This window comes from Scyliorhinus torazame, chromosome 20 (assembly GCF_047496885.1).
Source record: "Scyliorhinus torazame isolate Kashiwa2021f chromosome 20, sScyTor2.1, whole genome shotgun sequence".
In the NCBI taxonomy this organism is placed as follows: domain Eukaryota; kingdom Metazoa; phylum Chordata; class Chondrichthyes; order Carcharhiniformes; family Scyliorhinidae; genus Scyliorhinus; species Scyliorhinus torazame.
Window position 1 is genome coordinate 63,178,804 of NC_092726.1, and position 72,089 is coordinate 63,250,892.

General features: G+C 48.9%; 1 non-coding gene and 1 pseudogene across 1 annotated transcript; both read left to right on the plus strand.

The window, feature by feature from the left end:
- The first annotated feature begins 16,654 nt into the window (after positions 1 to 16,654).
- On the plus strand, positions 16,655 to 16,845 carry LOC140397824 (U2 spliceosomal RNA). Its single transcript, XR_011937251.1, has one exon. It is a non-coding gene; the product is annotated as a U2 spliceosomal RNA (small nuclear RNA).
- A 1,135-nt stretch (positions 16,846 to 17,980) lies between these two features.
- LOC140397340 (U2 spliceosomal RNA) lies at positions 17,981 to 18,161 on the plus strand (annotated as a pseudogene).
- The last annotated feature ends 53,928 nt before the right edge of the window (positions 18,162 to 72,089 follow it).

A 72,089-nucleotide genomic window follows, 5' to 3' on the forward strand; every position in this document is an offset into this window, starting at 1 on the left:
CTTGTGAAGAATTGACTCTCTCTGGATTGAAGTTATTCTAATTGACCATGGAACAAAGTGGGATTTGCAATTGTTCATGTCGCGAATGCAAATAATTTAAACAAAGCATCTAACTTTCAGCCCAATGTTTAACTGAAGTATGCTCATCCCCACAGTGTACAACAGTCATATCCTCATTGACCCCGCGTTATCGGTTCCTTCCACACCTTCTCACAATCCCAATGTTATCTGTGTCAGAGGCCGGGGGTTTCTACCATCATTGGGAAGTGACCGTTTACATCTAAAGTTTACAAATCTGCATTGCACCGTTAAACGGTGATGGTTGGTTCCATTTCCCTCTGTATGTGGCGCGCTGCTGGGGCGTTACCTGTCCCGTGTAATTTTGGGTCTCCTGGAGTATTCCCACGGTTCACTGAGTGAGAGTTTGAGAGAAAAAACGGAGAATGTTTTTGATAGAATTTAAAAAGGCCAGTTGCACTGGAAATGTTGCAAAAGAGAAAACATGTAGATGTGATTTCTTTCGATGATCTCTTCTTTCTTTTCACCCATCTCAGATAATAGTCAACTCCACATCCCTGAGGTGACGTCCGCAGATATATGGCTCTGCATTAAATCTGATGGAAGACTTCAGAACTTTTCCAAAATGTCATCGCTTTGATTATGCTTCGCTGCCCGATATCAATATTGTATTTGACTGAATGAGAGATTACTTCCTGTTGTGTTTATTAGAATCACATTTCTCTCCTTATTTTGTGTGAAAGAATCTGCATTCTGTCTCTTTAAGAATGAAAAACAAAACAGAATATATATCCAGTATCGCACTGCCCATGTTAAAGCTGTGTTAAATCGCACTGCATTGAGGAACCGAACCGGCATTGTAATTAAATAACTGATGCTGTTTCATGTCAGGTGTATTGGAAGACCGTTTGGTAAAATCCCTCACTCTTGCATCATTACATTAAGATTAGGAGTGATAAATGCATTATTTCTCTGTTTTATCTCCAGTTATTGATGATGTGGAGATGCCGGCGTTGGACTGGGGTGAGCACAGTAAGACGTCTCACAACTCCAGATAAAAGCCCAACAGATTTGTTTCGAATTACTAGCTTTCGGACCACAGCTCCTTTCTCAGGTGAAGGAGCTGCACTCCTAAAGCTAGTAATTCGAACCAAACCTCTTGGACTTTAACTTGGTGTTTGTTTAACATCTTACTGCCCAGTTATTGAGCCCGTACATCATGTATTCGAGGAGCAGCGATCACTGCATTCTCCCAGCAGCCAAGTCCCACACATTCATTCCAGCACTGCCCCTGACAATCGGGTCCTGAAGGCTGTAAATCAGATTTTCACGTATTTTTCTCACTTTAATTCCCCAACTTGTATATTCATTTCCATTAGTGTTGCCCCACTCAAGCGATCATCGGCAGTATCACCGAGTATCACCCAGTACTGGAGAGAATTCTCCGAGACAGGATCTGCTCACGTTTGATTATCATAGAATTTACAGTGCAGAAGGAGGCCATACGGCCCATCGAGTCTGCACAGGCTCTTGGAAAGAGCACCCTACCCAAGGTCAACACCTTCACCCTATCCCCATAACCCAGTAACACCACCCAACACTAAGGGCAATTTTGGACACTAAGGGCAATTTATCATGGCCAATCCACCTAACCTGCACATCTTTGGACAGTGAGGTAAACCAGAGCACCCGGAGGAAACCCACGCACACACGGGGAGGATGTGCAGACTCCGCACAGACAGTGACCCAAGCCGGAATCGAACCTGGTACCCTGGAGCTGTGAAGCAATTGTGCTATCCACAATGCTACCGTGCTGCCAATATGGAAGCAAATGGACGTGTTAGTGAGAGGCAGCATGGTTTTGTGAAGGAGAGGTCGTGTCTCACTAACTTGATAGAGTTTTTCGAGGAGGTCACAAAGATGATTGATGCAGGTAGGGCAGTGGATGTTGTCGATATGGACTTGAGTAAGGCCTTTGACAAGGTCCCTCATGGCAGACTAGTACAAAAGGTGAAGTCACACGGGTGAGCTGGCAATGTGGATATAGAACTGGCTAGGGCATAGAAGGCAGAGAATAGCAATGGAAGGATGCTTTTCTAATTGGAGGGCTGTGACTGGTGGTGTTCCGCAGGGATCAGTGCTGGGACCTTTGCTGTTTGTAGTATATATAAATGATTTGGAGGAAAATGTAACTGGTCTGATTAGTAAGTTTGCAGCCGACACAAAGGTTGGTGGAATTGCGGATAGCAATGAGGACTGTCAGAGGACACAGCAGGATTTAGATTGTTTGGAGATTGGACGGAGAGATGGCAGATGGGGTTTAATCCGATAAAATGTGAGGTAATGCATTTTGGAAGGTCTAATGCAGGTAGCGAATATACAGTGAATGGTAGAACCCTCATGAGTATTGAAAGTCAGAGAGATCTAGGTGTACAGTTAGACAGGTCACTGAAAGGGGCAACACAGGTGGAGAAGGTAGTCAAGAAGGCATACGGCATGCTTGCCTTCATTGGCCGGGGCATTGTGTATAAGAATTGGCAAGTCATGTTGCAGGTATATAGAACCTTAGTTAGGCCACACTTGGAGTATAGTGTTCAATTCTGGTCGCCACACTACCAGAAGGATGTGGAGACTTTAGAGCGGGTGCAGAAGAGATTTACCAGAATGTTGCCTGCTATGGTGTGCATTAGCTATGAGGAGGGTCAAAGACAGAGTGAATAGTCAGAGGCTTTTTCCAAGGGTAGAGGGGTCAATTACTAGGGAGCATAGGTTAAAGGTGCGAGGGGCAAAGTATCGAGTGGATGTACGAGGCATGTTTTTTCCGCAGAGGTTAGTGGGTGCTTGGAACTCGCCGCCGGAGGAGGTGATATTTAAGGGGAATCTTGACAAATACGCGAAGAGGATGGTAAAGATGGATACGGACACAGAAGATTGTAGTTTAGTCGGGCAGGATGGTCGGCACTGGATTGGACGGCCGAAGGGTCTGTTCCTGTGCTGTACGTGTCTTTATTCTTTGTCCTTATAAACAGTGCCCTAAAGTAAACGAAATGCATTTGAACAGGACCCTCCAGTAAATAATTACATTTTTACCATGTCCTCCAGTAAATAAAACGTATTTAAACAGTACCCGACATAAATCAAGTGCATTTAAACAGTGCACCTACAGTGAATCAAATGTGTTTAAACAGTGCCCTACAGAAACTCAAATGTATTTATACCGTACCCTAAAGTAAATCAATCACATTTAAACAGTTCCCGACAGTAAACCAAATGTATTTAAACAGTGTGCTACAGTAAATCAAATGCATTTCAACTGTGCCCCACAGTAAATCAAATGTTCTTAAATATTTCCCTAGACAATACAAATGCAGTTGAACAGAGCCCTGCACTAAATCAAATGCATTAAGAAAGTGTGCCACAGTAAACCAAATGCAATTAAACAGTTCCCTACAGTCAATCAAATGTATTTCAACAGTGCCCGACACTAAAGCAAATGCATTTAAACAGTGCCCTACAGTAAATAAAATGCATTAAAAGTGCCCTACTGAAAATCAAATGCGTGTAAACAGTGTCCCACAGTAAACTAAAGGCAGTTAAACAGTGCCCGTCACTAAATCTAATGTATTTAAACAGTGTCCAACAGGAAATCAAGTGCATTTAAACAGTGCCCAAATGGAAACCAAATGAATTTGAACAATGCGCTACATTAAAGAAAATGTTTTTAAACAGTGCCCGACAGTAAATCAAAGGCATTTAAACAGTGCGCTACAGAAAATCAAATGCTTTTAAATAATGCGCTACAGTGAACTAAATGCCTTTAAACAGTGTCCGACAGTAAAAAAATAGCATTAACAGCTCATTCCAGGAATTCAAATGTACTTAAAGAGGGTCCTAGAGCAAATTAAATGCATCTAAACAGTGCTCGACTCTAAATCAAATGTCTTGAAACAGTGCTCTACTGTAAATCAAATGCATTTAAACAGTGTCCTACAGTAAATCAAATGCATTCAAACAGTGTCCTATCGTAACCCAAACGCGTTTGAACAGTGATCTACGTTAAATCAAATGCATTTAAACTGGACCATCCAGTAAATAAAATGTATTTAAACAGTGCCCGACAGTAAATCAACGATAGTTAAACAGGGCCCTGCAGAAAATCAAATGCATTTAAACAGTGCCCCCGAGTAAATCCAATGTATTTAAACAGTGTCCTACAGTAAGTCAAACACATTTAAACAGTGCCCAGCAGTAAAGCAAATGCATTTAAACAGTGCCCTAGAGTAAATCAAATGCTTTTAAATAGTGCCCGACAAAAACCAAATGCCCTTAAATTGTCTGACAGTAAATCATACAAATTTAAACAGTGAAATGAAATGAAAATCGCTTATTGTCACAAGTAGGCTTCAAAGGAAGTTACTGTGAAAAGCCCCTCGTCGCCACATTCCGATGCCTGTCCGGAGAGTCGGTACGGGAAATACGGGAAGCAGTGTGCTGAAGTAAACCAAATGCTTTTCAACAGTGCACAACAAAAAATCTAATGTATTTAAACAGTGCCCGACAGAAAATCAAATGTATTTAAACAGTGCCCTACGGTAAATCAAATGCATTTAAACAGTGCCCTACAGTCAGTCAAATGCATTTAAACAGCGCCCTATAGCAAATAAAATGCATTTAAACAGCGCCCTACAGTATATCAATCGCATTTAAACAGTGTCCTCAGTAAATCACTCGCTTTTACAAAGTGCCCTCCAGTAAACCAAATGCTCTTAAATAGTGCCCGACAGTTTTCAAATCGCATATAAACCGTGCCTGAAAGTAAATAAATCACATTTAAACAGTTCCATGTAGTGAACCAAATGTTTTTAAACAGTGCTTTATAGTAAATCAAATGCATTCACAGTGCCCTGCAGTAAACCAAATGCATTTCAACTGTGCCCTACAGTAAATTAAATGTGCTTAAACAGTGCCATGCACAACACAAATGCAGTTGAACAGTGGCCCACACTCAATCAAGTGCATTTAGAAAGTGCCCTGCAGTAAACCAAATGCATTTTAACAGCGCCCTACAGTAAATCAAATTCATTTAAACAGTGCCCCCAGAGTAAATAAAATGCATTTAAACAGGGCCCGACAGTATATCAATCGCATTTAAACAGTGGCCTACAGTATATCAATCGCATTTAAACAGTGGCCTACGATAAACCAAATACGTTTATCCAGTGCACTACAGTAAATCAAATGCATTTAAACAGTGCCCTACAGTCAACCAAATACATTTGTACAGTGCACCACAGTAAATCAAATGTATTTAAAAAGTTCCCGACACTAAAGCAAATGCATTTAAACTGTGCTCTGAAGAAAATCAAATGCATTTAATCAGTGCCCTACAGAAAACCAAACGTATTTAACCAGTGCCCTAATGTAAAATCATTTGGATTCAAACAGTGCCCTGCAGTAAATCAAATGTATTTATACCGGACCCTAAAGTAAATCAATCACATTGAAACAGTTCCCGACAGTAAACCAAATGTATTTAAACAGTGCGCTACAGTAAATCAAATGCATTTCAACTGTGCCCCACAGTAAATCAAATGTTCTTAAATATTGACCTAGACAATACAAATGCAGTTGAACAGTACCCTGCACTAAATCAAATGCATTAAGAAAGTGTGCCGCAGTCAACCAAATGCATTTAAACAGTGCCCTACAGTCAATCAAATGTATTTAAACAGTGCCCGACACTAAAGCAAATGCATTTAAACAGTGCCCTACAGTAAATAAAATGCATTCAAAGTGCCGTACTGAAAATCAAATGCATTTAAACAGTGTCCCACGGTAAACTAAAGGCAGTTAAACAGTGCCCATCACTAAATCTAATGTATTTAAACAGTGTCCTACAGGAAATCAAGTGCATTTAAACAGTGCCCAAATTGAAACCAAATGAATTTGAAAATGCGCTACATTAAAGAAAATGTTTTTAAACAGTAAATTAAAGACATTTAAACAGTGCGCTACAGAAAATCAAATGCTTTTAAATAATGCGCTACAGTGAATCAAATGCCTTTAAACTGTGCCTGACAGTAAACAAATAGCATTAACAGCGCATTCCAGGAATTCAAATGTACTTAAAGAGGGTCCTAGAGCAAATTAAATGCATCTAAACAGTGCTCGATTCTAAATCAAATGTCTTGAAACAGTGCTCTACTGTAAATCAAATTTATTTAAACAGTGCCCTCCAGTAAATCAAACGTATTTAAACAGTGCCCTACATCAAATCAGATGCATTTAAACAGTGCCCGACCGTAACCCAAATGCATTTAAACAGTGCCCTACGTTAAGTCAAATGCATTTAAACAGAACCCTACAGTAAATGAAATGCATTTAAACAGTGTCCTGCAGTAACTCAAATGCATTTAAACAGTGTCCTACAGTAAATCAAATGCATTTAAACAGTGTCCTGCAGTAACTCAAATGCAGTTAAACAATGTCCTACTGTAAATCAAATGCATTTAAACAGTGTCCTACAGTAAATCAAATGCATTTAAACAGTGTCCTACTGTAAATAAGATGCATTGACGCAGTGCCCTACAGTAAATCAAATGCATTCAAACAGTGCCCTATCGTAACCCAAATGCGTTTGAACAGTGATCTACGTTTAAATCAAATGCATTTAAACTGGACCCTCCAGTAAATAAAATGTATTTAAACAGTGCCCGACAATAAATCAAAGATAGTTAAACAGGGCCCTGCAGAAAATCAAATGCATTTAAATAGTGCCCCCGAGTAAATCCAATGTATTTAAACAGTGTCCTACAGTAAGTCAAACACATTTAAACAGTGCCCCCGAGTAAATCCAATGTATTTAAACAGTGTCCTACAGTCAGTCAAACACATTTAAACAGTGCCCTGCAGTAAATCAAATGCATTTAAACAGTGCCCCACAGTAAATCAAATGTTTTTAAATAGTGCCCGACAAAAACCAAATGCCCTTAAAGTGTCTGACAGTAAATCATACAAATTTAAACAGTGAAATGAAATGAAAATCGCTTATTGTCACAAGTAGGCTTCAAAGGAAGTTACTGTGAAAAGCCCCTCGTCGCCACATTCCGATGCCTGTCCGGGGAGTCGGTACGGGAAATACGGAAACAGTGCCCTGAAGTAAACCAAATGCATTTCAACAGTGCACAACAAAAAATTTAATGTATTTAAACAGTGCCCGACAGAAAATCAAATGTATTTAAACAGTGCCCTGCGGTAAGTCAAATGCATTTAAACAGTGCCCTATAGCAAATAAAATGCGTTTAAACGGTGCCCTACAGTTTATCAATCGCATTTAAACAGTGACCTCAGTAAATCAATCGCTTTTACAAAGTGCCCGCCAGTAAACCAAATGCGCTTAAATAGTGCCCTGCAGTTTTTCAATCGCATATAAACCGTGCCTCAAAGTAAATAAATCACATTTAAACAGTTCCATGCAGTGAACCAAATGTTTTTAAACAGTGCCCTGCAGTAAACCAAATGCATTTCAACTGTGCCCTACAGTAAATTGAATGTGCTGAACCAGTGCCATGCACAACACAAATGCAGTTGAACAGTGGCCCACACTCAATCAAAAGCATTTAGAAAGTGCCCTGCAGTAAACCAAATGCATTTAACCAGCGCCCTGCAGGAAATCAAATTCATTTAACCAGCGCCCTACAGTAAATCAAATTCATTTAAACAGTGCCCCCAGAGTAAATACAATGCATGAAAACAGAGGCCTACGATAAACCAAATACGTTTATCCAGTGGACTACATTAAATCAAATGCATTTAAACAGTGCCCTACAGTCAACTAAATACATTTATACAGTGCACCACAGTCAATCAAATGTGTTTAAACAGTGCCCGACACTAAAGCAAATGCATTTAAACTGTGCTCTGGACAAACTCAAATGCATTTAATCAGTGCCCTACAGCAAACCAAACGTATTTGACCAGTGCCGGAATGTAAAATCACTTGGATTTAAACAGTGCTCTGCAGTAAATCAAATGCATTTAAACAGTGCCCTACCGTAAATCAAATACATTTAAACAGTACTTTATAGTAAACCAAATGCATTTAATCACTGCCCTACTGTACATCAATCGCATTTAAACAGTGTCCGACAATAACCAAATGCACTTAAATTGTGCCCTACCGTACATCAATCTTATTTGTTATGGGCCAGGGTTTAGAGACTCCCAAAGTGTATCATGGAGTTCACCTGACCCACCTGACCCAGAACTTTTAATAGACTGTGGTATGGGGAGCACACGGCCCACTCTACAGGGGTGGTACAGCAGAAATGGAAAATATATTTAAAAAAACAAATCGATGTTTATTCTATGAATTTAAGTTAACCTTTTTAAAACATATAGTGAACATCTTAGCAACCATTAATTCAACTACAACCCCCAAAGAATACAACACCAAGTAATGCTAACGCTGTCCTTTTAACATCCAGAAGACTTACAAAAAACAGAACCTTTAACAGAAGCACATCTGGTTAACGTCACTCCTGAAAACGTTTATAATTCTGACTTCACCAAATGATCAAGAGATAGACGCATCATGGCAGCGAGATCAAGAGTACACCGGCTCTGTCTGGCTTCAGTTCCAACACTGAAACTAAAACACACCCTGCAGCAAACAGCCTAAAACGAAAGTAAAAAGCTGCCAGACAGCCCAGCACCACCCATACGCTGACGTCACTGATAAACACTCGTTTCTTAAAGGTACATTTCTTAAACACCCATTTCTTAAAGGTACTCTCACATGACACCTCCGCCCAAGAAAAAAAATAAACCATCAACTTCAAGATGGTTTCATTTTTCACCTTGTCACTATCCTTTAAGAAATGCACGAAGTAAACACACTTTTGCGTTTCTAAAAACAACGCTAACAGGGATAATAATATAGTCCATTTTTGTTCTTCTTCCTTCAACTGAAGCCCTTCTCGATTGACAGTCACTTTCAACATGACATTTTACTTAAATGTTCGATGGAATTCACTCATGCCAAGAAATCACATTATTTCCCTATGTGTGAGGGTATCGGAAACTTCTCAATGAAAGTGACTTGGGTTTTTCCAAATTCACTTTTGGCTAGGTTTATCACCAAACCCGCCTCCTGAAGTCGATGGAATAATTCCATCAGACGTTTCAACTGTTCTTTTCATGTCTGGCTGAAAATTGTCAGATCGTCGATGTATACCACACAATTGGGTAATCCTAAAACAACTTTGTTAGTTAACCATTTAAATGTGGCTGGGGCGTTTTTCATGCCAAATGGCATAACTTTGAATTGTTATACACCATCTGGAGTCACAAAAGCTGAAATCTCCTTCGCCCTTTCGGATAAAGACACCTGCCCGTAACCCTTAAGTAAATCCAGTTTGGAAATAAAAGCTGATTGTCCCACTTTCCCAATTCAATTCGCCAAACGTGGGATAGGGTAAGAGCCCGTTCTTGTAACTGCATCAACCTTTCTATTGTCCACACACAACTGTTGGGTACCGTCTGGTATTGGTATCATCAATATGGGCGAGCTCCATTGGCTGCAACCCGCTTCAATTATGCCATTTTAAAGCATAATCTCAATCTCTTTGTTAACCCGAGCCAATTTTAAAGGATTACGTCTATATGGATGTCGTTTGATTGGAACAGCATTTCCCACATCTACATCATGTATAGCCATTTTAGTATTTCCCAATTTATGTCCACAAACTTGCCCATGTGATAACTTTGAGGTCAGTCTGTTTTTCCTCTGGAAGGTAACTCTACAATTTATCCAAATTTTTAAGAACAGCCCCGTTTTCCAATTTAATTTGAGGTATGTCAAATTCACAGCCATCTGGATTTGGTTGGTCATTTTGAGTTAGAATCATTAAAACCTTTTTCTCTCCTTCCCTTTCCAAGCACCTTTTAAGCATATTCGCATGACACACTCGGTGAGTCTTCCTTTTATCTGGTGTTGTTACCACGTAATTCATTTCACTTAATTTCCTTTCAATCTGATATGGTCCACAAAACCTATCTTTTAAAAGTTCACCTCCCACTTGGAACAATACTGAAGCTTGATCTCCACAGGCAAAACTACGAACTTTGGATTTCTTGTCCGCTACCCGTTTCATCGCATTTTGCGCAACTTTTAAATGTTGTCTCGCCAATTGACCTGCTCTATTTAATCGTTCCCTAAAATTTGACACGTAATCCAATTATGTAATTTCTGATTTCACCAATTTTTCCTTAATCAATTTAAGTGGTCCTCTTGCCTCATGACGAAAAATTAGTTCAAAAGGACTAAATTTGGTTGACTCATTAGGTGCAGCCATAATTGCAAACAGTACGAATGGACTTTCTTTATCACAATCCTCTCAATAATCGTGACACTAAGCCCTCAACATTGTCTTTAATTTCTGACGCCACCTTTCTAAAACTCCCTGCGATTCTGGGTGGTACGCAGTTGATTTAAATTGTTTCATTCCTAAACTATCCATAACTTCTTTGAATAATCAGGAGGTAAAATTTGATCCTTGATCCGGTTGTATTTCTGTGGCTCATCTATTGCTAGTAAATAATTTAAGTAATTCTTCCAGAATCTTTTTAGTTGTAATGATACTGGAATGGCCTCCGGAAACCTAGTAGACACCTCCATTATCGTCAAAAGATATTGATTCCAACTTTTTGTTTTAGGAAGTTGCCCTACGCAATCAATTAGGACTCTTGTAAAAGGTTCCTCAAATGTTGCAACGGGTATTAAGGGCGCTGGTTTTATCATTGCTTGAGGTTTCCCTGTCACCTGACATGTGTGACATGACTGACAACATTTAATTACATCTTTCTGGCGTACAGGCCAATAAAATTCATTTTGTATTTTAGCTCAAGTTTTCTTTATTCCCAAATGACCTCCCGCTGCTACCTCATGTGAAACTCGCAACATCTCCATTCCATACCCAACGGCAATACGACTTGATGAACTTCTGCCCACTTTTCATCCGCCTGCATATATAAAGGTCTCCATTTTCTCATCATGCCATTACTTTTACGGTAATAACACTCTGTTATACACTCTTCCGTGTATGTTTCTGATACATCCGTTTTATTTCTATATCTTTCTGTTGTAACTCTGCCAATTTTCCTGAACTAAAAATATCCGCCTCATCCTCCACCTGATCTTTTTCTTTGTCACCCATCTGATCAAAAATCGGTTCTGATAATTGCACTTCAACTTCATCTTCACTCTCTGAATTCCCCTCCTGTTTTAAGCTGTGACTTTGCGACCTTGTAACTACAGAATCCGGAAAAATCCTTCAACATTTCAGTTGTCTGATTTCCCACTGGATTATCAACCACCGTGGGCATCACTCCCACCTGCGATTCAGCTATATCATTACCCAAGATAAACTGTATTCCTGGACAAGAGAGTTTCTCTATTACTCCTACTACCACCTCACCACTCTTCACTGGACTTACCAACCTTACCTTATATAATTGAACACTACTCCTCTCACCCTGAATTCCACATATTACCACCTTTTCTGGCAGCATTCTTCCCAAACTACATAACTCCTCATCTCCTACCATTAAAGATTGACTAGCTCCCGTATCTCTTAAAATTGTGACTTCTTTACCTGCTCCTCATGATACACATGAGTAACCTTTGCCAACACAAGTAAATTCTTGAAAGAGATCTGGCACCATTTCATCAATCACCTCTTGATCAGGTGTACAATCTTTTGCACCTCCTTCGCTTCTTCTGGGCTTTCCTTTACCACTTTAACTACCCCGACTGTCTTATCCTGTTTTACCACATCAGCCTTCACAGCGCTTTTCTTCAAGCACCAACACTGTGACTTTACATGGCCTAGTTTATGACAGTGAAAACATTTGAACATTTTCATGTCTCTTCCACCCTCCTGGATTTTTACTCTGAGGTGCACTGTCCTTATTATATCCCATCACATCACCTTTACTTTTACCACTTGAGTATTTCTCATGTCCCCAGTTTCCATCCCTCACAGGCTGAAACTGATGTCGGCAACCAAGCTTTGATTTATGAACTAATTCATAATCATCTGCCATTTTGCTGCTAATCTCGCAATTTTAACCCTCTGTTCTTGCACATGAGTGCTTACTGCATCAGGAATTCAATTTTAAACTCCTCCAAAAGTATAATTTCTCTGAGAGCTTCATACGTTTGGTCTATTTTCAATCCCTTATCCACCTATCAAAATTAATTTGTTTGAGCCTTTCAAACCCCATGTATGTATGACCAAATTCTTTCTTTAAATTTCTAAACCTTTGTCAGTGACCTTCATGCACGAGTTCATATGCACCTAAGATGGATTTGGTCACCTCCTCATACGTCCCAGACACCTCCTCCGGTAGTGATGCAAACACTTCCCTAGCTCTACCTTCCAGCTTTGTTTGAATCAGTAATACCCACATGTTCTGTGGCCTTTTTATTTGTTTAGCCACCTTCTCAAATTAAATGAAAAAGGCTTCTACCTCCTTCTCGTCAAACCTTGGCAATGCTTGGACATATTTAAATAAATTTCAACAAAGCCTTCAACTTTGAAGCTCTTTCTCACTATCCTCATCACTATCATCCAACTGTATGTTTCCCATTACGTCTACCAATTTTAAATGACTGTCATTTTCCATGGCCATTTTCTGAAGTTCAAACTCTCTCTCTTTATTTTTGTCCCCTGGTCTGTATCTCCCTTTATCTTTCTCTTTGTTCTGCTGGGACTATTCTTTCCTTTCTACTTTCTTCTCTCAACTTTTCGATTTCTTCTCTCTCTCTCGTTCATTTTCGTCTCTCTCTCTTTCTTATTCCTCTCTATCTCTTTCTTTCTCCCTTTCTTTTTCCTACAGCAAACTAAACGCATTTAAACAGTGCCCTACAGTGAATCAAATATCCAGAAACAGTGCCCCAGAATAAATCCAAAGTATTTATACAGTGCACTGCAGTAAATCAAATATAATTAAATAGCGCACAACAGTCCAGCAACTGTATTTAAACAGTGCCCTCGAGTAAATTAAATGCATTTCAACGGGCCCGACTGTAAATCAAATGCATTTAAACAGTGTCCTACGTTTAGTCAAATGCATTTAAACAACACTCTACAGTTAACCAAATGTTTTTAAACAGTGCTTTATAGTAAATCAAATGTATTTAAACAGTGCCCTACAGTCAAACAGACCTTATTTAAACAGAGCATTACAGTAACACACCAATTAAAAGTGCCCTACTGTAATCGAACTTAAAATGTGCCCGATAATAAATCATGTTTTTAAACATTAAACATGTTTATGTAAAGCGAATTGCTTTGGGGAACTAAAAACACACTTTTCTCGAGGCCAGTATATGCCCTTCCAGAAACTCAATGGGATCCAGCCAAATTAATACTGTTCCATATTTCTATCCAGCATATTAATTCTGCTCCATTTTAATATGCAGCCATATTAATACGGCTCCATATTAATACTGTTCCATGTTAATACTCTTCCACATTAATCCTTTTCCATATAGTCCTGTTATATTTGAGTACGGTGCCATATTAATGTCCAGTCATATTAATACTGCTCCAATTTAATACTGTTCCATATTAATTCTGTTCCATATTAAAATGCAGCCATATTAATACTCTTCCATATTAATACTCTTCCATATTAATACTCTTCCATATTAGTGCTGCTTCATTTTAAGACCTTTACAAATGAGTACTGTTCCATATTAATGTCCAGCAGATAAACACTGTTCCATATTAATACTCGTTCATATTATAACTTTTCCATATTAGTAGTGTTCCATATTAATACTGTTCTATATGATTACTGTTCCATATTAATATCCAGCCATGTTAATACTGTTCCATATTAGTACTGTTCCATATTAATATCTGGCCATATTAATATCCGGCCATATTAGCACTGTTCCATAGTAATACAGTTCCATATTAACATCCAGCCACATTCCATATTAATAATAATCATCTTTGTCATAAGTAGTCTTACATTAACACAACAACGAAGTTACTGTGGAAAGCCCTTCGTCGCCACATTCTGGCGCCTGTTCGGGTACACAGAGGGAGAATTCAGAATGTCCAATTCACCTAACAAGCACGCCTTTCGTGCCTTGTGGGAGGAAACCGGAGCACCCGCAGGAAATGCACGCAGACACCGGGAGAACATGCAGGCTCCGCAAAGAGAGTGACCCAAGCTAGGAATAAAATCTGGGATCCTGGAGCTGTGAAGATATGGTTCCATATTAATACTATTCCATATTAGTACTGTTCCATATTAATATTCAGCCATATTAATACTATTCCATATTAATACGGTTCCAAGTTAATATGCAGCCATATTAACACTGCTCCATACTAATAATGTTCCATATTAATATCCAGCCACATTAATGCTGTTCCATTTCAATATGGTTCCATATTAATATGCAGCCAGATTACTGCGTTTTTGCTCAATGCCTGCTACCCCGCCCCCCACATGGAGGTTGGACATGGCCCGACTTGCCCATAAGGCTTTGTGCAAGAAAATTTCACAGGCCACAGATGGCTATATTATTAATAACTAGAATGGGAAAGTCTCGCCCTTCACGTTCTGGGAGGCCGCGAAGGCTGTGATCAGGAGTGATATCATGGCCTAGAACGCACGTAGAAACAAGGTAGAGAGGGCGGCTAGGCGACAGTTGTAGACTCCATACTGGAGGTAGACGGGCGATACTCTGAGGACTCGCCCAAAGAACTCCTGGCGGAGAGGAAAAAGCTACAAATTGACTTTGACCTGCTCTCCACGAGGGAAGCAGTGCAGCAACTCCGCCAGGCACGGGAGGCCCTTTACGAACACGGAGATAAAGCCAGCCACTGCTGGTTCACCAGCTGAGAAAGCAGGCAGCCACGGGGGTAATAGCTCAGATTAGAAGCAGCAGACCAAATCCAGTGGCTGATCCAAAAAATGTCTACGAGGCATTTGAGACATTCTTCCGGGGGTTATTCACCAAAAGCCCTCAAATCAGGGATGAAACAGTTCATCGATGGACGGGACACGCCAGTTGTGAGACAGACTGAAAATGGGACTGGAAGCACCAGTAAAACTGGGAGAAGGATAGCGCAGTGGTGAGCCCTCGTTCCTCATGGTCCCGCCCGCCCCACACATCCCTGTGACGATGGATGTGGCTGTCCTGCAGCCCAGTTGTGTGTAGAAGCTGGGATTCGTCTTTCTGGAGCTGCAGGAGGTTAGAGGGAATTTAAACACGTCTTCAACGTCATTAAGATTTTTTTTTAAAGATAGAAATGGATAGATCCTCTGACCCTAATTGCTCTACTGCATAAATCCCACCTTAGTTACTGTTCCAACCCACTGGACTTTCCACTATTCCAAATCCAGCAATACTCAGGAAGAATCATTGTTATCCTATCCAGCCGACTGTTCTATATTGAAGAAGCTGGTGAACTTCAGAAGGACAATTCTGCCTTCCTATCCACACTTCTGTTCACACATCAGTGCACTACGTCCAGATATACTTTGGACTGACTTTTCTGTGTCATTTTTGGCTCTATTGTTCATAAAAACATTTCAAGCTGAGCTGTACGAGATCTGCGTGTCCCCAGTGCACTCTGCTGAACACATCCAGATATAGTCTGGAGCAATATTTCGCTGTTCCGTTCTAACCTGGTGCTCCAACGGACACATGCACCTGCCCTGCAGCCGAACATGTATGTGTTTGATTTCCCAACCACTGTCCACACCCACTGACCCAAGCTGTACTTCAGAAGCCAATCTGTCTGTGCCATTCGCCTTGGATTGTTTCGGAATCCTACGTCAGGCTCGAATGTAGGTTACGATTCTTTATAGAATCATAGAATCCCTACAGTGCGGAAGGCGGGTCATTCGGCCCAACGAGTCTGCACCAGCCCTTAGAAAGAGCAACCTATTTAAGCCCAGACCGCCACCATATCCACATTCCCGCAACCCAATCTAACCTAAAGGGCAATTTAGCACGGCGAATCCACCTGACCTGCACATATTTGGACTGTGGGAGGAAAACAGAGCACCCAGAGGAAACCGTGTCAGAGAAAGTGCAAACTCCACATAGACAGACATCCGAGGCTGGAATTGAACCTGGGTTGCTGGCGCTCTGAGGCAAGCGTGCAAACCACTGTGACACCGGATTGCAGACTCCTGGACTCTGCACTGCACAGATTCACCGTGTAGGACAATCTCTGGGGTCTCTGACAGCCTCTTTTCTGTTTTAAAATGAAATACACAGTTCTTAAAATTAAGAGTAGTCAATTATTTTTCCAATTTATGGTGGCTAATCCACCTACCTCCCACATCTTTGAGTTGTGGGGTGAGACCCACGCAGAACTGGGGAGAATGTGCAAACTCCACGCGGCTAGTGACCTGGGGCCGGGGTCGAACCCGGGTCCTCGGCGCAGCGAGGCAATGTGGACTGGGACCTTAAGGAAATTAGGAGAGCAAAAACGGTACATGAAAGGATACAGGCAGGTAAAATGAACGAACGTCCTAAGTAGTTTTAACAGCTCATTAAGGGTAAAAGGATAACTCGGGAATTAGCCGGAAAACATGGGCTATCGCTTCTCGGCCTTTTGGTTCAGATCAAGTGTAGTATCTGTTCTTATCAGTTTAATACCTGGTATGTTCTCTATCTGGGGACCGAATATTAAATTGATTTTTGGGACTCGGAGATGGTTCAGGGGCTTGCTTCTTCCGCTCCACGCATTAACCTCGTCTTGCAATGCTTCCAGGAATGGTGCCTTCACCCCGCTTTGGGGAGCAAAAAGTACAAATGCAGAAAATGGCGCAAAACCTGGCTGCCCCTCTTCTCTCTTGTCCAGTTGTCTCATCCTGACCAATTTAAGGCCTTTCAGGCTTCAAAGCATTGCTAGCTTTTCTGCTGGCGGGCGCTTCGTGCACTAATGTTGCGAGCCGATGGACTCGCAGACTTGCGGCAGCCAGGCTCCGTTTTCAGCTGATATGCCACACAGATTTCCTGCTGCTTTTTACAGGCCACTCCCTTTCACTCCAGGATGCCGACTTGCCTTCTCCTCACTTCAGTTACCACAGCCCTTAATCCTGCATAACAGGGAAGTGTGGCGACAGACTGAACGGCATCCTGATTTGGATGTAGGTATACCTTCACTGTGTCTCTTTTCGTTCTCCGGAGTCCACGACCAACACGCCAGGGTGGAGCTCAGTGAGACTAGACATTGCCCCTGTTGGATTCCGCCAGTACTTGCTGCTTGCACGGATTGCCCTTTGTTCGGCAAAGCTGGAGGTTTCTTCGACTCCCTGCGTTGGGTGTCACTGGGCCTTCACAGCATCTCCATTTCTTCTGGTGATGACAGGGGACGGCGTGACAGACGATGTCTCCCTGTTGTGTTTTACTGGTTCTGCATACACAGACTCCACCGTGCTCGGCCAAGCTGGAGGTCTCTTGACCATCAGTGACCGTAGACTAAAAGTTCCAAAGCACAGTCGAGCGCAGCAAGGTGCACCTGAATGTCGGTGGACGAGGAGGACTAGAGCCATAGGCGGAAAATATGGGCTATCGCTTCTCGGCCTTTTGGATCAGATCAAATGTAGTATTTGTTCTTATCGGTGCAGCTACCGCCAAGGGGGAAAGACCACTGTGTAACGTTTTTCCAGCAAATACACACCGAGGGGCGGGTAACAGTACAAACCCCACTTGGTCTGGGCCGCTAACACTCCAATGTATAAAACAAACATGACAATGTAAATATTTAAGAAGGAATTGTAATGTAAAGAGTGATATGTGTATAAGAATATCAAAATATAATGGAAGAAAGTCAAAGCAGTGTGTAGCTCTGACGGAAATGTACAGTCAAGACAATTCGAAATGTTCTGTAATGCTTATGATAAACTTAATGAATAAAGTATGTTTTTTTGAATTAAAAAAATATATACATTTTCTTATCAGTTTAATATCTGATATGTCCTCTATCTGGGGACCGAATATTAAATTGATTTTTGGGACTCGGAGATGGTTCAGGGGCTTGCTCCTTCCGCTCCACGCATCAACCTGGTCTTGCAATGCTTCCAGGAATGGTGCCTTCAGCCCGCTTTGGGGAGCAAAAAGTACAAAAGCAGAAAAGAGCGCAAAACCTGGCTTCCCGTTTTCTCTCTTGTCCAGTTGTCTCATCCTGACCAATTTAAGGCCTTTCAGGCTCCAAAGCATTGCTAGCTTTTCTGCTGGCGGGCGCTTCGAGCACTAATGTTGCGAGCCGATGGACTCGCGGACTTGCGGTAGCCAGGCTCAGTTTTCAGCTGATCTGCCACACAGATTTCCTGCTGCTTTTTACAGGCCACTCACCCTCACCCCAGGATGCCGACTTGCCTTCTCCTCACTTCAGTTACCACAGCCCTTCATCCTGCACAACAGGGAAGCGTGGCGACACACGGAACGGCATCCTGATTTGGATGTAGGTGTACCTTCACGGCGTCTCTTTTCGTTCTCCTGACTCCACGACCAACACGCCAGGGTGGAGCTCAGGGAGACTAGACATTGCCCCTGTTGGATTCCGCCAGTACTTTCTGCTTGCACGGATTGCCTTTTGTTCGGCAAAACTGGAGGTTTCTTCGACTCCCTGCGTTGGGTGTCACTGGGCCTTCACAGCGTCTCCATTTCTTCTGGTGATGACAGTGGAAGACGTGCCAGACGATGTCTCCCTGTTGTGTGTTACTGGTTCTGCATACACAGACTACACCGTGCTCGCCCAAGCTGGAGGTCTCTTGACCAACAGTGACCGTAGACTAAAAGTTCCAAAGCACAGTCGAGCGCAGCAAGTTGCACCTGCATGTCGGTGGACGAGGAGGACAAGAGCCATAGTCGGAAAATATGGGTTATCGCTTCTCGGCCTTTTGGCTCAGATCAAGTGTAGTCTCATTTGATCGAGAAAAGCTGAGGATTTCGATGTCGATCGTGGATTGAAAAACTCGGAGGGATTGAAGTCGTCAAACAGGAAACGTTTGGAGCTCGGCTGCTATTGGTGGATCTACATGCTGGCCTAAACCTCTGGTTTAGGCCTGACGCCGATACAGTTTCACACGAGCTATGGATGCAGCTGCATCCCGACCACCAGGCTGGGGAGTGCGAAACACTGTCCGAGTCACAGTGAAGAAAACGGAGGGAGAGTCACCTTTGGACCGGAAACACTTCGTGAAGAGGGTGCTGCTCGAGTGTTGTGGGTTTAAAGCAACAGGGATCTTCTGCTTGCAAAACTTCCCCAACAATGGTTTCTTTGATGTCAACTTCAAGAGCGTTGCAGCATGCATCAAATTCTTGAACGTCTTCAAGGAAAAAGGTAACCAGAGTCCCCTGTCGATCCTGACTGCGGAGCCTCTGTTTACGCTACCGGCGCAGCAAATTCGGGTTGTTACACTGCACACGTACAACCCCCACGTCCCTGTGTCTGATGTGCTCACGTTCCTCGCCAGGTACGCTGAGCTGAAAAGTGACAGCGTGCAAGTGAAAGACACCTTCGGCATCTGGACAAGTGAGCACCAGATCAAGGTGACCCTAAGAACAGACGGCAACGGAACCATCCTGCATCCCCCCTCCAGTTTCGCTATTGGAGTAAATCGTGGCTACCTCTACTACGTGGGACAGCCACGAGTATGCCACACCTGTGGCAAAACGGGGCATGTTGCCGCAAACTGCAGTGTGACCTTCTGTAAAAACTGCAGGCAGGAGGGACACATGATTAAGGACTGCAAAGAAGACAAGTGCTGCAACCTGTGTGGGGAGGCCGGCCATCTTTACAGGGCCTGCCCGAAACGCGGGGCGACATGTGCACAGATCATCAGCAGCGGAGTTAAAAAGGCGACCAGAGAGGAGGTGCATACACCCTCCACCGAAAAAGACACCACGGCACAGAATGCGGAAAAGCAACAGAAGGGCCCCCAACAAAAAGAGGAGGCCCCAGCACCTCCTGACAACCCAACCCCAGCCCCATCTGATGAGGAATACTCAATGGAAGTGGAAGAGGATGGGACAAAGAAGAAAGAGCCCTGGGAAACAGTGAACAGGGACAAACGAAAGAGGAAACAAAAAAACAAACTGAAGAACCCCCCGAGGGGTAGTGGCAAAAAGCGACACCTCTCAGCCGGCGCACTTAGCGCCGACACCTCATCCGATGAGGGAAAACAGGACAAGAATCGGCCTCAAATAAAGAGGCAAAGCACCAACGTGGAACGGGAGGCACAGACCCCCCAGACCACCGACCGGGAAGAAAACAAGGTCACAGACCAACCCCCGATAGCAACGAGCAGCAACAACCCAGGTGAAGACCGGCCTGCAACCCCAACACCTACTGAATGCCACGACGAACGCCAGGGCTACACCTCCCCCCCCCCCCCACCCAATGCATCTGCATCAAAATCACGGGGCCAGTGCGGACCAGAACACCGAAAAAGACACCACGGTACAGAATGCGGAAAAGTAACAGAAGGGCCCCCAATAAAAAGAAGAGGCCCCAGCACGACCGGACAACTCAACCCCAGCCTCATCTGACGAGGAACACTCAATGGAAGAGGATGGGACGAAGTATAAAGACCCCTGGGAAGCAGTGAACAGGCACAAACGAAGAGGAAACGAAAAAACAAACTGAAGAACCCCCCCCCCCCCCCCCCCCGGATGGGGAGTGGCAAAAAGCGACACCTTTCAGCCAGCGGAGTTTGTGCCGACACCTCTTCCAATGAGGGAAAACAAGACAAGAATCGGCCTCAAATAAAGAGGCAAAGCACCAATGTGGAACGGGATGCACAGACCCCCCAAACACACAGACGGAAAGGAAAATAAAACCCACCGAGACAACCAACCTCTGGCTCATGGGAACAGCAATATGACCAACGGCCACCAAACGCCGGACATCGAAAACAAGGTCAAAGACCAACCCCCGATAGTAACAAGCAGCAACAGCCCAGGCGAAGACCGGCCTGCAACCCCAACACCACCCCCGCAATGCATCTGCATCAGGTTCACGGGACCAGTGCGGACCAGTACAGTTTTCTCAGCCCAGCAACTGTGCAACAGTTTGCGAGCACCCCCGGCATGCTGGGGAACATCCAACAGCTGGAACAGCCAACTGTATAGACTCTGGACTCTGAGACTGGTAAATCTCCCTTTTTATAATGGGTTTGAAAATTGCATCCATAAATGTGCGAAGCATCAAAGATACTTTGCGGTGTGTAGCCACACTCAACTATTTAGCAAATGTGAAAGCTGACCTACTGTTCCTGCAGGAGTGCGGAATTCCGCAGCTCAGCAACTACAGGCGCTGGTCGAGCTGGTGGTCCCACGGGCCATCCATCGGGTCGGGAGGAAACGACTGCCGCGCCTCCGGACTGGGTATTCTGCTGCGGGGAGGCAACTTCACCATCTCCGACGTTAAGGAGGTGGTGGCCGGGCGCCTCCTCGTAGCAGACATCAAATACAACAGCACCCCTCTCAGACTTATTAATGTGTACGCCCCGGCCGTAAAAGGCGAGCGGCTGGCAGTCCTTCAGCAACTCCCACTGCTGTTGGCCACCTCCAAGCCGGTCATTCTGGGCGGTGACTTCAACTGCATCATCGATGCGGCTGGACGATCCGGCAGAGCCGACATCAAACTAGACGCTACGTCCAGACTCCTGATGGAAACGGTAAAAGCCGCCAAGCTGCTCGACGTCTGCAGCAACCCTGCAGACGGAGCGCAGCGTAGATACACATGGTCACGGCCAGACGGGTCCGTCCGCTCCAGGATAGACTTCTTCTTTGTGTCCCGAGTTTTCACTGTCAGGACCACCGATGTAAGGCCGGTGTTCTTCTCTGACCACTGCCTCCTACTGGCCGACTGCCACCTGCAGGAAGACCAGGGGGTAGGCAGGGGGACATGGAAGCTGAATGTAAAACTGCTGACCCCTGAGAACCTCGAGGAACTCAGGAGAGATTACAAAGGTTGGAGAACAGCGAAACCCCTCTTTGAGTCTCCACATCTATGGTGGGAAGCAATCAAGGGGAACATCAAAAGGTTTTTCATCCTCAAGGGCGTTCAAAAGGTGAGAGAGGGACGAGGGGTCATGTCCAGGCTCCAGAAAAGTATGCAGAATTTGCTCCAGCTGCAGTCGATGGGGGTGGATGTCAAGGAGGATCTCCAAGAGGTGAAGAGCCAGCAAGCCTCGCTCTACACCTCGGAGGCCTCCAAGGTTATCTTCCGTTCCAGAGTCCGCTCCGTGGTGCAGGACGAAAAGTGATCACGCTTCATCTTCCAAAAGGTGCACAGAGACCTCTGTGATCAGCAGACTGAAGGAAGAAGATGGCTCTGTAAAGTCATCGCAGTCTGACATCCTGAGGATCAGCCAATCCTTTTATGCCGGACTGTATGATCTGAAGCCAACAGATAGCACTGTTTCCCAGGCCATCCTGTCGACTATCACGGAGGTCATAGGCGACAGCGAGCTGGAAAACCTGGACAAATCACTAACTCTGGACGAGCTGACAAAGGCCGTCAAGTCCTTCGAGACGAGTAAAACCCCCGGAAGCGACGGCTTACCGGTGGAGTTGTACTCGGCTCTGTGGGACTGGATGGACCCAGGCCTGCTGGAAGTGTACGAGAGTATGCTTCTGGAAGGCAGCATCTCAGAGTCCATGAGGAAAGGCATCATCACCCTCATCTACAAGCAGAAGGGGAAAAGGGAAGAAATTCGAAATTGGCGACCCATTTCACTATTGAATGTGGATTATAAAATTTTAGCCAAGGTCATCGCCAATCGGGTCAGGTCTGCTCTGGATTCGGGTATCCACCCTGACCAAACCTGTGCTGTACCCGGCAGGAAGATCTCTGATAGCCTCGCGCTACTCAGGGATAGGATCGCCTACGTGCAGGACAGGAGGGTGGACACCTGCCTCATCTGCCTTGACCAGGAGAAGGCTTTTGACAGAATATCGCACACTTACATGATGGATGTGCTCTCCAAAATGGGGTTTGGGGAGGGAATTCTCAATTGGATCAAACTGCTCTACACCAACATCTATAGCGCAGTTTCAATCAATGGGTGGGAATCAGAAAAGTTCCAGATCAAATCCGGAGTCAGGCAGGGCTGCCCTCTCTCCTCTGCCCTTTTTGTGTGCTGCATAGAACCTTTTGCATCAGGAGGAGTCCATCAGGAGGGATCCGGGTATAAGAGGAGTGACGATCCCAGGCAGTGGAGGCATGCAAGTCAAGGCCTCCCTGTACATGGACGACGTTGCCATCTTCTGCTCGGATCCTGCGTCTGTACGCAGGCTCTTGACCGCCTGCGACCAGTTTGAACTGGCCTCGGGAGCCAAGATAATGATGGCAAGAGCGAGACCATGTTCTTTGGGAACTGGGCCGACCGGTCCTTTGTCCCCTTCACTGTTAGGTCAGATTACCTGATGGTGCTGGGGACATGGTTCGGAGCTGCTGGGGCGTGCACCAAAACCTGGGAGGAGCGCATAGCAAAGGCAAGGCAGAAACTGGGCTGGTGGGAGCAACGCTCCCTCTCCATTGCGGGCAAACCCCTGGTCATCAGGTGTGAGGTACTCTCGGTGCTACTGTACGTGGCGCAGGTCTGGCCCATAACCCGACCCTACGCCACAGCAGTCACCCGAGCCATCTTCCAATTCATCTGGAGATCCAAGATGGACCGTGTCCGAAGGGACACCATGTACAAACCTCTGGAGAAGGGAGGGCGGAACATACCCAACGCGGCCCTCATCCTGTTGGCCACCTTTGTGTCCAGCATATCAAGCTGTGCGTGGACCCCCAGTATGCAAACACCAAGTGTGACTACATATTGAGGTTCTACCTGTCGCCGGTGTTACGAAGGATGGGCCTGGCCTCATTGCCGCGGAACCCTCCAAGTAGTTGGACCGTACCGTACCACATGTCCTTCGTGGAAAAGTTTCTGAAGAAAATCACATTTGACCACAAGGCAATGAAGCAGTGGTCAGCACGTAATGTCCTCGAGGCCCTCAGGGAAAAGGAGACCGTGGAGGACGTTGGATGGTTTCCTGAGCAGACTGCCAGAGTCATCTGGCAGAATGCCTCATCACCAGTACTTTCAAACAAGCACCAAGACCGAGCTTGGCTGGTGGTGAGAAGGGCCCTCCCTGTCAGTTTCTTCATGCACACCCGAAGGCTCTGCGCCAATGCACGCTGCCCTCGGAGTGGCTGTGGGGGAAATGCGACGGTCACACACCTCCTTGTGGAATGTGCCTTTGCAAAAAAGGTCTGGAGAGAGAGGCAGTGTTATTTGTCAAGGTTCATCCCGAGCAGCTCTGTGACACAGGACTCTGTGCTCTACGGACTGTTTCCAGGGGGACACACCGAGACAAATATCAACTGCTGCTGGAAGGTTATCAACTCAGTGTAAGACGCTCTTTGATATGCCCGAAACGTGCTGATCGTCCAGTGCAAAGAATTGTCCTCGACCGAGTGTTGCAGACTGGCACATTCCAAGGTCCAGGAATACGTGCTGAGGGACGCACTCAAGCTTGTGTCAGCTGCCGCCAAGGCGCAATGGGAAAAGGCCACTGTGTAAGGTCTTTCCAGCAAATGTAGACCGAGCGACGGGTAACAGTGTCAACTCCCCTCGGTCTGGGCCACCAACACTGCAATGTATAAAATAAACAATGACAATGTTAATATTTGAGAAGGAATTGTAATGTAAAGGGTGTGTAATATTATCAAAATTGAATGGAAGAAAGTCAAGGCCAATGTGTTACTCTGACATAAATGTACAGTCAAGACAATTCGAAATGTACTGTAATGCTTATGATAAATTTTATGAATAAAGTATATTTTTTTGAATAAAAAAAAGTGTGTCTGGGGGTAATAGTGTGTGGGGTGGGGTTAGTGTGTGTATGTGTGTGTGTGTGTGTGTGTGTGGGGGGGTTAGTGTGTGTGTGGGGGGTTTAGTGAGTGCATGGGGGAATTGTGTGTGTGGGGGGTTAGTGTGTGTGGGAGGGTTAGTGTGTGTGGGGGGGTCAGTGTGTGGCAGGGGTAGTATGAGTGTGGGGAGGTAGTGTGTGTGGGGGGAGAGTGTGTGTGTGGGGTTAGTGTGAGGGGGGGTTAGTGTGTGTGTCGGGGGGACTTAGTCTGTGTGGGGGGGGGTTAGTGAGTGCGAGGGAGATTTGTGTGTGTGGGGGGTTAGTGTGTGTGGGAGGGTTAGTGTGTGTGTGGGGGGGGGTTAGTGTGTGTGGGCGTTAGTGTGTGTGGGGGGGTTAGTGTGTGTGGGTGGTTATAGTGTGCGTGTGTGTGAGGGGGTTAGTGTTTGTGGGGGGTGGTTAGTGTGTGAGGGGGTTAGTTTGTGTGGGAGAGGTTTAGTGTGTGGGGGGGGTACTGTGTCTGGGGTGGTCAGTGTGTGTGGGGGGGTTAGTTTGTGTGGGAGAGTTAGTGTGTGTGTGGGGGGGGTTAGTGTGCATGGGGAGTTCAGTGCCTGGGGGGGGGGGGTTAGTATGTGTGGGGGATTAGCGTGAGTGGGGGATTAGTGTGTGTGGTTTTTTTTGTGAGTGGGGGAATAATGATTTGGGGGGTTTGTGTTTGGGGGCGTTAGTGTGTGTGGGGGCGAGTTAGTGTGTGTGGGTGTCAGTGTGTGGGGGGTTAGTGTGTGTGGGGGGATTAGTGTGTGTGGGGGGTTAGTGTTTGTGTGGGGGGGTAGTGTGTGTGGGGGGTTAGTGTGTGTGGGGGTTAGTGTCTGTGTGGGGAGTTAGTGTGTGTGTGGGGGGGGGTTAGTGTGTGTGGGGGGGTTAGTGTTTGGGGGGTATTAGTGTGTGTGGGGTGGTAAGTGTGGGTGTGTGTGTGGGGGGGATTAGTGTGTGTGTGGGGGGGCGTTAGTGTGTGTGATGGGGTTAGAGTGTGTATGGGGGAGTTAGTGTGTGTGTTGGGGGTTAGTGTGTGTGGGGCGGTTAGTGTGTGTGTGTGGGGGGGGGGGTTAGTGTGTATGTGGGGGTGAGTGTGTGTGGGGGGGGGTGAGTCTGTGTGGGGGGAATCAGTGTGTGTGGGGGGATAGTATGTGTGGGGCGTTAGTGTGTGTGGGTGGGTTATTGTGTGCGGAGGTTTTTTTTGTGTGTGGGTGGTTAGTGTGTGTGGGGGGGGGGGTAGTTTGTGTGGGGTGTTAGTGTGTGGGTGGGGGTAGTGTCTGGGGGGGTCAGTGTGTGTGGGGAGTTAGTGTTTGTGGGGTTGTTAGTGAGTGTGCGTGGGGGGGGGCGTTCTGTGTGTGGGGGGCTGAGTGTATGTCGGCGAGTTAGTGTGTGTGGGAGGGTTGTGTGTCTGGCGGGGCTTAGTGTGTGTCGGGGAGTTAGCGTGTGAGGGGGTTAGTGTATGTGTTGAGGGGTTTCGTGTGTTTGCGGGGGGTTAGTATGTTTGTGGGGTGGGAGGGGTTCGTGTGTGTGAGGGGGTTAGTGTGTGTAAGGGGGTTTAGATTGTGTGTGAGAGGGGTACGTCTGTGTGTGTAGGTTAGTGTCTGTGTGGTTTCAGTGTGTGTGGGGCGGTTTAGTGTGTGGGGGGTTAGTGTGTCTGGTGGGGTAATAATGTGTGGGGTTGGTGTTAGTGTGTGTGGGCGGTTAGTGTGTGTGTTGGGGTTAGTGTGTGTGTGGGTTAGTGTGTGTGTGGGAGGGGTTGGTTAGTGTGTGTGGGTGGGTTAGTGTGTGGGGGAGGTGTAAGTGTGTGTGGGGAGTTAGTGTCTGTGTGGGAGTGGTTAGTGTGTGTGGGTGGGTCACTGTGTGTGTGGGGGGTTGGTGTGTGCGGGGAGTTAGTGTGGGGGGGTTTAGTGTGTGTTCTCGGTGGTGTGTGTGGGTGGGTAAGTGTGTTTGGCGAGTGGTACGTGTGTGTGGGTGTGTTAGTGTGTGTGGGGGGTTATTGTGTGTGGGGTAGCTAGCGTTTGTGTGTGGGGGGGGGATTTTAATGTGTGTGTGGGAGGTTAGTGTGTTTGAGGGGGCAGTGTGTGTGTGGGGGGGAGGGTTTAGAGTACGTGTGTGGGGGAGTTAGTGTGTGCGAGTGGGTTATTGTGTGTGTGCGGTGTTTAGTGTGTGTGTGTGGGTGCAAATGTGTGTGGAGGCTGAGCATCTGTGGGGGTTAGTGTGTGTGTTTGTGAGGCTGTGGTTAGCATGTATGGGAGGGTTCATGTGTGTGTGGGAGGGGTTAGTGTGTGTGGGTGGGTGGGTTAGTGTGTGTGGGTGGGTTAGTGTGTGTGTGCGTGTGTGGATGGGATAGTGTGGGGTGGTCAGTGCGTGTGTGGGGTTTAGTGTGTGTTGGGGGGGGGTTAGTGTATGTGTGTGGGGCGTGGGTTAGTGTGCCTGTGTGTGGGGGTGTTAATATGTGTGTAGGGTCAGTCTGTGCGGGGGAGGCTAGTGTGTGTATTGGCGGGTTAGCGTGTGTAAGGCGTTTTAGTGTGTGTGGGGTTTAGTGTTTGTGAGTTGGGGTTAATGTGTGTGGGACGTTCGTGTGTGTGTGTGTGTGGGGGGGGGGGTGGTGGTTAGTGTGTGTGTGGAGGGGGTTAGTGTGTGTGTGAGGGGGTTAGTGTGTATGTGAGGGGGGTTAGTGTGTGTGTAAGGGGGGTTAGTGTGTGTGGGGGGTGGGTGGATAGTGTGTGTGAGGGGGGTTAGTGTGTGTGTGTGTAGGTTAGTGTATTTCGGGTGTCAGTTTGTGTGGGGTTGTTTGGTGTGTGGTGGGGGGTTATAGTGTCTGGGGGGTAATAGTGTGTGGGGGAATCGGTGTGTGTCTGTGTGTGTGGGGGGGATTAGTGTCTGTGGGGGGTGTTCGTGTGTGGGGGTTAGTGTGTGTGTGAGGGGGGTTAGTGTGTGTGGGGGAGGGGTTGCATCTGTGGGGGGGGGGCTAGTGTGTGTGGGTGGGTTAGTGTGTGCGTGGGGTGTTGGTGTGTGTGTGGGGTGTTACTGTGCGTGTGTGGGGGTTAGTGAGTGCGTGGGGGGGTCAGTGTCTGTGGGGTGAGGTTAGTGTGTGTGGGAGGGTTAGTGTGTGGGGGGGGGGGGTGTTAGTGTGTGTGTGGGGGGGGGGTTAGTGTGGGTGGGGGGAATCAGTGTGTGTGGGGGGGTAGTATGTGTGGGGTGGTTAGTGTGTGTGGGGGGTTAGTTTGTGTGGAGGGTTTTTTTTGTGTGGGGGGTTAGTGTGTGTGTGGGGGGGTTAGTGTGTGTGGTGGGGTTAGTGTGTGTGGGGGGGGATCAGTGTCTGGGGTGGGGTAGTATGTGTGGGGGGGGGTTAGTGTGTGTGGGGGGTTAGTTTGAGTGTGGGGGGGTTAGTGTGTGTGGAGGGGTTAGTGTGTGTGTGGGGGTTAGTGTGTGTGGAGGGGTTAGTGTGTGTGTGGGAGGGGGGGATTAGTGTGTGGGGGGGGGGGGTTAGTGTGTGTGGAGGGGTTAGTGTGTGTGTGAGGGTTAGTGTGCGTGGAGGGGTTTGTATGTGTGGGGGTTAGTGTGTGTGTGGGGGGGGGGGGGGGTTAGTGTGTGTGGGTGGTTAGTGTGCGTGGTGGGGTTTAGTGTGTGTGTCAGGGGTTAGTGTGTGTGGCGGGTTAGTGTGAGTGGGGGGGGTTAGTGCGTGCCTGTGGGGTTTAATGTGCGTGTGTGGTGGGATAGTGTGTGTGGGGGTTAGTGTGAGTGGGGATGGGTTAGTGCGTGTGGGGGTTAGTGTAGGTGTGTGGGTCTAGTGTGTGTGGGGGATTAGTGTGTGTGTGGGTGGGTAGTGTGGATGTGGGGGGGTTAGTGTGTGTGTGGGGTTTCTGTGTGATTGGGGGGTTAGTGTGTGTGGGGGGGGGTTAGTGTGTGTGGCGGTTAGTGTGTGTGGGGGTGTTACTGTGTGGGAGGGTTAGTGTGGGTGTGGGGGGTTAGTGTGTGGGGGATAGTGTGTGTGTGTGGGGTTAGTGTGTATGTGGGGGGTTAGTGTGTATGAGGGGGGGTTAGTGTGTGTGGAGGGGTTAGTGAGTGGATGGGGGCGTTTGTGTGTGTGGGGGGGTTAGTGACTGTGTGTGGGTGGGGATTGTGTGTGTAGTGGGGGGTTAGTGTTTGGGGGGTTGTGTGTGTGTGGGAGTGGGGGTTGTGTGTGTGGGGTGGGTTAGTGTGTATGGGTCTGGTTAGTGTGGGTGTGGGGGGGTTTGTGTGTGTGGGAGGTTAGTGTGTTTGGGGGAGTTGTGTTTGTGGGGGTGAGAGTGTGTGTGGGGTATTTGGCGTGTGTGTTGAGGGGTTAGTGTGTGTGTAGGGGGAGGGTTAATGTGCGTGATGGGGGGTTAGTGTTTGTGTGTGGGGGGAGGTGTTAGTGTGTGTGTGAGATAGGGGGTTAGTGTGTGTGGGGGTTTGTGTATGTGCGGGGGATTAGTGTGTGTGTGGGGGGAGTTAGTGTGTGTCTGATGGGGGTTAGTGTGTGGGGGGGATCGGTATGTGTGGGGGGTGTTCGTTTGTGTGGGGGATTAATATGTGTGTGAGGGTGGTTAGTGTGTGTGTGGGTGGTGTCAGTGTGTGGGGAGGGTTTGTATGTGTGGGTGGGTTAGTGTGTGTGGGGGAGTTAGTGTGTGTTTGTGTGGGGGTTTAGTGTGTTTGTGTGGGGTGGTGGTCAGTGTGTGGGGGGGGGTGTTAGTGTGTGTGTCGATGGCTAATGCGTGTGCGAGCGTAAGTGTGTGTGTTGGTTACTGTGTGTGTATGGATAGTGTGTGGGGGGGAGTTAGTGTGTGTGTTTGTGTGGGGGTCGGTGTTAGTGTGGGTATGGGGGTGTAGTGTGGGAGTGGGGTGGGTTTAGTGTGTGTGTGGGGTGGTTAGTGTATGTGAGGGGGTTAGTGTGTGTGTGGGGGGGGGTTAGTGTGTGTGTGTTGGGGTTGTTACTGTATGTGTGTGGAGTTAGTGTGTGTGGGAGGTTAGTGTGTGTGTGGAAGGTCAGTGTGTGGCGGGGGGCTCAGTGTGTGTGTGGGGGGGGGAGTTAGTTTGTGTGGGGGGGTTAGTGTTTGTGGGGAGGGGGTAGTGTGTGTGGGGGGCTTAGAGTGTGTGTGGGGGGGTAGTGTGTATGTGGGGACTTAGTGTGTGTGTGGGGGGGGGTTAGTGTGTGTAGGGATGGTTAGTCTGTGTGGGGGTCTTAGTGTATAAGACCCAGGCTATTAGAATAGAAGGCATTGAGGTATGTAGGGAAGAGGTGTTGGCAATTCTGGACAGGCTGAAAATAGATAAGTCCCCGGGGCCTGATTGTATTTATCTTAGGATTCTCTGGGAGGCCAGGGAAGAGATTGCTGTACCTTTGGCTTTGATTTTTATGTCATCATTGGCTACAGGAATAGTGCCAGGGGACTGGAGGATAGCAAATGTGGTCCCGTTGTTCAAAAAGGTGAGCAGAGACAACCCCGGCAACTATAGACCGGTGAGCCTCACGTCTGTAGTGGGTAAAGTCTTGGAGGGGATTATAAGAGACAAGATTTATAATCATCTAAATAGGAATAATATGATCAGGGATAGTCAGCATGGCTTTGTAAAGGGGAGGTCATGCCTCACAAGCCTTATCGAGTTCTTTGAGAAGGTGACTGAACAGGTAGACGAGGGTAGAGCAGTTGATGTGGTGTATATGAATTTCAGTAAAGCGTTTGATAAGGTTCCCCACGGTAGGCTATTGCAGAAAATACGGAGGCTGGGGATTGAGGGTGATTTAGAGATATGGATCAGAAATTGGCTAGCTGAAAGAAAACAGAGGGTGGTGGTTGATGGGAAATGTTCAGAATGGAGTTCAGTTACAAGTGGCGTACCACAAGGATCTGTTCTGGGGCCGTTGCTGTTTGTCATTTCTATCAATGACCTAGAGGAAGGCGCAGAAGGGTAGGTGAGTAAATTTGCAGGCGAGACTAAAGTCGGTGGTGTTGTCGACAGTGATATAGGATGTAGCAGGTTACAGAGGGACATAGATAAGCTGCAGACCTGGGCTGAGAGGTGGCAAATGGAGTTTAATGTAGAGGAGTGTGAGTTGATTCACTTTGGAAGGAATAACAGGAATGCGGAATATTTGGCTAATGGTAAAGTTCTTGGAAGTGCGGATGAGCAGAGGGGTCAAGGTGTCCATGTACATAGATCCCTGAAAGTTGCCTCCCAGGTCGATAGGGTTGTGAAGAAGGCCTATTGAGTGTTGGCCTTTATTGGTAGAGGGATTGAGTTCCGGAGTCAGGAGGTCATGTTGCAGCTGTACAAAACTCTGGTACGGCCGCATTTTGAGTATTGCGTACAGTTCTGGTCACCGCATTATAGGAAGGACGTGGAGGCTTTGGAGCGGGTGCAGAGGAGATTTACCAGGATGTTGCCTGGTATGGAGGGAAAATCTTATGAGGAAAGGCTGATGGACTGGAGGTTGTTTTCGTTGGAGAGAAGAAGGTTAAAAGGAGACTTAATAGAGGCATACAAAATAATCAGGGGGTTAGAGAGGGTGGACAGTGAGAGCCTTCTCCCACGGATGGAAATGGCTGGCACGAGGGGACATAGCTTTAAACTGAGGGGTAATAGATACAGGACAGAGGTCAGAGGTAGGTTCTTTACGCAAAGAGTGGTGAGGCCGTGGAATGCCCTACCGGCAGCAGTAGTGAACTCGCCAACATTGAGGGCATTTAAAAGTTTATTGGATAAGCATATGGATGATAATGGCATAGTGTAGGTTAGATTGCTTTTGTTTCGGTGCAACATCATGGGCTGAAGGGCCTGTACTGCGCTGTATCGTTCTATGTTCTATGTTCTATGTGTATGAGTGTGTTGCTGTCTGTGTGTGTATGTGTGTATGTGTATATATTTATTTGACTTCCTCAACACCACGTGGACCATACTTGTGACGTCTTTCCCAGGGTGATGTATAATTTCATTGTTTATTTCCCTTCCTCACAGTGAACCTTATCAAATTTGTGATCCTGAAGAGAAGAAACTGTGGGCTGTCCAAATGTGTGACTTGTTACCTGTTGGCCATGGCAGTGGGGGATCTACTGGTCGTTATTCTCGACCTGATATTGAGACACATTCCCATTGTTTTTATTGAACAGTTTTATTTCCTGCGGTCCATCCCCGTGTGTAATATCCACGCCGCCCTGCTTTTTGCAGCCACTGACTGTTCTGTCTGGTTCACCGTCACTTTCACCTTTGATCGATTTGTGGCCATTTGTTGCCCGAAGCTGACAAGTAAATATTGCAGCGAGAAAACGGCGGCTGTGGTTCTGGGAACAGTGGCTGTGCTGAGCTGTTTGAAGGACATTTCCTGGGGGTTTATGATGACCGGTGGGTATCAGCTGGGGAACGACCCCTGGTTTTGTGTTGTCACAATGGGTGTTCAGTACTCTCGGGTCTGGGGACCAATCGAGCTCCTCCACAACATTCTAACCCCGTGTGTTCCATTCGCCATGATTCTGCTGCTCAATGTTCTCACCGTCAGACACATTGTCCTGAGCAGCAGGGTCCGCAGGAGACTCCGGGCTCACAGCAGTGTGGAGAGTCCCAGAGACCCAGAGATGGAGAGTCGGAGCAAATCCATCATTTTACTCTTCATTATCTCCGCCAATTTCATCCTGTTATGGTCAACGGTAATGGTTTATTATATATGGAGCCGGATGTGGCTTCTAGGGTCTTACTCTGTATGGTTAGATTATTATGTTATGGAATTGGGCTTCATGCTGCAGCTCCTGAGCTGCTGCACAAACACTGCGATTTACCCCGTGGCACAGACTCAGTTCAGGCAGCAGTTGAAGAATGTGATGAAAGGTCCCTTCAGTTCAATTCTTCAATTCATTGAATCCTGAGAGGAAACCACGCCCACACGGCATCTCTCTCCTCGCACTGCGGGTAAAACTGACCATCCCCAGCCAGCCTCACCCTGATTTACCATTCTGCATTACCAGGAGGAACGATGGGTGGGTGGGTGTGAGCCCCCCATGGCCAATCAGCTTATTGTGTGTGCTTCCCCCATTGCCGGTCAGCTGCGTGTGTGCTTCCCCAATTGCCGATCATCTGGGTCTGTCCTGCCCCCCATTTCCCAACAGCTGGGTGTGTGCTTCCCCGCATTGCCGATCACCTGGGTGTGTCCTTCCTCGCATTGCCGATCAGCTGGGAGTGTGCTTCTCCCAATTACCGATCAGAAGGGTGCGTACTTCCCCCCATTGCCGATCAACTGGGTATGTGACTCCACCATGGCCGATCAGCTGGATGTGTGTGACTCCCCCAATGCCTATCAGCTGAGTGAGTGTCTCACACTTAAACACAGTCTGTGCAGCAGAATGTGCCCCAGACAGAGACTGAGACTGAGACATAGGCAGACACAGAGACACAGACAGAGGTACAGAGAGACACAGACAGAGACACAGACAGAGACAGGGACACAGACAGAGACACAGACAGAGACATAGACACAGACAGAGGCTGAGACGCACACACAGACAGAGACATAGGCAGAAACACAGACATAGACAGAGGCAGAGACACAGACACAGACTGAGACACAGATAGAGACACACACACATAAACAGACAGAGACACAGACACAGACATAAACAGAGACAGAGGCAGTGACACAGATAGAGACACAGACAGAAATGCAGAGACAGACAGAAAAAGACATACAGACAGAGACACAGACAGAGACACGGATAGAGACACAGATAGATACATAGACACAGACACAACAGGGACACAGACACAGAGAGAGAGACACAGGCATAGACACAGACACAGGCAGAGACACAGACAGAGCCATAGACACAGACGGAGACAGAGACACAGACAGAGACAGAGAAAGAATCACAGACAGAGACACAGACAAAGACACAGACACAAACAGATACTCAGAAAGAGACAGAGACACAGGTACAGGCACAGACACAGGCAAAAACACAGACAGATACACAGGCAGAAACACAGACACATACTCAGACAGAGACAGAGACACAGACAGAGACACAGATGCACAGGCACAGACAGAGACACAGACAGAAACACAGACAGACACAGACCGAGAGAGAGAAAAAGACACAGGCAGAGACACAGACAGAGTTACAGAGAGACACAGACAGAGACACAGACAGAGACAGGGACACAGACAGAGACACAGACAGAGACATAGACACAGACAGAGGCTGAGACGCACACACAGACAGAGACATAGGCAGAAACACAGACATAGACAGAGGCAGAGACACAGACACAGACTGAGACACAGATAGAGACACACACACAGAAACAGACAGAGACACAGACACAGACACAAACAGAGACAGAGGCAGTGACACAGATAGAGACACAGACAGAAATGCAGAGACAGACAGAAAAAGACATACAGACAGAGACACAGACAGAGACACGGATAGAGACACAGATAGAGACATAGACACAGACACAACAGGGACACAGACACAGAGAGAGAGACACAGGCATAGACACAGACACAGGCAGAGACACAAACAGAGCCATAGACACAGACGGAGACAGAGACACAGACAGAGACAGAGAAAGAATCACAGACAGAGACACAGACAAAGACACAGACACAAACAGATACTCAGAAAGAGACAGAGACACAGGTACAGGCACAGACACAGGCAAAAACACAGACAGATACACAGGCAGAAACACAGACACATACTCAGACAGAGACAGAGACACAGACAGAGACACAGATGCACAGGCACAGACAGAGACACAGACAGAAACACAGACAGACACAGACCGAGAGAGAGAAAAAGACACAGGCAGAGACACAGACAGAAACGCAGTCAGATTCAGAGACACAGTCAGAGAACCAGGCTGAGACACAGACAGATACAGGGACACAGGCAGATACACAGACAGAGACACAGACAGACACAGAGACACAGACAGAGACACAGACAGAGAGACAGACAGAAACAGAGACAGAAACAGACCGAGAGAGAGAAAAAGACAGACACAGACAGAAACGCAGTCAGATTCAGAGACACAGACAGAGACCCAGGCTGAGACACAGACAGATGCAGGAACACAGGCAGACACAGAGGCACAGGCAACGACACAGACACCGACATAGACGGAGACACAGACAGAGATACAGACAGAGACACAGAAAGAGACAGAGACAGAGACAGCGACAGAAACAGAGACACCGACAGCGACAGAGACAGGGACACAGGCACAGACAGCGACACAGGCACAGACAGAGATACAGGCACAGATATAGACAGAGACACAGACAGAGACGCAGTCAGAGCCAGAGACAGACACAGACAGAGACACAGAAAGAGACACCGGCAGAGACAGTGACAGCGACAGAGACACCGATAGCGACAGAGACACAGGCGGAGACACAGACAGAGACATAGACACAAACAGAGACGCAGACAGAGACAGGGACACAGGAACAGACAGAGACACAGGCACAGACAGAGATACAGACAGAGAAACAGACAGAAACACAGGCAGAGAGAGAGAATGACAGATACAGGCAGGGACACAGGCAGAGATTTACCATTCTGCAGTCGGTGTGACTCCCCCATGGCGGATCAGCTGGGTTAGTGTGACTCCCCCATGGCCGATCAATTGTGTCAGTGTGACTCCCCCATGGCGGATCAGCAGGTTCAGTGTGACTCCCCCATGGCCGATCAGCAGGGTCTGTGTGACTCCCCCACGGCCGATCAGCTGGGTCAGAGTGACTCCCCCATGGCCGGTCAGCTGGTTCAGTGAGACTCCCCCATGGCCGATCAACCTTGTCAGTGTGACTTCTCCATGGCCAATCAGATGGGTCTGTGTGACTCCCCCACGGCTGATCAGCTGGTTCAGTTTGACTCTCCCATGGCCGATCAACCTGGTCAGTGTGACTCCCCCATGGCCGATCAGTTGGTTCAGTGTGACTCCCCCATGGCCGTTCAGCTGGTTCAGTGTGACTCCCTCATGGCCCATCAGCTGTGTGTGTGCTTCCCCGCATTGCCGATCAGCTGGGAGTGTGCTTCCTCCCATTGCCGAACAGCTGGGGGTGTGCTTCCTCCCATTGCCGATCAGCTGGAAGTGTGCTTCGCCCAATTGCCCATCAGCGGGTTGTGTGCCTCCGCCATGGCCAATCAGTAGGATGTGTGACTCCCCCAATGCCGATCAGCTGGATGTGTGTGCTTGCCCCATTGCCGATCAGCTGGGTGTGTGTGACTCCCCCAATGCAGATCAGCTGGGTGTGTGTGACTCCCCCAATGCAGATCAGCTGGGTGTGTGTGCCTCCCCCATTGCCGATCAGCTGGGTGTGTGTGACTCCCCCATTGACGAGCAGCTGTGTGTGTGTGACTCCCCCATTGCCGATCAGCTGGGTGTGTGCCTCACACTCAAACACAGTCTGTTCTGCAGAATGTGCCCCAGACAGAGACAGAGATTGAGACACAGACAGAGGTACAGAGAGACACAGACAGACACAGAGACTGAGACACAGACAGAGACTGAGACACAGACAGACACAGAGGCTGCGACACAGACAAGCACACAGACACAGACAGAGGCACAGACAGAGACAGACACAGAGACACAGACAGAGACAGACTCAGCTCCACCCGCTCTCACTGCTCACCAGCTGCTGTCCCCCCGCCCTGCCGCCAGAGGCCGCTGTCCCCTCGCCGCAGGCAAGAAAAGATGGCCACCTGGAATCTCCACTGGCAACACAAGATGGTCGCGGGGAGTCTCCCCTGGCAACACAAAATGGCTGTGGGGAGTCTCCCCTGGCAACAGAAGATGGTCGCGTGGTGTGTCCACTGGCAACACAAGTTGGCTGCCGGGAGACGCCCCTGGCAACACAAGATGGCTGTCGGGGATACCCCTGGCAACACAAAATGGCTGCCGCAAGCACGCAGGCCATGCTGGGATGGGTTGGCACAGGCGCAGTGGCGGCTTCTGCTGCCCATTGGCCCCATTGGGGGTCTTCGGGATTGATGTGTCTCAATAGACACAGGAACACTGCCCCTCTCCCAACCCAGATATCCCCTCCCCGATATTACCCCGTCCCCGATATCACCCCCTCCCCGATATCACCCTCACCCTGATATCACTCCCTCCCCGACATCCCCTCCCCAATAAACCCCCCCCCCCCGATATCAACCCCTCCCCGATAGCACCCGCTCCCCGATATCACCCCCTCCCTGATATCACCCCCACCACGGGCCTGTTTAGCAAAGGGCTAAATCGCTGGCTTTGAAAGCAGACCAAGGCGGGCCAGCAGCACGGTTCAATTCCAGTAACAGCCTCCCCGAACAGGTGCCGGAATATGGCGACTAGGGGCTTTTCACAGTAACTTCATTGAAGCCTACTTGTGACAATAAACGATTTTCATTTCATTTTCATTTTTTCATCACCCCCACCCCGATATCACGCCTTCCCCATATCACACCCTCCCCGATATCACCACTTCCCCAATATCACCCCCTCCCCGATATCACGCTTTCCCCGATACCACGCCCGCCCCGATATCACCCCCACCCCGATATCACCCCCTACCCGATATCTCACCAGCCCCGATATCACCCCCATCCCGATACCATCCCTCCCTGATATCACTAAATCCCCGATATCACCCCGAGCCGATATCACCACCTCCCCGATACCACCCCCTCCCCGATATCACCCCCACCCCGATATCACCCCCTCCCCGATATCACCACCCCCCGATATCAACCCGCCCCGATATGACTCCCACCCCGATGTCACCCCCTCCTCGATATCACCCCGCCCCGATATCACCACCACACTGATCTGCCACACGCCACGGTATCGCCCTCCCGATATCACCCACACCCCGATATCACCCCCCCCCGATATCACCACCTCCACGATATCACCGCCTCCCCGATATCACCAACCCCGAGATCATCCCCTCCCCGATATCACTCCCTCCCCGATATCACGCTTTCCCCGATGCCACCCCCGCCCCGATATCACCCCCAACCCGATATCACCCCCTCCCCCATATCACACCCGCCCCGATATCACCCCAACCCCGATATCACCCCCTCCCTGATATCACCACATTCCCGATATCACCCCGCGCCGATATCACCACCTCCCCGATGCCATCCCCTCCCCGATTTCACCCCCATCCCGATATCACCCCCTCCCCGATATCACCTCCGCCCCGATTTGACCCCCTCCCCGATGTCACCCCCTCCCCGATATCACCCCGCCCCGATATCAGCCCCACCCTGATCTGCCACACGCCCCGATATCGCCCCCCCCCGATATCACCCCCACCCCGATATCACCCCCTCCCCGATAGTACCGCCTCGCCGATATCACCAACCCCGAATTCACCATCTCCCCGATATCACCCCCACCCTGATATCAACCCATCCCCGCTATCACCCCTCCCCGATATCACTTCCGCCCCGATATTACCCCCACCCCGATATCACCCCCTCCCCGATATCACCCCCACCCCGATATCACCCCGCCCCGATATGACCCCCACCCCGATATCACCCCCTCCCCGTTATCACCCCCGCCCCAATATCACCCTCACCCTGATCTGCCCCTTCCCCGATATCACCCACTCCCCGATATCACCGACACCCCGATATCACCCGAACTCCGATTTCACCCCCTCCCCAATATCACCCCACTCCGATATCACCCCCTCCCCGATATCACACCCGCCCCGATATCACCCCGACCCGATATCACCCTCGCCCCGATAGCACCCCCTTTCCGATATCATCCCCACACCGATATCGCCCCCTCCCCGATATCACCCTCCCGATATCACCCCCGCCCCGATATCACCCTATTCCTGATATCACACCCTCCCCAATATCACCCCCACACCGATATCACTCCTAGCCCATCACCCCCTCCCCGATATCAACCCATTCCGATATCACCCCCTCCCCAACATCACCCCCTCCACGACATCACTAACTCCCCGATTTCAACCCCACACCGATGTCACCCCCTCCCCGATATCACCCCATCCCCGATATCACCCTCTCCCCGATATCACCCCCATCCCGATATCACCCACCGGCAGATGTCACTACTCTTGGATATCAACGCCGCCCCTTCCCCAGAGATCACCGCCGCCCGCGAAATGTCACCCCGCCCAACTGGATATCACCCCCTTAAATATCACCGCACCCTCATATGTCAGTCCCCCAGATATAATGACACTCGATATTATCACTCTGATTAACACCAGCAAGGGATCACCCGCCCGATGACACCCCCACCCCCCCAAACCAACCCAACATGGGATGCTTTAGATCAGTGGGCTAAATAGCTTGCTTACAATGCAGAAAAATGCGAGCAGCCGCCAGACTATGGAGGCTAGGGGCTTTTCACAGTGACTTCAGTGAAATATACTTGTGACAATAAGAGATTATTATTCTTAATATATCATATCCACCCCCCCCCCTCAGATATGAACCAAGCCTGGAATTCATGCCCCCCGCAAAACATCACCGCATAACGGCTATCTGCACCCCCCGGATATCACTTCCCCCCCCCCTGATATCACCCAACTCCAGATATCACCCCCCCCGATATCACCCAACCCCAGAGATCACGCAAAACCCGATATCAGCCAACCCCAGAGAACACCCAACCCCAGATATCACAGACCCCAGATATCACCCAACCCCAGATACCACCCAATGCCAGAGATCACCCAATCCCCGATATCACCCAAACGCAGATATCACCCAACCCTAGATATCACGCAACCCTAGATATCACCCAAACCCAGAGATTACCCAATCCCAGAGATCACCCAGCCCCAGATATCACCCAACCCCAGATATCACCCAATGCCAGAGATCACCCAATCCCCGATATCACCCAACCCCAGATATCATCCACCCCAGATATCACCCAACACCAGATATCACCCAACACCAGATATCACCCAACCCCAGATATCACCCAATGCCAGAGATCACCCAATCCCCGATATCACCCAACCCCAGATATCATCCACCCCAGATATCACCCAACACCAGATATCACCCAACCCCAGATATCACCCAACCCCCGAAATCACCCAAACCCAGAGATCACCCAACCCCAGAGATCACCCAACCCCAGAGATCACCCAACCCCAGATATCACCCAATGCCAGAGATCACCCAACACCGGATATCCCCCAACCCCAGATATCACCAAAGCACAGATATCACTCAACCCCAGATATCACCCAACCCCAGATACCACCCAATGCCAGAGATCACCCAATCCCCGATATCACCCAAACGCAGATATCACCCAACCCTATATATCACGCAACCCAGATATCACCCAAACCCAGAGATTACCCAATCCCAGAGATCACCCAGCCCCAGATATCACCCAACCCCAGATATCACCCAATGCCAGAGATCACCCAATCCCCGATATCACCCAACCCCAGATATCATCCACCCCAGATATCACCCAACACCAGATATCACCCAACACCAGATATCACCCAACCCCAGATATCACCCAATGCCAGAGATCACCCAATCCCCGATATCACCCAACCGCAGATATCATCCACCCCAGATATCACCCAACACCAGATATCACCCAACCCCAGATATCACCCAACCCCCGAAATCACCCAAACCCAGAGATCACCCAATCCCAGAGATCACCCTACCCCAGAGATCACCCAACCCCAGATATCACCCAACCCCCGATATCACCCAAACCCAGAGCTCATCCAAACCCAGAGATCACCCAACCCCAGAGGTCACCCAAGCCTGGATTTCACCAAACCCAGATATCACCCAACCCCAGAGATCACCCAACACCGGATATCACCCAATGCCAGAGATCACCCAATCCCCGATATCACCCAAACGCAGATATCACCCAACCCCAGATATCACGCAACCCTAGATATCACCCAAACCCAGAGATTACCCAATCCCAGAGATCACCCAACCCCAGATATCACCCAACCCCAGAGATCACCCAACCCTGGATTTCACCAAACCCAGATATCACCCAACCCCAGAGATCAACGACATAGGTAGGAAAAGGGGTGTGGAGGTAATAAACAAGTTTAGGGAGTTAGGCTGGAAGTTGAAAGCCAGGACAGACAGAGTTGTCATCTCTGGTTTGTTGCCGGTGCCACGTGATAGCGAGGCTAGGAATAGGGAGAGAGTGCAGTTGAACACGTGGCTGCAGGAATGGTGTCGGAGGGAGGCTTCAGGTATTTGGATAATTGGAGCGCATTCTGGGGAAGGTGGGACCTGTACAAGCAGGACGGGTTGCATCTGAAAAAGAGGGGCACCGATATCCTGGGAGGGAGGTTTGCTAGTACTCTTCGGGAGGGTTTAAACTAATTTGGCAGGGGAATGGGAACCGGATTTGTAGGTAGCCGATATTCAGGACGCCAAAGCATGTAATGAGGCAGTGGGGAAGGGAACACTGACAAAGGAGAGTATTTGCAGGCACGGAGATGGGTTGAAGTGTGTATACTTCAACGCAAGAAGCATCAGGAATAAGGTGGGTGAACTTAAGGCATGGATCGGTACTTGGGACTACGATGTGGTGGCCATCACGGAAACTTGGATAGAAGAGGGGCAGAAATGGTTGTTGGAGGTCCCTGATTATAGATGTTTCAATAAGATTAGGGAGGGTGGTAAAAGAGGTGGGGGGTGGCATTATTCATTAGAGATAGTATAACAGCTGCAGAAAGGCAGTTCAAGGAGTATCACCCTATTGAGGTAGTATGGGTTGAAGTCAGAAATAGGAAAGGAGCAGTCACCTTGTTAGGAGTTTTCTATAGGCCCCCCAATAGTAACAGAGATGTGGAGGAACAGATTGGGAAACAGATTTTGGAAAGGTGCAGAAGTCATAGGGTAGTAGTCATGGGCGACTTTAACTTCCCAAATATTGAGTGGAAACTCCTTAGATCAAATAGTTTGGATGGGGTGGTGTTTGTGCAGTGTGTCCAGGATGCTTTTCTAACACAGTATGTCGATTGCCCGACCAGAGGTGGGGCAATATTGGATTTAGTACTGGGTAATGAACCAGGGCAAGTGATAGATTTGTTAGTGGGGGAGCATTTCAGAGATAGTGACCACAATTCTGTGACTTTCACTTTAGTAATGGAGAGGGATAGGTACTTGCAACAGGGCAAGGTTTACAATTGGGGGAAGGGTAAATACGATGTTGTCAGACAAGAATTGAAGTGCATAAGTTGGGAACATAGGCTGGCAGGGAAGGACACAAGTGAAATGTGGAACTTGTTCAAGGAACAGGTGCTACGTGTCCTTGATATGTATGTCCCTGTCAGGCAGGGAAGAGATGGTCGAGTGAGGGAACCATGGTTGACAAGAGAGGTTGGATGTCTTGTTAAGAGGAAAAAGGTGACTTATGTAAGGCTGAGGAAACAAGGTTCAGACAGGGCATTGGAGGGATACAAGATAGCCAGGAGGGAACTGAAGAAAGGGATTAGGAGAGCTAAGAGAGGGCATGAACAATCTTTGGCGGGTAGGATCAAGGAAAACCCCAAGGCCTTTTACACATATGTGAGAAATATGAGAATGACCAGAGCGAGGGTAGGTCCGATCAAGGACAGTAGCGGGAGATTGTGTATTGAGTCTGAAGAGATAGGAGAGGTCTTGAATGAGTATTTTTCTTCTTTATTTACAAATGAGAGGGGCGATATTGTTGGAGAGGACAGTGTGAAACAGATTGGTAAGCTCGAGGAAATACTTGTCAGGAAGGAAGATGTGTTGGGCATTTTGAAAAGCTTGAGGATAGACAAGACCCCCGGGCCTGACGGGATAAAACCAAGGGTTCTATGGGAAGCAAGAGATGAAATTGCAGAGCCGTTGGCAATGATATTTTCGTCCTCACTGTCAACAGGGGTGGTACCAGGGGATTGGAGAGTGGCGAATGTCGTGCCCCTGTTCAAAAAAGGGACTAGGGATAACTCTGGGAATTACAGGCCAGTTAGTCTTACTTCGGTGGTAGGCAAAGTAATGGAAAGGGTACTGAAGGATAGGATTTCTGAGCATCTGGACAGACACTGCTTGATTAGGGATAGTCAGCACGGATTTGTGAGGGGTAGGTCTTGCCTTACAAATCTTATTGAATTCTTTGAGGAGGTGCCCAAGCATGTGGATGAAGGTAAAGCAGTGGATGTAGTGTACATGGATTTAAGTAAGGCATTTTATAAAGTTCCCCATGGTAGGCTTATGCAGAAAGTAAGAAGGCATGGGATAGTGGGAAATTTGGCCAGTTGGATAACGAACTGGCTAACCGGTAGAAGTCAGAGAGTGGTGGTGGATGGCAAATATTCAGCCTGGATCCCAGTTACCAGTGGCGTACCGCAGGGATCAGTTCTGGGTCCTCTGCTGTTTGTAATTTTCATTAATGACTTGGATGAGGGAGTTGAAGGGTGGGTCAGTAAATTTGCAGACGATACGAAGATTTGTGGAGTTGTGGATAGTAAGGAGGGCTGTTGTCGGCTGCAAAGAGACATAGATAGGATGCAGAGCTGGGCTGAGAAGTGGCAGATGGAGTTTAACCCTGAAAAGTGTGAGGTTGTCCATTTTGGAAGCACAAATATGAATGCGGAATATAGGGTTAACGGTAGAGTTCTTGGCAATGTGGAGGAGCAGAGAGATCTTGGGGTCTATGTTCATACATCTTTGAAAGTTGCCACTCAAGTGGATAGAGCTGTGAAGAAGGCCTATGGTGTGCGCGCGTTCATTTACAGAGGGATTGAATTTAAGAGCTGTGAGGTGATGATGCAGCTGTACAAAACTTTGGTAAGCCCACATTTGGAGTACTGTGTACAGTTCTGGTCGCCTCATTTTAGGAAGGATGTGGAAGCTCTGGAAAAGGTGCAAAGAAGATTTACCAGGATGTTGCCTGGAATGGAGAGTAGGTCTTATGAGGAAAGGTTGAGGGTGGTAGGCCTTTTCTCATTAGAGCGGAGAAGGATGAGGGGCGACTTGATAGAGGTTTATAAGATGATCAGGGGAATAGATACAGTAGACAGTCAGAGACTTTTTCCCCGGGTGGAACACACCATTACAAGGGGACATAAATTTAAGGTGAAAGGTGGAAGATATAGGAGGGATATCAGAGGTAGGTTCTTTACCCAGAGAGTAGTGGGGGCATGGAATGCACTGCCTGTGGAAGTAGTTGAGTCGGAAACATTAGGGACCTTCAAGCAGCTATTGGATAGGTACATGGATGACGGTAAAATGATATAGTGTCGATTTATTTGTTCTTAAGGGCAGCACGGTAGCATTGTGGATAGCGCAATTGCTTCACAGCTCCATGGTCCCAGGTTCGATTCCGGCTTGGGTCATTGTCTGTGCGGAGTCTGCACGTCCTCCCCGTGTCTGCGTGGGTTTCCTCCGGGTGCTCCGGTTTCCTCCCACAGTCCAAAGATGTGCGGATTAGGTGAAATGGCCAATGATAAATTGCCCTTAATGTCCAAATTGCCCTTGGTGTTGGGTGGAGGTGTTGAGTTTGGGTATGGTGCTCTTTCCAAGAGCCGGTGCAGACTCAAAGGGCCGAATGGCCTCCTTCTGCACTGTAAATTCAATGATAATCTATGATTAATCTAGGACAAAGGTTCGGCACAACATCGTGGGCCGAAGGGCCTGTTCTGTGCTGTATTTTCTATGTTCTATGTTCTATCACCCAACACCGTATATCACCCAACCCCAGATATCACCCAACCCCAGAGATCACCAAACCCCAGATATCACCCAATCCCAGAGATCACCCAACCCCAGATATCACCCAACCCCAGAGATCACCCATCCCAGATATCACCCAACCCCAGAGATCACCCAACCCCAGAGATCATCCAACCCCGTATATCATCCAACCCCAGATATCACCCAACCCCAGAGATTACCCAACCACAGAGATCAACCAACACCGGATATCACCCAACCCCAGATATCACCCAACACCAGAGATGACCCAACCCCAGATATCACCCAATGAAAGAGATCACCCTACGTCAGATATCACCCAAGCCCAGATATCACCCAACCCCAGAGAGTGGTGAGTTGGCTGCAGGATTTGGAGACAACATCAGTCACTGCAACAGGTCCCTTTTCAAATGTCCTTTTGTTGAGATTGTCCTGAGGGCCAACACTTTTTATACTGCTTGGATTCCGTATAAAAGTGAAGAGCAAATTCTTCATCAGTCCAAGAGTTAGATAAACTAACTTTTAATCATTACACCCAATAATCAAAGCGAATATGGAAGAACTAGCTGTTAAAATGGCTCAGATATTTTAATCAATGATTCCCAGAGTCCCAACATTAAATGTCTTTAAACTGGTGAAAGTCTTACGGATCTGGTGCTTTTTACTTGAATTATTTAATTATTTTCTGTGGAAGATTAACCACCTGTTAACATAGTTCTTCCCAATAATCAGAGTGAACTTGAATTGATTGTTTGGTCCAATAAACAATTATCTCATTCATTCATTGCGAGGTTGAATTAAATCAGTGAACAGCTCATTATGTTAAGTCCAACAAGCATTACACAACTAATTGTTATTTGTGCAACATTGAGATAAAATAACAAATTAGTTTTCAGTCCATTAAACACAGCAAATCATGGCAAGATACTGATTAATCCATTGATCACTAAAGGTATGAATAAATCTTTTAACTTCCCACAATAATATGTATTGGGAAATATTTCCCATGTCTATGATACCAGCAATTATATCTCAGGATTTAATTTCATTAATCATAGTTGTGCCATGGCTGAATAGTGTGAGAATTCTCTCTGCCTGTTTCTACCAAAGAAAACTGAGCAAATCGGGCAGCACGGTAGCACAGTGGTTACCACTATGACGTCACAGCGCCAGGGTCCCAGGTTCGATTCCCGCTTGGGTCACTGTCTGTGCAGAGTCTGCACCTTCTCCCCGTGTGTGCGTGGGTTTCCTCCGGGTGCTCTGATTGCCTCCCACAGTCCAAAGATGTGCAGGTTAGGTGGATTGGCCACGCGAAATTGCCCTCAGGTTGGATGGGGTTGCTGGGTTTTGGGGATAGGATGGAGTTGTGGGCTTGGGTAGGGTGCTCTTTCCAAGAGCCGGTGCAGATTCGGTTGGCCGAACGGCCTCCTTCTGCACTGTAAATTCTATGATCTCTGAAATCCAATGATGGAAGGCAGGATGACATTTATTGTACCATCATGTTTGCACAACATTGATAGAAAGCATCACGTTCATTTACAGTCCATTGAACACAGTAAATAACGAACAAACATTTAATTGCAACTTTGAAAGTGATTATTGAAGGACTGATTATTCCAGTAATCAGAGGCGTAAATATATATTGTTCAGACAATAATCATAATAAGATTGTTCTTTCAAAGAGAGTCAGTAATTCCTGACCTTCCTATAATAACACAATAAACTGAACGTGCACATTTCCGCTCACAATTAACTAAACTGTGATTATCTTTCTATAGAATCATCATGCCGGGAACATGATTATTTTCAGTCCAATGATTAATGAATATATCTAGAAATCTTTATACTTTTCACAATAATGTGCATTTAGAAATGTCTATGAGTACCAACAATTATCTTTCAGGTTTTAATTCCATTAATTACTAGAAATATCGCTGGTGTTGTTGGGGAGACTGGTCCTTTTGGTTCCCTTCTGTATCCTCTAGTGCTTCTCCTCGGGAAAATACTGACTGTTTCACAATACGAGAGTGATCAACCATTGTTTTCATTCATTATTCATCAATTAGAGTCTGTTTCCCAGATTTAATGGACTAATCAATGCCGGGGTTGACGAATGTGATATAAAATAGTTACTTTTGAGATATTAGGTACTGTAATGTAGATAGGCCGGTCTGGTTTTATTAGTTCACAGAAACAGGATTTCAGAACACATGGCAAAGCAAGGGGGAGGGGTGTCCAGCTAAGGAGGGGAAAAGGATGCTGTGTAATAGGAGGCCAGGGGAAGGGATGAGAAGCGAGCCAATCAGGATGTATGGCCAGGTCAGGAGGGGTATAGGATGACCTATGGGAATCGCGTATGTGAAACTTGATGCCATTTGAATGTATTGCAGAAATCCCTTTGTCTCCTTCTTCATTCGTTTTCCAAGGGTCCAGGAGACTGGTTCTGTGTTCTGTGTCTGTGAGAAACGAATCAGACATGCAAGTCAGATAAAAATAACTAATGCTATGCCTGCAAATCTATCTCGAGTTATATTGAGGCTAGGCTGACGGGTAAAGAATTAAGATTTCTCAGGGTCTAATGTAATGGTTCAGATTGGAGCTGGCGGATTGTCGGAGAATCAAACCCTGCTATGGCCTTGCTGATTTATTTCTCAGTATTACACAGCAGACCCATAGCTCTCCGTTATAACGACACTCTCCCAATTCATGAGGATTGCAGATTTGAAGGCCTGCATGATAGCACAGTGGTTAGCACAGTGGAGTCACAGCTCCGGGGACCCAGGTTCAATTCCAGCTTATGTCACTGTCTGTACGGAGTCTGCACGTTCCCCCAGTGCCTGCGTGGGTTTCCTCCGGCTGCTCTGATTTCCTTCCACAAGTCCCGAAAGAGGTGTTGTGAGGTGAGTTTGACATTCTGAAATCTCCCTCTGTTCACCCGAACAGGCGCCGGAATGTGGCGACTAGGGGCTTTTCACAGTAACTTGATTGCAGTGTTAATGTAAGACTATTCCTGACAATAAAGATTATTATTATTAATAAATATTATTATTACTAAATTAATTGTTGAACACATGATGCCTTGTCTTCCGCTGTCTGGCCCAGAAGGTGTGGGATTATGCCCTCCAGACTCTCAGTCCCATTACCTCGTGTTCGTTGTTCAAGACAGACACTTGTAACATAGACTCTTGATTGCGATTTTGGATACCTGACTCAGCAATACCTGATACAAATAGTTAGAACAAAGAACAAAGCACAAATAAAAGTACAACATAGGTATTGGCCCTTCAGCCCTCAAGCCTGTGCTGAACATGCTGCCCATCTAACCTATAATCTCTGCACTTCCTGCGGTCAATATCCCTGTTCCCATTTACTCATGTATTACTCATTTAATTCAGGTTCTATAGAACTGCAGCAACTAATTCATTAAATGGGCAGAGAAGTAACTAAAACTGAGAGCAGGGGTTAGAATTTAACATTTAATTTACAGTAAAAATCCAGCGCCAGGACCATACCGTTAATTGTAACTTAATCTGATAATAATTTAAGTGATAATTTTGACTTAATTAACTAGTGCATAAATGTCACTCAGCGGGGGGAAGTGCTCTAACTGTGAGATGTGGGAGAACCGTGACGCTTCCAGTGTTCCGGTCAACTACGTCTGCAGCAGGTGTAGCCGATGGCAGCTCCACACAGACCGCGTGGTTCGGTTGCAGCAGCATTTGGACGCACTTAGGAGCATGCAGGTGTCGGAAAGCATCATAGATAGACGTTCTGGAGACATGGTCACACCGAAGGTGCAGGCAGATTTCTGGGTGGATGACTGCTGGAAAGGGCAGGCAGTCAGCGCTGGAATCCCCTGTGGCTGTCCCCCTCTCTAATAGGTATACTGTGTTGGATACATTTGGGAGGATAGATTGTCAGGGGAAAACAACAGCTGCCAGAACAGTGGCACCACAACTGGCTCTGTTGCTCAGCAGGAGAGGGCAAAGTGCAGGAAAGCGATAGTTACAGGGACTCTATAGTAAGGGGCACAGATAGGCGCTTCTGTGGACAGGAAGGATACTCCAGGTTGGTACGTTGTCTCCCTGGTGCCAGGGTCAAGGTTGTCGCTGAACGAACACAGGACGTCCTGAAGGGGGAGGGTGAACAGCCAGAGGTCTTAGTTCACATCGGTACGAACGACATCGGCAGGAAGAGTGATAAGGTCCTGCAGAAGGAGTTCAGGAAGTTAGACAGTAAACTAAAAAGCAGGACCTCTCGGGTTGTAACCTCAGGATCCCTGTGCCCCGTGACAGTGAGGCAAGAAACAAGAGGATAGTCCAGCTAAACGCGTGGCTAAATTGGTGGTGTAGAAGGGAGGATTTCAGATTTCTGGGCCCTTGGGCTATCTTCTGGGACAGGTGGGACCTGGACAAGAAGGGCGGGCAGCATCTAAACTGGAGGGGCATCACTATCCTCGCTGGGAGGTTTGTTAGTGTCACCCGGGAGAATTGAAACTAATATGGAAGGGTGTGGGAACCAGAGCGGTAGCTCAGCAGGTGTAATAACTGAAGGGGAAATGGAGAACACAAATACCTGAACAACATCACCCTCAGGCAGAGCAAAAAAAGGTGACAAGTGCGAGAAGGGAGGTGCTCAATGCAGGATTGAGGGTGATGGACCTAAATGTGCGCAGTATACGGAACAAGGTAAATTTGCATGTTGCGCACATTGAAATTGGCTGGTACGATGTTGTTGGAATCAGAGACGTGGCTGCAAGCTGATCAGGGCTGGGATCAAAATATGCAAGGGCATGTGTTCTATCGAAAGGACAGGCAGATGGCATAGGGGGATTGGTTCCATTGTTAGTAAGGAATGAAGTTAAATCGATAACAAGGAGCGATATCGGATCAGGAGGCATAGAATCCCTGTGGGCAGAGTTGAGGAATCGAATCGATAAAAAGACGCTGATCGGAGTTATTTGCAGGACCCCGAGCAGTAATCAAGATGTGGAGCAGAAAAGAAATCACAGATAGAAAAGGCATGTAAAAAAGGCAATATTACAATAATCATGGGGGACTTCAATACGCAGGTGGACAGGGAAAGTCAGGTTGGTCGTGGATCCCAAGAAAAGGAACTTGTGGAAAGTCTGAGGGATGTTTTTTTGAGCAGCTTGTGACAGAGCCGACGAGGGAACAGGCAATTCTGGATTTGGTGATGTGTAATGACGCAGACTTGATTAGGGAACTTTAGGTGAAGGAGCCCTTATGCAGCAGTGACCACAATATGCTACAATTCACCCTGCAGTTTAAGAGGGAGAAGCTGCAATCAGAAGTAACTGTGTTACAATTAAATAGGGGCAACTGCAAAGACATGAGGGAGGAGCTGCCCAGAGTTGATTGGAAAAGGAGCCGAGCAGGGAAGACAGTGGATCAGCAATGGCAGGGATTTTGGGGGGTTATTCGGGAGGAACAACAGAATTTCATCACAAGGCGGAGGAAACATACCAAGGGGAGGACAAGGAGTCCATGACCCACGGGGGAAGTCAAGGACAGCAGAACAGCAAAATAAAAAACATACAATGTGGCGCAGTATAGTGGGATGCCAGACAATTGGGAAGCATTTAATAGCGAGCAGAAGACAACAGAAAATAACAATCAAGGAGGAGGAGATGAAATATGAGTGCAAGCTAGTTAGTAATGTAAAAGGCGATAAGAAGATGTTCTTTTCAATATATAAAAGGTAAAAGAGAGAGAAGAAACAGACATTGGACCACTGGGAAATGTGATTGGAGAAGTAATAATAGGTAACAAAGAAATGGAGGCGAACTGTATAGTTACTTTGCATCAGTCTTCACGGTGGAAGACATCAGTGGGATGCCAGAGCTCCAGGAGAACCAAGGGGCAGAGGTGAGTGCCGTGGCCATCACTAAGGAGAAGGTTCTGCGGAAACTGAAAGGTCTGAAGGTGGATGAATGATCTGGGCCGGATGGAGTACATCCCTGGGTTCTAAAAGAGATAGCTGGGGAGATTGTGGAGGCAGTGGCGGGAATCTTTCAGGAATCACTGAAGGCAGAAAGGGTCCCAGAGGACTGGAAAGTGGCTAATGTAGCACCGCTGTTTAAGAAGGGAGGGAGGCAGAAGACGGGAAATTATCGGCCGGTCAGACTGACTTCGGTCATTGGTAAGATTTTAGATCCATTTTTGAAGATGAGATCGTGGAGTACTTGGAAATGCATGGTAAAATAGGACTGAGCCAGCACGGCTTCGTCAAGGGGAGGTCATGTCTGACAAATCTGTTAGAGTTCTTTGAGGAAGTAACAAGGAAGTTAGATAAAGGAGAACCAGTGGACGTGATTTATTTAGATTTCCAGAGGGCCTTTGACATAGTGCCGCATTACAGACTGTTAAATTGGTTAAGAGCCCATGGTGTTCAGGGTAAGATCCTGGGATGGAAAAAGAATTGGCTGACTGGCAGTAGGCAGAGAGTGGCGGTAAAGGGGTCTTTTTCAGGATGGCAGCCGGTGTCTAGTCGCGTGCCTCAGGAGTCTGTGCTGGTACCACAACGTTCCAAAATATACATTAATGAACCGGAAGAAGGAACTGAAGGCACTGTTGCTAAATTTGCAGATGATTCAAAGATCTGTAGAGGGACAGGTAGTATTGAGGAAGCGTGGGGTGGGGTGGCGGGGGCGGGGGGGGGGGGAGGCTGCAGAAGGACTTCGAGGCTGGGAGATTGTGTAAAGAAGTGGCAGATGGAATACAATGTGGAAAAGTGTGAGGTTAGGCACATTGGAAGGAGGAATGGAGGAATTGACTATTCTCTAAATGGGGAAATGCTTCGGAAATCAGAAGCACAAAAGGACTTGGGAGGCCTTGTTCACGAATCTCTTACGGTTAACGTGCAGGTTCAGTCGGCAGTCAGGAAGGCAATTGCAATGTTAGCATTCATGTCGAGAGCGCGAGAGTACAAGAGCAGGGGTGTATTTCTGCGGCTGTATAAGTCTCTGGTCAGCAGGAGTCCCATTTGGAGTATTGCGAGCAGTTTTGGGCCCCGTATCTGAAGAAGGATATGCTTCCCTTGGAAAAGTTCCAGAGGAGGTTCACTGGAACTATCCCTCGAATGAAGAGCTTGTCATATGAGGAGCGGTTGAGGTATCTGGGTCTGTACTCGTTAGAATTTAGAAGGATGGGGGGGGGGGGCGTCTTATTGAAACTTCCAGGATACTGCGAGTCCTGGACAGAGTGGATGTGGAGAGGATGTTTCTACTTGTAGGAAAAACTAGAACCAGAGTACACCGTCTAAGACTAACGGGGCGATGCTTTTAAACAGAGATGTGGATAAATGTATTCAGCCAGAAGTCAGTGAATCTGTGGAACTCTTTGCTGCAGAAGGCTGTGGAGACCAAATCACTGAGTGTCTTTAATACAGAGACAGATAGGTTCTTGGTTAATAAGGGGATCGGGGGTTATGGGGAGAAGGTGAGAAGGTAGGAGAATGACGATGAGAAAAATATCAGCCATGTTTGAATGGCGGAGCAGGCTCGCTCGGCCTAGTGACCAAGTTCAGCTCCTGTGTCTTATGGTCTTATGGCCGTAAATGTCCAACTCGGTTTGAAATGTGGCTTTGGGTGCCTGCCTCGATTATTCTTATAGAAAATGAGGTAATGAAAGGATGTGAGGAACAAACGGGAAATGACATTGAGGCCGAAGCTGAGCAGTGATTCAATTGAATGGTGGAGGAGGTGTGAGTGACCGTATAGTCTCCCCAAGTTGTCATTTGTTATCAGTTCCGGCTCTGCATTACTCGCTGATGAATGTAGCTACATGATCATATATTTCAGTTACATCTTTCCAACAGATATTTATATTGTTCATGGAAACAGTTCATTTATATCCAGATTATCCAAAACTTATATCATCTTAAATGAGTGGAACGAATCCGACATCATCGTCTTTTAATCCCAATAACCCAGCCCCAGCCAATCCAATCATCCCGAAGGGAAAACTGCTTCTAATGGATTTACACAGCGAGTGGTTCTGATCTGGTCTGCAAGGCCTGGGACACTGGTGCCGGCAGATACAACAGTGGTTTCACAGGGAATGGTAGGAATGACAGAAATCAAATGTATGTCTCCAGGGAAAGGGCGGTGCAGTCGGATTGAATGATCTGCTGATCTATAGAGCCGTTGAGGTCAAACGGAATGAAATGAAATGAAAATCGCTTATTGTCACAAGTAGGCTTCAAATGATTTACTGTGAAAAGCCTCTAGTCGCCACATTCCGGCGCTTGTTCGGGGAGGCTGGTATGGGAATTGAACTGTCTTGCTGGCCTGCCTTGGTCTGCTTTAAAAGCCAGCGATTTATCCCAGTGTGCTAAACCAGCCCCACGAATGAATGTCCTCCTTCGGCACTTCACGCACTTTCAAGGCTTTGGATGTGGTCTGGCTGTGAGATGATGTGGACCAACACCTGCAGGTTCCCTCCAAGTTCCCCATCACCGCGAGTATTCTCCCTGTAATCCTTTCTATTCACCGTGTCCATGTGTGAACCCAGCGCCCGCTTTAGCTCACTGCTTACGTCACAGCATCAACGTCATTGTAAGTTCCAATCTGTCTGACCCTGGGCGCTGTCTGTGCTTTTAATATTGAAAACATCTGTGTTGCTCCCAATAAAAGCAGACGCACATTTAATAATTAGAGGGAGGTCTATCTTGTTTCAGGTTGCTTTACAATTATTTTTAAAAGCGGCTGTGCCACGTGTTTGCTTTCTGGCCTCTCACTGGGGAAAGACAAGTTCTATTCCAGCTCTGCACAATAACTGACCTATCACACTCTGTCAGTTATTCACCACTTAAATGGTGGAATACTGCATGAAGGGGATTTACTTTATCCAGTGTCTGATTTTATAATTTAGGAACAAGTTTGTTTATTCAGCAACTGTATTAATCCGGATTGTTCCCCACATGATACCCAGTTCCCCATATCTCCAAGAACACTCCCTCGCACGCTATCTCTCCCTTGCATTCTCTCCCTCTCGCACCCTCACTCTCTCACACTATCACTCTCTCACACTCTCTCCCTCGCTCACACTCTCTCCCCCTCTCTCCCTCTCACACCCTCCCCCTCTCTCTCGCACTCTCTCCCCCTCTCTCTCCCTCTCTCATCCTCCCTTTCTCACACTATCACTCTCTCACACTCCCTCCCTCTCTCACACTCCATCCTTCACAGTATCCCTCGCTCAAATTTCTTCCCACTAATACACTATCTCACATTCTATCCCTCTCTCATACTCCCTCCCTATCTCGCACTCTAACCCTCTCTCCCACTGTCTCTCAATCTCCCCCTTTCGCACTACCTCTCTCTCTTTTACTCTTTTACTCTCTCCCTCTCTTGCACACTCAGCCTCTCTCACACTCTCCCCTTTCACACTCTCTCCCTCTGTCACATTCCATACCTCACCCACCCTCCCTCTGACCCACTCTCTCCCTCTCTCATACTCTCTCGCTGTCTCACGCACTCTCCCTCTCTCACACTCTCCCTCGCTCACAATCCCTCACGCTCGCTCCCTCTCTCACACTCTCTCCCTCTCTCACACTCCCTCCCTCTCTCACACTCCCTCCCTCTCACACACTGCCTCCCTCTCTCACACTCTCTCCCTCTCTCACACTCCCTCCCTCTCTCACACTCCCTCCCTCTCTCACACTCTCCCCCTACCTCTCTCTCTCTGCTCCATATCTCCCTCCCTCCCTCTCTCACATCTCCGTCAGACACTTTCACACTCTGTCTCTCTCTCTCTCTCCATCCCTATATCTCTCTCCCTCCATGCCTCCCTCCCTCTCACACAACTCCCTCTCTCACACTTTCTTTCACACTGTTTCCCACTCTGACACATTCTTCCACACTCTTTCCGTCTCTCACACTTTCTCTCACTCTCTTTCCCTCTCTCACACTTTATCTCACACTGTTTCCCACTCTCACACTTTCTCTCACTCTCTTTCCCTCTCTCACACTTTCTCTCACACTGTATCCCTCTCTCATACATTCTCTCACACTTTTTCGCTCTCTCACACTTTCTCTCACACTCTTTCCCTCTCTCACGCTTTCTCTCACAATATTTCCCTCTCTTACACTTTCTCTCACACTCTTTCCCTCTCACATTTTCTCTCACTCTCTTTCCCACTCTCACACTTTCTCTCACCATCTTTCCCTATCTAACACTTTCTCTCACACTCTTCCGCTCTCTCAAACTTTCTCTCACTTTCTTTCCCTCTCTCACACTTTCTCTTGCGCTCTTTCCATCTGTCACTCTTTCTCTCACCTCTTTCCCTCTCTCACACTTTCTCTCACTCTCTTTCCCTCTCGCACACTTTCTTTCACACTCTTTCCCTCTCTCACAGTTTTTCTCACTCTCTTTCCCCCCTCACACTTTATATCACAATCTTTTCCTCTCCCACTCCCTCAGTCACTCAGTCGCTCTCTCCTGTACTTATGTCTAAGATTATGTTAGTATTTTATACACCATCCTTCTCACCCAATCTGCCTCCCTCACCCACACCCGCTCGGTCTCCACTCTCTGCTTCCCTTTCTCTCAGACAATCTATCTCCTTCTCCCGTTTTATCCTTTATTTCTCCATCCCTCTTTCCCTCCCAATATATCTCCTCCCACTCTCTTTCTCTCTCAGCCTGTCTTCTATCAGCACATCTCACAGAGCAGTTCTCTCTTCCTCCACATCTCACCCCGCCTCTCCCCCAGTTGAAGTGTGTGTATCAGATGGACGGCCAGTATCAGTTAGGACGGGGTATTAGTTTTCACAGCTGATTATGTTTTAATGCTGCTCTCTGAGGTGATGAGTTTGTATCTGCTGCAGCCTCTGAGTTTTCTGAGGTTCCAATTATGCTAAATGTTTTCTTAGTTTGAGGGGCTGAATCAGATTTAGATATGGGATCACATACTTGCGCTTGAAATAGTTCCAGATTGTGGAGCCATTGAAATCTGGTACTTATGCACAAACAGAAACTACTGAAATTAAATAACGGAATGGTCACACTTACAGAGGCAGCTGCACCCCAGAGTGCAGTGGAACCATCTTGAGAAACACACTGACAATTGTAACTGAATCACTGAATGGTCACAATTACAGATGCAGCTACACCCCAGAGTGCAGTGGACCCACCCAGAGAAACACACTGGCAATTGGAACTGAATCACTGAATGGTCACAGTTACAGAGGCAGCTCCACCCCAGAGTGCAGGGGAACCACCCAGAGAAACACACTGACAATTGGAACTGAATCACTGAATGGTCACAGTTACAGAGGCAGCTACATCCGAGAGTGCAGTGGACCCACCCAGAGAAACACACTGACAATTGGAACTGAATCACTGAATGGTCATAGTGGAGTGAGGGATATCACTGAAACAATCTGAGATGTAGAGATGGGACTGATGGTGTCTGAGTGGACAGCATCCTTTCTGTTAATGTTAGCTGAACAATGTGATCAACACAGTCCAGCGTTTGGAAAGAGGTCACTCACTCACAAAAATAATATTTGCTTTCTCTGAACCAAATATCGGAATCTGTTTGTTCACATCTTTGAAAAATAAGTTAAACGATGTCACAACCTCAATATCCCTGAGGTGGTTCCACAGGGTATTAATTAAAAGCTTGTGGAATATATAACCTCAGAGTTTCAGACACAGAGATTGCCAATCGCAGGAAGGGACAGATCACTTCACAGTGAAAATGCTTGGCCCAATATATATTGCTGAGAAAATATTCTACCCAATCCTTGCTATTGTTGGTGTTCCTGGTAAGTGACTATTACCATTGAAGTTGTGTAAATCTGTGTGTGAGCGGCTCTCTGATTGTAAACTGGGACTGAAAATGTTTAACGCTGATCTCGTGCTCACTGTTACACAGACACCTGGTCAACGATATAATTCACTGAATTCAGATCTCGTTCATAATGTCTATGGTTTAAGTCCATTTCATCAACTAACAATAAACCTGTTTGTAACTCACGGATCTCTGATCAATAAAGTTGTTATATTGAGTGCAATCTTGTATCATGTTACATTGGATCTCAGTGAAGGCAATCTCTCTGACGGAAGGTGTAGTGGGAGTAAGAATGAAATCACACTGAGGGTGGATCACTAATCAGATTGGAATATCTGACAGCGGTGAACAAGGATAACTGTAAGTACCTGTCAGTGTAGAATTGTACTGAGTGTGGGTCCCATACCAGAGTGGAATATCTGACAGCGGTGAATTGGTATTACTGGAAGTGTCTGTCAGTTTAGAGTTGTACTGAGTGGGTCCCACACAAGCGTGGAATATCTGACAGCGGTGAACAAGGATTACTGGAATTATCTGTCAATGTAGAATTGTACTGAGTGTGGATCACTGACCAGAGTGGAATATCTGACAGCAGTGAACAAGGATTAATGGAAGTAACTGCCAGTGTACAATTGTACTGAGTGTGGATCACTAACCAGAGTGGAATATCTGACAGTGGTGAACAAGGATTACTGGAAGTATCTGTCAGTGTAGAATTGTACTGAATCTGGGTCTCTGACCAGAGTGGAATATCTGATCCATTTATCTATCTATTACAGGGACTATCTGTCCGTGTGGAATTGTATTGCGTGTGGGTCAGTAACTGGACTGAAATTAGCTGGTTCTTTTTTGAAATGATGTATTTTATTGGGGCGTGGTCGCTCCATTCTGTGGAGTCCTCTCTGTGTGTTTTAACTTTGGAATAGGTTGAAAACAGGAAGTGTTTGGCTGTGTTTTGAAGATGTTTGATATTTATTGTCTGAAGTGAAATGTCTCTATCTCTGTTTTCTATTGATCTGCTCCAACAGGAACAGATATCATCCACACTCTAATGTTTCATAAAACACACAGCAGTGCAGTATTCCAATAGGTTTTGTGATATTTTCTCATTTCTCTTCATCCTGAAATGAACTCACGTGTTTGATCAATTCTTATGGGTGTTTATAAACTGTGTTTCTGCTTCACACGATTTGAGAATCTGTTCACCTGAACCCAGTAAACACTCCAGTCCATTCACACACTTGTTTTCCAAGGAATGATTGGGGGACTTATTGTTCTGATCAAAATGCAGCAGCGGACACTGATCTGTCGGAACATTAATTTCCCATTGAAATACCCACTTTGCAAATTCATCATTAATGATGACGTGTGCCTGTAATTCGTTGTATTCTTCCTCTGTATTCACTATCACTCTCAATTTGATCCTGTCTGTAAATTGTGTAATTATCATTCTGCTTCCCGATCCCATACTGTTGATGGGAATGGTGAAGGAGAGTGATCCCAGTGCTGATCCTTGTGGAACACCACTTCCCACCTTCCACCAATCAGCCTAAATCCCTTTAACTCCTCTCCCTGTTTTCTGTATGTGTCGCCAGCATGTGCCCATTCTGCTGCTGTGTCCCCTAACTCCACTGGCTCTGAGATTACTCATCAGTCTGTTATGTCGGATATTACTGACGGACTTTAGAAAATCAAATTGTTTAACATCCAACATACTACTCATATCAATTATTTCTGGTAGTTATTGAAATAATTGGATGAATTGTGTCAGGAATAATGTTGGCTTTGGCATATGTGCCGACTATTTAGAATACTCTGTGTTACTGGATTTATTTAATTCATGCTTCAAATTCCATTTTTCCAATTGTTGACATTGTGACTGGAAGATTTGATTATATTCTGTTCTAAATTCAAGAATAACAGAGACCGACTTCTGCTTTTCAATTCTTTGGTAATTATTCTGATGGTGATCAGTGAATAGATAATATTGTCTCTGCTGTTTCTCACTGCCTACTTTATAAATATTTGTTGTTGAAATCCACCCGCCTCCAGTAATCTCCCTCTACCTGGACCCCACCCTCTGGCCTCCGGTCACTCTTTTAAAAAAATGTTTTGTTCTCCTCCTTTTTCACATTTTCTCCCACATTTACACCCATCAACAATAAACAATAATTAGCAAGATATGTCAATCCCCATAATAACAACGACCCCATCTGCCCACCGACCTCCAAACATCAGCCCGCATGTTTACATAAACAAATGACAAAAAGGAATCAGGGATTACCCATAGTCACCCTTAATCTACACAGCCCCCCCCCCACCCCCCAACCAACGCCATCCAGCCTCTGAGAGAGTAACCGTACATGATACCCCAGAGTTGTACCACCCCACCCCAAGTCTCCAGCACCTCCCATCCACTGCCTCTTGTAAAACTCCTCCTCCCAACCTCGGTTCCCTCACCCCAACTTTCCACCCCGGCTAGACCACTCGGACCCTGTTCTGCCAGGCTCCGATGGCCGCAGCCCCTCCCCCACCTCACTCCCGTTCACTGTCCGGCTTAAACCGGCCAGCGTGGAGGCCCGCGCCCGGGTCCCTTTCCCCCTTGCCCGGCCCTAGGAAAGCCCAAAGATCCCCTTTTAGCACACAATCCCCGCATATCCAGCTAGGGGCTGTTTAGCACAGGGCTAAATCGCTGGCTTTGAAAGCAGATCAAGGCAGGCCAGCAGCACGGTTCAATTCCCGTAACAGCCTCCCCGAACAGGCGCCGGAATGTGGCGACTAGTGGCTTTTCACAGTAACTTCATTTGAAGCCTACTTGTGACAATAAGCGATTTACATTTACATTACATTTACACCCCAAAGAGCCCTCATTTCGAGTGAAATTCCCGTCCCTTCCCTTGTCCAAATATATACAACATTGGCTCCTTTAGCGTGTACACCCGCGCGCAGTGATACAAAAAAAGAAGAAAATACAGTCATGAGGTTACATCGGCACATGGCCATTCCTCAATTTCTCAGTTCTGCCACAGTCCTTCTGCTTTCGCAAACTCCTCCGCTGCTTCCGCATTTCCAAAATAAAAGTCCTTGAGCTTATAAGTCACCCTCACCTTCGCTAGATATACAATGCCGCACTGCACCTTGCTAATGTGCAGTGCTCTCTTCACCCGATTGAAGGCAGCCCGCCTCCTCGCCAGCTCCACCGTAAAGTCCTGGTATACACGTATGCCAGCTTAGGCCCACTGCACCACCCGCTTCTGCTTGGCCAAGCTCAGGACCTTCTCCTTCACCCTGTACCTACGGAAGCACAGAGTCACTGCCCTTGACGGCTCACTCGCCTTTGTTACAGGCCTCCACGACCGATCAAGTTCTTATCGGGGGGGGGGGGGGGGGGGGGATCCTCCCCCTCCCCCCCCCTCCCCCAGTAGTTTTGCCAGCATCACGGCAAAATACTCAGTCGGCTTCGGACCTTCAACTCCTACTGGCAGCCCCACAATCCTCAAATTCAGTCACCTGGATCTGTTTTCCAGGACTTCCATTTTTCCTCGCAGATCCTTGTTAGTGTCCATCACCTTCCGCATCTCCTTCCCCATCGAGGCAAGTTGATCACCGTGCTGCAATAACGTCTCCTCCACTTCCTTCAGCGCCTCCCCTTGCTCTCGCACTTCCGCCACTGCGCTCGCCACCTCCTTCCTCACCGGGGAAACCGCCTCCTCCACCAGCACACTCAAAACCTCCCTCATCTCCTTCCTCACCGTTTCCATGTATTTCGCAATCTGCTCCAACTGCTTTTCGAATTCCGCAGCCATCACCGTAGTCATTTCTTCAGCCGTCAGCACTGCGGCCTCTCCTGGTGCTCCAGCCTCCATTTTCTTTGCTGACCCCGCGGTGACCTTTCCACTTCCCAAAGGACTTTCAGCCACTTTTTTCACGTCCGTGTTTTTACTGTTTTTTGACATCCTTCTTCTCTGTGCGCTGTCTCCCGACTTTTACTGCCGTCGCTGGTCCTAGGACCGGACGTTACTTCCCGACAATGCCGTTACAGAACGGGAGCCCTCCAACGCGCGGCTGCCTCCCGCCCGCCGTCACCGTAAGTCTATCAGCTCTTGATCTTTTCATTGAGATCTGTCAGTGCGACATCGACCGTCTCAATTTATCTGTGCCTCTCACCAACTCTATACTGACTCACCCTGAACTTGCTCCAATCTTCTCTCGAATATCCAACACTGGCCTGGTGATCTAAGCTGCTCACAAAGGTGGTGCCATTATTGTCTGGTGTACTGACCTCTTCCCAACAGAGGCTGACCGTCAGCTCTCAGGCCCATCCTGCTACCTCCCCCTGGACGAGCAGCACACCACCAAACATCATGATATTGTTTCCAGGACTTTCACTGACCTTATTGACTCTGGATATCTTCTGTCCACAGCCTCGGACATCATAGTCCCACAATCCCACACATCCTGCATCAACCTCCCGCTTCTACCTCCTTCCCAAAATCCACAAATAGGAAAGTCCCAGTACACTCATTATTTCGGCCTATTACAGCCGCATCAAGATAAGTTATTCCTACCTTGATTCCATCCGCTTTACCGTGTTCTGCCCCTTCCCAAAGACATTGGTGGCACAGAAAAATAGTGGTTTGCACTGCTGCCACACAGCAGCAGGGTCCCCGGACCAATTCCCACCTTGGGTGACTGTCTGTGTGGAGCCTGCACTTTTTCTCCGTGTCTGCGTGGGTTTACTCCGGGAGCTCCAGTTACCTCCCACAGCCCAGGTGAGGTAGATTGACCATGCTAAATTACTCCGCAGTGTCAAAAAAGATGTGTAGGTTAGATTGAGGGGTTAATGAGATAGGCAGGGGAGTGAGCTTGGTTGAGGTACTCTTTCAGAGGTTTGGTACAGACTTAATGGGCCGAATGACTTCCTTCTGCACTGTGGGGATTCAATGATTCCTGATTCCTCTGGGGCCGTAAACAAGGTCCATGTCCCTGGCCCTAACCGCCTAATCTTCTCAATGGATGTCCAATTCCTCTTCACATCCATTCCCAACAGCAGGGTTGTGTACAGATCCTCATACCCTGCTTCCTGTAAAGACTGCATCTGATTAAAGTCGACACTAAAGTTGGTGGAGTTGTGGACAGTGCGGAAGGATGTTACAAGTTACAGAGGAACATAGATAAGCTGCAGCGCTGGGCTGAGAGGTGGAAAATGGAGTTTAATACAGAAAAGTGTGAGGGGATTCATTTTGGAAGGAATAACAGGAAGACAGAGTACTGGGCTAATGGTAAGATTCTTGGCAGTGTGGATGGGCAGAGAGATTTCGCTGTCCTTGTACATAGATCCCTGAAAGTTGCCACCCAGGTTGAGAGGGTTGTTGAGAAGGCGTACGGTGTGTTAGCTTTTATTGGTAGAGGGATTGATTTTAGGAGCCATGAGGTCATGTTGCAGCTGTTCAAAACTCTGGTGCTGCCTCATTTGGAGTATTGCGTGCAATTCTGGTCGCCGCATTATAGGAAGGATGTGGAAGCATTGGAAAGGGTTCAGAGGAGATTTACCAGAATGTTGCCTGGCATGGAGGAAAGACCTTAGGCGGAAAGGTTGAGGGACTTGAGGCTGTTTTCGTTAGATAGAAGAAGGTCAAGAGGTGACTTAATTGAGGCATGGAAGATGATCAGAGGATTGGATAGGATGGACAGCAGTGAGAGCCTTTTCCTCGGATGGTGATGTCTCGCACGAGGGGACATAGCTTTAAATTGAGGGGAGATAGATATAAGACAGATGTCAGAGGTAGGTTCTTTAGTCAGAGAGTAGTAAGGGCGTGGAATGCCCTGCCTGCAACAGTAGTGGACTCGCCAACATTAAGGGCATTCAAATGGTCATTGGATAGACATATGGACGATAAGGGAATAGTGTAGATGGGCTTTAGAGTGGTTTCACAGGTCGGCGCAACATCGAGGGCTGAAGGGCCTGTACTGCGCTGTAATGTTCTATGTTCTATGTTCATTCTCCCACTTTCTCCGCCTCCATCACCTCTGTTCTGATGATGGCGTCTTCGAAAAAAGCCCGTCTGGCATGTCTGTCTTTTCCTTAACCGGGCTGTCCCCACCACCTTCCTTTGTGAACAGGCCTCTCAATCGTGTTCAATTCACTTCTCACACCTCTGTCCTCACACATCCCCCTCCCTCCCAGAAACATAATAGTGTCTCCCAATCCTCACTTTCCACACCATCAGTCTCCCCATTGAAAGGAAAATCCTCCTCCATTTCTGCCAACTCCAGAATGATGTCACCACTAAACACATCTTCACCTCTCTCCAACCACCCCCCTCAATTTCTGCATTCCTCAGGTACCGCTCCCTCCCCCTTGTCCACTTCCCCCTCGCACCCCACACCCCTTTCCCTTCCCCCAGCACCTTCCCCTGCAATCAGACCCGGTGCAACAACTGTCCCTTTACCTCCTCGCGTCTCATGGTTCTCAGCAGCAAACTCTCCTTTCTGGGGAAGCAGCGTTTCACTTCTGTGCCTTCAATTTGTTCTACTGTATTCGCTACTGCCAATGCCGTCTCCTCTATATTGGGGAGACTAAACGCAGACTGGGAGACTGCTTTGTGGAACACCTTCACTCAGCCCACAGCATGGCCCCAGCCTTCCTGTTGTGGCCATGTTAACTCAGCACCTTGCTCTCAGGCCCACATGTCTGTCCTTGGCCTGCTGCAAGAATGCAGTGAAGCCCAACGCAAGCTGGAGGAGCAACATCTCATCGTCCAATTAGCATGTTACAGCCCGTAGGACGTAACTTTAATTTGAACAACTTTAGTCTGGTAATTTTCTCCTCCATCTTAACGCCCTTGTTTTGGAATTTACAACTTTTTTGTCGAATGAAATGAGTCCGAATCTGGAGAGAGTCTATTCCGGCCAAGTGAACCCTGGGGAATGTCCAATGCCGGAGCGGGAATATTCCTGAGAAAAGCTTGGCAGGGATTGTATTCAAACAGGGAGAGGATGGATTCCTAGGAACAGTGATGTTGGGATGTTCGAGACATGGCAATGGGGGATTCCTGGGAGCGGGTGCTTTACGATTGACTAAACCTGGAAGGGGTGCGCCCTCGGGATTTTCTGGAGACTGGACAGGCGCGATGCTGGACAGGCTGTGCTGTACGGTAGCACAGTGGTTGGCACAGTTGATTCACAGCTCCAGGGTCCCAGGTTCGATTCCCGGCTTGGGTCACTGTCTGTGCGGAGTCTGCACTTTCTCCCCCGTGCTCCGATTTCCTCCGACAGTCCAACGATGTGCAGGGTAGGTGGATTGGCCAAGATAAATTGTGCTTAGATTCCAAACAATTTCAATGGGGTCACTGGGTTATGGGGATGGGGTGGGCTGAACTGGCTTTCTCTTTCCAAGGGCCGGTGCAGATTCGATGGGCCGAATGGCCTCCTTTTGCACTGTACATTCTATATTCCTCCCATGATTATGAAGTCGGAAGGTCCTGCGTTTGTTTTATTTCTTCCATTCGTCTTGGAGTATTCAAATAAACCAGGAGTGTTGTTCAACCCCATCAGAAATCCAGCCCAGGGAACGGTCCAATCCGGGGTGTGGTCCAATAATTGAGCAGGGATGACAATCTCTGGTATGTTTGTATCCGTTTTGGGAAACCTGGCCGGCCTGAGTGAATTCTGTAAATTAGACGAAATGAGAAATGTAACCTCCCCCAAAGGTCTCTGAATTATAAACATTTTCCTACCACTGCCATCAGACTGACAGGGCTGCAATTCACACTTTCCCCCCATTCCCCATCTTTAACACTCGAGCTACATTTCCTAATTCCCTCTCTGCAATGTTAATCTCTGTGCCCACTCCTCTCCCAACACCCCCACCCACCCACTGTCCATTACATTGATGCTGATTTTATGTCCTGTTTCAGACAGGGAGATTCATTACCCATAATTTCCCGCGTATCTCCTTTCTCTCTCTGACAGTTAATTTACTGGGAATTGTGATTCTGAGTCGGGGGAAGTGTGGCCTCTCTACCTGCACCACTCGCTACCTGGTGGCTATGGCAACGGCAGATCTGCTGTATATCATCACTAACCCCATACTGAACAAGATCAATGTTTATTATTTCCCCTGGAGTTTCCTGTCCCTTACCCCTGTGTGCCGTGTTAACGCTGTTCTGCTCTTTGCAGCCAGGGACTGTTCTGTCTGGTTCACCCTCACTTTCTCCTTTGATCGATTTGTGGCCATTCGCTGCCAGAAACTGAAAACTAAATATTGCACCGGGAAAACTGCGGCTGTGGTTCTGTCCACAAGCGGCCTCCTGCTCTGTGTGAAAAACATCCCCGGGTACTTTACATTGGAAGTTTGGGAGATAATCGACAATGTCCAGTGGGGCTGCGCCACAAAGAGCAGCTATTTCACTGACCCGGGATGGGTTGGATATAACTGGTTTTCTCAGGTTTTAACTCCATTGATCCCGTTCTTCTCAATCCTGTTGACCAACGCTCTGACAGTCCGACACATTTTACTCAGCAGTCGGGTCCGGAAGGCACTAAGGGCTCAGAGTCAGGGAGACAATCGCACCGACCCCGAGATGGAGAGCAGAAGGAAGTCAATGATTTTACTCATCAGCATCTCCGGAACTTTCATCCTTCTCTGGACCGTGTCTGTTATTACATTTTTCTATATCGATTTGTCAGATTTTGATTACCTCACCCTTCCTCAATATAATTTACAACAAGTCGGATTTATGCTGCAGGATTTAAATTGCTGCACAAACACATTTATTTATGTGGTGACTCAGTCCAGGTTCAGGGAGCAGATCAAGATCGCGGTAAAATATCCGATGACATCAATTATTAAATTAATGTGAAAATAAAACTGACTGGCAGCCTCTCAGCCCATCAGGAACTCCACCCGCTGACTGACAGCCTCTCAGACAATCAGGAGCTCCAGCCGGTGACTCACAGACACTCAGCCAAACAGCAGCTCCAGTCGCCGACTGGCAGCCTCTCAGCCAATCAGGAGCTACAGCAGCTGATTGACAACCTCTCAGCCAAAAAGAAGCACCAGTCTCCGACTGACAGACTCTCAGCCAATCAGGAGCTCCAGCCGCTGCTGACAGTACTGGGGTGTGGGCGAGCACTGACAGTACTGGCTGTGTGGGGGAGCACTGACAGTGCTGGCTGTGTGGTGGGAGCACTGGCAGTGCTGGCTGTGTGGGGAAAAACTGGCAGTTCTGGCTGTGGGGAGCAGTGACAGTGCAGGCTGTGTGAGGGGAGCACTGACAATGCTGGCTGTGTGGCGGGTGCACTGACAGTGCGGGTTGTGCGGGGAGCACTGACAGTGCTGGCTGTGTGGTGGGAGCACTGCCAGTGCTGGCTTTGTGTTGAGCACGGACAGTGCTGGCTGTGTGGGGGTAGCACTGGTAGTGCTAGCTGTGTGTTGGGAGCACTGGCAGTGCTGGCTGTGTGGGTGAGCACTGGCAGTGCTGGCCGTGTGGGGAGCACTGGCAGTGCTGGCTGTGTGGGTGGAGCATTGACACTGCTGTCTGTGTGGGGAGAGCACTGTCAAAGCTGGCTGTGAAGGGAGCACTGGCAGTGCTGGCTGTGAGGGGGGCACTGGCAGTGCTGACTGTGTGGGGAGCACTGGCAGTGCTGTCTGTGAGGGGAGCACTGGCAGTGGAGGCAGTGAGGGGAGCACTGGCATTGCTGGCTGTGTGGGTGGAGCACGGAGAGTGCTGGCTGTGTGGGGGTAGCACTGGCAGTGCTGGCTGTGTGGTGAGAGCACTGGCAGTGCTGACTGTGGGGGGAGCACTGACAATGCTGGCTGTGTGGGGAGCACTGACAGTGCTGGCTGTGTGGGTCAGCACTGGCAGTGCTGGCTGTGTGATGGAGCACTGGCAGTTCTGGCTGTGTGAGGGCTCACTGGCAGTGCTCGATGTGTAGGGTGAGCACTGACAGTGCTGGCTGTGTGTGGGAGCCGTGACAGTGCTGACTGTGTGGGAATCACTGGCAGTGCTGGCTGTGTGAGGGAGCACTGGCAGTCTTGGCTGTGAGGGGAGCACTGGCAGTGCAGGCTGTGAGGGGAGCAGTGGCAGTGCTGGCTGTGTGGTGGAGCACTGGCAGTGCTGGCTGTGTGAGGGAGCACTGGCAGTGCAGGCTGTGAGGGGAGCACTGGCAGTGCTGGCTCTGTGCGGGAGCACTGACAGTGCTGGCTGTGTGGGGGAGCACTGACAGTGCTTGCAGTCTGGTGGAGCACTGGCAGTGCTGCCTGTGTGAGGGAGCACTGGCAGTGCAGGCTGTGAGGGGAGCACTGGCAATGCTGGCTCTGTGCTGGAGCACTGACAGTGCTGGCTGTGTGGGGGAGCACTGACAGTGCTGGCTGTGTGGTGGGAGCACTGACAGTGCTTGCAGTCTGGTGGAGAACTGACAGTGCTGGCTGTGTCGTGGGAGCACTGACTGTGCTGGCTGTGTGGTGGAGCACTGACAGTGTTGGCTGTGTGGTGGGAGCACTGACAGTGCTGTCTGTGTGAGGAGCGCCCTGTCAAAGCTGGCTGTGTAGGGAGCACTGGCAGTGCTGGCTGCGTGGGGAGCACTGGCAGTGCTGGCTGCGTGGGGAGCACTGGCAGTGCTGGCTGTGTGAGGGAGCACTGGCAGTGTTGGCTGTGTGGGGAACACTGGCAGTGCTGGCTGTGGGGGAGCACTGTCAATGCTGGCTGTGTGGGGAGCACTGGCAGTGATGGCTGTGGGGGAGCACTGGCCGTGCTGGCTGTGTGGGGAGCGCTGTCAATGCTGGCTGTGTGGGGAGAGCACTGTCAATGCTGGCTGTGTGGGGAGCACTGGCAGTGATGGCTGTGAGGGGAGCACTAGCAGTGTTTGTTGTGAGGGGGCACTGGCAGTGCTGACTGTGTGGGGAGCACTGGCAGTGCTGTCTGTGCGGGGAGCACTGGCAGTGGAGGCAGTGAGGGAGCACTGGCATTGCTGGCTGTGTGGGTGGAGCACGGAGAGTGCTGGCTGTGTGGTGGCAGCACTGGCAGTGCTGACTGTGGGGGAAGCACTGACAATGCTGGCTGTGTGGGGAGCACTGACAGTGCTGGCTGTGTGGGTGAGCACTGGCAGTGCTGGCTGTGTGATGGAGCACTGGAAGTTCTGGCTGTGTGAGGGCGCGCTGGCAGTGCTGGATGTGTAGGGTGAGCACTGACAGTGCTGGCTGTGTGTGGGAGCCGTGACAGTGCTGGCTGTGTGGGAATCACTGGCAGTGCTGGCTGTGTGAGGGAGCACTGGCAGTCTTGGCTGTGAGGGGAGCACTGACAGTGCAGGCTGTGAGGGGAGCAGTGGCAGTGCTGGCTGTGTGGTGGAGCACTGGTTGTGCTGGCTGTGTGAGGGAGCACTGGCAGGGCAGGCTGTGAGGGGAGCACTGGCAGTGCTGGCTCTATGCGGGAGCACTGACAGTGCTGGCTGTGTGGGGGAGCACTGACAGTGCTTGCAGTCTGGTGGAACACTGGCAGTGCTGGCTGTGAGGGAGCACTGGCAGTGCAGGCTGTGAGGGGAGCACTGGCAATGCTGGCTCTGTGCTGGAGCACTGACAGTGCTGGCTGTGTGGGGGAGCACTGACAGTGCTGGCTGTGTGGTGGGAGCACTGAAAGTGCTTGCAGTCTGGTGGAGAACTGACAGTGCTGGCTGTGTCGTGGGAGCACTGGCAGTGCTGGCTGCGTGGGGAGCCCTTGCCGTGCTGGCTGTGTGGGGAGCACTGGTAGTGCTGGCTGTGTAGGGAGCACTGACAGTGCTGGCTGCGTGGGGAGCACTGGCAGTGCTGGCTGTGCGAGGGAGCACTGGCAGTGTTGGCTGGGTGGGGAACACTGGCAGTGCTGGCTGTGTGAGGGGAGCACTGGCAGTGCTGGCTGTGTGGTGGAGCACTGACAGTGTTGGCTGTGTGGTGGGAGCACTGGCAGTGCTGGCTGCTTGGGGAGCACTTGCCGTGCTGACTGTGTGGGGAGCACTGGTAGTGCTGGCTGTGTAGGGAGCACTGACAGTGCTGGCTGCGTGGGGAGCACTGGCAGTGCTGGCTGTGCGAGGGAGCACTGGCAGTGTTGGCTGTGTGGGGAACACTGGCAGTGCTGGCTGTGTGAGGGGAGCACTGGCAGTGCTGGCTGTGGGGAGCACTGTCAATGCTGGCTGTGTGGGGAGCACTGGCAGTGATGGCTGTGTGGGGGAGCACTGGCCGTGCTGGCTGTGTGGGGAGCGCTGTCAATGCTGGCTGTGTGGGGAGAGCACTGGCAGTGATGGCTGTGAGGGGAGCACTAGCAGTGTTTGTTGTGAGGGGAACTCTGGCAGTGCAGGCTGTGAGGGGGGCACTGGCAGTGCTGACTGTGTGGGGGAGCACTGGCAGTGCTGTCTGTGAGGGGAGCACTGGCAGTGCAGGTTGTGACGGGTGCACTGGCATTGCTGGCTGTGTGGGTGGAGCACGGACAGTGCTGGCTATGTGGGGGTAGCACAGGCAGTGCTGGCTGCGTGGTGGGAGCACTGGCAGTGTTGGCTGTGGGGGGAGCACTGACAATGCTGGCCGTGTGGGGAGCACTGACAGTGTTGGCTGTGTGGGTGGAGCATTGACACTGCTGTCTGTGTGGCGAGAGCACTGTCAGAGCTGGCTGTGAAGGGAGCACTGGCAGTTCTGGCTGTGTGGGGAGCACTGGCCGTGCTGGCTGTATGGGGAGCACTGGCAGTGCTGGCTGTGTGAGGGAGAACTGGCAGTGTTGGCTGTGAGGGGAGCACTGGCAGTGTTTGTTGTGAGGGGAACTCTGGCAGTGCAGGCTGTGAGGGGGGCACTGGCAGTGCTGACTGTGTGAGGGAAAACTGGCAGTGTTGGCTGTGAGGGGAGCACTGGCAGTGTTTGTTGTGAGGGGAACTCTGGCAGTGCAGGCTGTGAGGGGGCACTGGCAGTGCTGACTGTGTGGGGGAGCACTGGCAGTGCTGTCTGTGAGGGGGAGCACTGGCATTGCTGGCTGTGTGGGTGGAGCACTGGCAGTGTTGGCTGTGGGGGGAGCACTGACAATGCTGGCTGTGTGGGGAGCACTGACAGTGCTGGCTGTGTGGGTGAGCACTGGCAGTGCTGGCAGTGTGGGGAGCACTGCCAGTGCTGGCTGTGTGGGTGGAGCATTGACACTGCTGTCTGTCTGGGGAGAGCACTGTCAGAGCTGGCTGTGAAGGGAGCACTGGCAGTTCTGGCTGTGTGGGGGAGCACTGGACGTGCTGGCTGTGAGGGGAGCACTGGCAGTGGAGGCTGTGAGGGGAGCACTGGCAGTGCAGGCTGTGAGGGGAGCGGTGGCAGTGCTGGCTGTGTGGTGGGGCACTGGCAGTGCTGGCTGTGTGAGGGAGCACTGGCAGTGCAGGCTGTGAGGGGAGCACTGGCAATGCTGGCTCTGTGCGGGAGCACTGACAGTGCTGGCTGTGTGAGGGAGCACTGGCAGTGCAGGCTGTGAGGGGAGCACTGGCAACGCTGGCTCTGTGCGGGAACACTGGCAGTACTGGCTGTGTGGGGGTGCACTGGCAGTGCTGGCTGTGTGGGGAGCTCTGGCAGTGCTGGCCGGGTGAGGGAGCACTGACAGTGCTGGCTGTGTAAGGGAACACTGGCAGTGCTGGTTGTCTGGGGGGGTGCACTGGCCGTGCTGGCTGTGTGGTGGGATCAGTGATTGCTATGTGAGTGAGCACTGGCAGTGTTGGCTGTGAGTGGAGCACTGGCAGTGCTTGCTGTGTGGTGGGAGTACTGGCAGTGCTCGCTGTGAAGGGAGCACTGACAGTGCTGGCTGTATGGTGGGAGCACTGGCAGTGCTGGCTGTGTGGGGCAGCACTGACAGTGCTGCACGTGTGATGGGAGCACTGGCAGTGCTGGCTGTGTGGAGGAGCACTGGCAGTGCTGGCTTTGTGAGGGAACACTGGCAGTGCAGACTGTGAGGGGAGCACTGGCAATGCTGGCTGTGTGCGGGAGCACTGACAGCGCTGGCTGTGTGGGGGGGAGCACTGACAGTGCTGGCAGTCTGGTGGAGCACTGGCAGTGCTGGCTGTATGGTGGGAGCATTGACACTGTGGTCTGTGTGGGGAGAGCACTGTCAGAGCTGGCTGTGTGGGGAGCACTGGCAGTGCTGGCTGTGTGGGGAGCACTGGCCGTGCTGGCTGTGTGGGAAGCACTGGCAGTGCTGGCTGTGTGAGGGAGCACTGGCAGTGCAGGCGGTGAGGGGAGCACTGGCAACGCTGGCTCTGTGCAGGAACACTGGCAGTACTGGCTGTGTGGGGGTGCACTGGCAGTGCTGGCTGTGTGGGGAGCTCTGGCAGTGCTGGCCGGGTGAGGGAGCACTGACAGTGCTGGCTGTGTAAGGGAACACTGGCAGTGCTGGTTGTCTGGGGGGGTGCACTGGCCGTGCTGGCTGTGTGGTGGGATCAGTGCTTGCTATGTGAGTGAGCACTGGCAGTGTTGGCTGTGAGTGGAGCACTGGCAGTGCTTGCTGTGTGGTGGGAGTACTGGCAGTGCTCGCTGTGAAGGGAGCACTGACAGTGCTGGCTGTATGGTGGGAGCACTGGCAGTGCTGGCTGTGTGGGGCAGCACTGACAGTGCTGCACGTGTGATGGGAGCACTGGCAGTGCTGGCTGTGTGGAGGAGCACTGGCAGTGCTGGCTTTGTGAGGGAACACTGGCAGTGCAGACTGTGAGGGGAGCACTGGCAATGCTGGCTGTGTGCGGGAGCACTGACAGCGCTGGCTGTGTGGGGGGGGGGAGCACTGACAGTGCTGGCAGTCTGGTGGAGCACTGGCAGTGCTGGCTGTATGGTGGGAGCATTGACACTGTGGTCTGTGTGGGGAGAGCACTGTCAGAGCTGGCTGTGTGGGGAGCACTGGCAGTGCTGGCTGTGTGGGGAGCACTGGCCGTGCTGGCTGAGTGGGAAGCACTGGCAGTGCTGGCTGTGTGAGGGAGCACTGGCAGTGTTGGCTGTGAGTGGAGCACTGGCTATGTCGGCTGTGAGGGGAACTCTGGCAGTGCAGGCTGTGAGGGGAGCGCTGGCAGTGCTGACTGTGTAGGGGAGCACAGGCAGTGCTGGCATTGAGGGGAGCACTGACAGTGCTGGCTGTGTGGGTGGAGCACTGGCAGTGCTGGTTTTGTGGGGAGCACTGTCAGTGCTTGCTGTGTGAGGGCGCACTGGCACTGCTGGCTGTGTGTGGGAGCACTGGCAGTGCTGGCTGTGTGGGGAGTACTGGCAGTGCTGGTTGTGGAGGGGGACACTGCCAGTACTGGCCTTGGGTGATAGCACTGGAAGTGTTGGCTATGGGGGTCTCACTGGCAGTGCTAGTTATGGGAAGTGCACTGGCAGTGCTGGCGTTGGGCGGGAGTGATGGCAGTGCTGGCTTTTGTGGAGGGGAGCACTGGCAGTGCTGGCTGTGTGGCGGGAGCACTGTCAGTACTGACTGTGTGGGTAGAGCACTGTCAGTGCTGGCTCTGTGGGGTAACACTGGCAGTACTGGCTGTGTGGGGGTGCACTGACAGTGCTGGCTGTGTGGGAGCACTGGCAGTGCTGGCTGGGTGAGG